General features: G+C 34.4%; 2 protein-coding genes and 1 non-coding gene across 4 annotated transcripts; 2 read left to right on the top strand and 1 right to left on the bottom strand.

Annotated features, from left to right (window-relative positions):
- Positions 1-20,383: 20,383 nt before the first annotated feature.
- On the top strand, positions 20,384-29,620 carry LOC126965932 (putative uncharacterized protein DDB_G0282133). Of its 2 annotated transcripts, XM_050809728.1 has the most exons (3): positions 20,394-20,473; positions 26,035-27,664; positions 28,073-29,620. In XM_050809728.1, exons 1-3 carry the CDS (start codon positions 20,447-20,449, stop codon positions 29,470-29,472), a joined length of 3,057 nt encoding a protein of 1,018 aa, XP_050665685.1. In that variant the 5' UTR covers positions 20,394-20,446; the 3' UTR covers positions 29,473-29,620. The 2 variants fall into 2 exon arrangements, with proteins under 2 accessions (XP_050665683.1, XP_050665685.1); XM_050809726.1 differs by having other exon boundaries at positions 20,384-20,473; positions 26,035-29,620.
- Trnas-gga (transfer RNA serine (anticodon GGA)) lies at positions 25,607-25,680 on the top strand. The gene has a single exon. It is a non-coding gene; the product is annotated as a tRNA-Ser (tRNA).
- A 1,981-nt stretch (positions 29,621-31,601) lies between the features above and the next one.
- LOC126966081 (protein gooseberry-neuro-like) lies at positions 31,602-62,723 on the bottom strand. The gene is made up of 5 exons (XM_050809957.1): positions 62,634-62,723; positions 53,650-53,790; positions 50,927-51,035; positions 33,780-33,976; positions 31,602-32,564 (listed from the first exon to the last, which is right to left on the bottom strand). The coding sequence occupies exons 1-5, from the start codon at positions 62,721-62,723 to the stop codon at positions 31,839-31,841; spliced, it is 1,263 nt and encodes a 420-aa protein (XP_050665914.1). The 3' UTR covers positions 31,602-31,838.
- Between the last annotated feature and the right edge of the window lie 9,366 nt (positions 62,724-72,089).

Below are 72,089 nucleotides of genomic sequence, written 5' to 3'. Positions count from 1 at the left end.
GATTTTATCACAATTTGAAAGCATTTAAAGATTTTTAGTGCTAATGCAATTGTTTTTAAATAGAAGTTATAGCCTGATTATTAATCCACAATACGTCATATAACATGAGTTCTCTGCCAAAATAGGACCAGCCTTTTCTGAGTGTAGTCGGAACAGAGAGACAGAAACCAGTGGGAGGCTCCTTAGCACAGGATGCCGGCTAGATTATGGGTACCACAACGGTGCCTATTTCAGCCGTGAGGCAGTAATGTGTAAGTATTACTGTTTTGATCTAAAGGGCGCCGTAGCTAGTGCAATTACTGGGCAAATGAGACTTAACTTAATGAGGTTTATAACCCTGAGCGGGACTGTATTGTAATGGGCAGGGTGTATCAATTACCATCAGCTGAACGTCCTGCTCGTCTCGTCCCTTATTTTCATAAAAAATGATACAAACTTAAAAAAATCTATTAGTACTGAATCATCATTAAATATATATTTTTTTTTTAATATAATGAACAGACACTTTATTAATTGTGTAAGCATTATGCATAAGCATAATTAATCTCCATGAGCAATTGTGTATACGTGTCCCTAAATTCAGTAATCCTCACCCACGAAAAAATAATCTTTTCGTGATCCCGCTACATCGAACCGTTGCCCAAGCCATCGCACCTATACCGCGTTCATTGGCATCTTTCAACGCGCTCTTGGAAAAGTATGCTCAATGGGATCCATTCAATGATGGGTGGACTTCCCTAGTTTCTGAAATACTAAGGTACGCGGAGAGCATTGGAATTGTGTAATTAATTTATCATTCTTTAATATTCCTTTTTTGTTTGTAATTTTTCCTTTTAGTGTTTCGTCTAATTAGTGTAAGTGGCACTGCCGTGCTAATTGGACTATAAAATAAATAAATAAATTAGTTTCTAATGTAGCGTACATTATAAAGCAATTATAAAGTCTATGCGAATTACAAACTCCATAACTTGTTTGTTAGATTTCTGCGTGGAAATAACGATGCTATTGTTTTTGATACAGTATTTATCAACATCAGCAAATATTATTAAGGTAATTGAAGAAGGTACTTATAAGGAAAGTTATTCTGCATTTAGATACCTATATTAGGTCCGGGAAAAAGTCTTTTCACAAATAGTATTATTTTTTTATGGAAAAAGGAGGCACACGGGTCACCTGGTGTTAAGTGATCACCGCCGCCCACATTCTCTTGTAACACCAGAGCAATCACAGGAGTGGTGCCGGCCTTTAAGGAAGGTGTATGCGCTTTTTTTGATGGTACCCATGTCGTATCGTCCCGGAATCACCGCACAAGGAAGTTCATTCAACAGCTTTGTAGTACGTGTTAGTAAACTCCTTGAAATGCGCACTGTGGAGGACCGCCACACATCCAGATGATGGGAATGATATCCTAATTTGTGGCGTGTCGTGTGAAGGTGGAATTCGGCAGTATGTATGTATAACCTGCAATAAAATCCCTTTGCCTGTACTGTTTCTATCTGGATAATTCTGATGACATTTAAGAAGCAACACATCTCAAAAATAAACAAAGAAGTGAAATATTACTTATTAAAACCTACCTACTAAAAATCTGAATGATATAATTTTCAAAATTAGTAATTTGAATCATGTATTAACGAAAATAAATTATTTTAGATTTATATAAAGGTAGATGAAGTGTTTAACTTATTGTTTAAATTACGGAAATAAAAGGCTTTTTATTTTATTCTTATTATATTTATTATGTAGCTCTTACATTGCAACTTCAGATTTGCAACTGTTTTTGGTCTCTTCAGAATACTTTCAACAGTATCAAGTTAACATTAAGAAAGGACTGTAAAAACTAATTATCCCGTTTTTTGATCAGAAGTCCCAAAACTTCTACAGCACCGGGATCATGTCAATTAAATGGACATGTATTTTAAAATGCCAAATAAAAAGGATGCCGGCTAGATTATGGGTACCACAACGGCGCCTATTTCTGCCGTGAAGCAGTAATGTGTAAGTATTACTGTGTTTCGGTCTGGAGGGCACCGTAGCTAGTGAAATTACTGGGCAAATGAGACTTAACATCTTATGTCTCAAGGTGACAAGCGCAGTTGTAGTACCGCTCAGAATTTTTGGGGTTTTTCAAGAATCCTGGGCGGCAATTACCATCAGCTGAACGTCCTGCTCGTCTCTTCCCTTATTTTGATTAAAAAAAAATCCTTTATAATATAAATATGATTTTTTGATGGAGCAATTGTTGAAATCCTTGCCGATTTCTCTCAACATAATCAGCCTTACAAATTGGTGGTAGTGTTTAAAATATACTTACTTGACTTGAGTACTATGTTGATTTAAAAGTTTTATTTATCAACCTTGCGTAAAATATTTAACTTCAACACAATAGTTAGCTATGAGACCGAAAAAAAAGTACGCGTATCTAATTAAAATAAAAATTTATTAATGTTAAATAAGTAGGTAATTAATAATTATAACTGTTAAAGAAGAGTGCTTAAAACGTTTTTGTTTCTTCTTCTTCTGAGGTTGTTTCGTCTTGTTGGATTCGTTTTCATCTCCAGCGAGACGGGACAGTTGTTCCATGGTGATGATCTCGGAGATCTACTCGTTAACCAGCAACCAGCAACCTTCAACGCATCTCTGACCCATCATGAGCTTCAGCTCATGTACACACTCACTACTTCAGTAGTTTATATTACGTCTCGTACCTGAGTTCAGGTTTTTTAATGTCGATAAGATATATAGTATATGTATTGCACGTTATGTGTATTTTATCTTCAAAGTCTAAAGGAACACAATCAGAGCAAATGTAATTTTTTATATTGTAAATAATTATTATAATACTAGCTGACCCGGCCGACTTCGTACTGCCTCAATCAATAAATAAAAGACCCAAACTTTTGTATAAAATAAATTTAAAACAAACAAAAGGAATCCTTTTTTTATTAAAAAAAAAAAATAAAAAAATACTCGGTGTGAATGAAATTATATTATTATTTTCGATTTTTCCTCTGAAATGAGTACTGGCTATTTATAAGGGTTCAATTTAATATTGTCAGACACACACAGTTATGATCGAATTAGTTGTTCATTATAAGCTATATTATTTTAATACGAAAGAATCAAAGAAATGTCAAAATCGTTGTTTTTATTTAATTCTGAGGTTTTACATATTCATTCACCTTTTAAACCTTCTCTGGACTTCCACCATACAAGACTTAAATTAGCCAAATCAGTCCAGCCTTTCCCGAGTTTTAGCGAGACTAACGAACAGCAATTCATTTTTATATATATAGATAATGATTAAAGAACAAAAATTTCCTATTATATATTTATCTCGCCTTAGTGAAATTTTCACTTTTAGCGTGTAATTACACACCGTTTGGTATTTTCTGTGTGTGAAGGCTTGGAGGAGAATTTTCCGCGCGAACCCTGCGACCAATACAAACATAGAATCTGCCACAGACCAACATCTGACTTACTGAATATAATATTGTTATATTCTCTCAGATGCTGGCTTTTATTAAAGTCATCTAGTAATTGTTTTGCTTAGAACTTTAATCTCATATATGGCTAAAGAGACTAAGATATTATTAATAATGAAAAAACCTATATAAAGTTTGAATTATCTTAGAGAATCAAATATCGCACCGCCTGGGTCGCTGGATTAGTTTATCTTCAAGCAGTGATTCTTAAGCTGAATGCTCCATGTCTCATAGGAGTTCATAAATTTACATTCATAGCATCTGGGAAGATTCAAATAACATTCGAGACACCTAGAGCCTTAAATAAACTATGCTCCCAGCGGGTATCGAATTCCCAACAAATTTCCGGCTTTGTGAAGATTTACTATTTTATTGTTGTAAAGTGAAAATTAATTAGTAGTATTTTACTTTAAAGTATCACACAATAAAGTCAAATACTTTTTAAAGGATTTGAACGCTTGTTATTGTTTTATTAACTGAATTTTAATTTTAATCATGAGTTCAAATTATCATTATTTGTTCGCTGATTTGCGAATTAGTACAAGATTGCCTGATGTAATGACGAACTCATTACATTATAATAAAAAACAAGTACTACAGATACCCATAAAAATAAAATGAAACTAAGTTACTTCTTAATTTGATTGTTTCGTTTATTTACTTGGGATATATCGCATAAATAAAATAAAATAATATAGATATGTTTGAAATTTATTAAATTAAAAAATTATGTAAGATTTTTTAAGAACAATCAATACACTGTCTATCATATAATATGTTTATCTCTTCATACTTGTTTGGGTGTCGGAAATTTTATACAAACATAAGCTGTTGTATCAATAAGTTTATTCAATAGGAATGTAATTGTACCTGGCCTCTCTAAATGGACATGAAGTAGTTTTAAAGAGGTATTCTTAGGCTGGCACTGCTGAAAGAGGGGCACACTCCACTGATGGTGTAGCAGAACACTCTCCAAGATTGCAGTAGGGCAATGTTGGGTCACTGCACGCCCGCTCGAGTCCACCGATCTTCGTGCAGATGAAGCGAGTGTTGCAGTCGAGGCAGACGGCACCAACCGCTGTGCACGGTGACCATTTCGGGAACCAGGGTGCTGCAGCTAACCACGGAGGAATCCAGGGGTTATTGGCACCTGCCCCAATCAAACCTCCGGCTGGCTGAGGGGGGATTGCCGACGCTACTGCAATCTGTAAGAAACATGAAATTAAGCCACTAGACGTCACTAGTGAAACAAGGAGTTTTTATCCGCATATAAGAACTCATTGTTATTAGGTTGGCTGTAAATGTAGTAGATTCTATTCAAATTCGAAAATTGATAGAAATAAGAAAACAATTAGTTAGACAGGACAGAATTGATTAGCGGCCGTTTTCAATAACCTATCTATCCTTAGTTAAACTTACTACGTGTAGACAAATCTATCCTTTTACGCTTACTTACATTTCAATAACGTATCGACAGATTGGACTATAACTATATTGGACATAACTATGGATAGATAAGATCTTGTCATTAAACGGTGATGGCAATATATCCGTAACTAGAGATAGGTTATTGAAAACGGCCGTTAATCAAGATTAGATTATATGATGTAATGTAAGATCGGTCAGTCGTCAGCTATTAATAATATATATTTTGATTAATTAATAATTTTAAAACGCACTTACCATCACACTAAGGCACAAAATGATATTTGAATTCATATTTAGTTTATTTCAATTGTTTTCTCAAGAAGTATTTGTAAAATGATACTCCTGAAACACTACTAAGGCTTTTATACGCCACAATGTTTGATAAAGGATTATTCTAAGACTAACAACTCTTATAGTTACAGCCTTTGGTTTTTCCAATGGATGTTAATATGAACAACAGATAAGTGAGTTGGTGTAGAAAGTCAGAAAATAATAACATGTTTATTTAAATTACTCGAGATTACCAGAAATAACCCAGTAGTGTTTACAGTAATTTTCCAATGCCTGATATTTATGTGTTACTTCTTGAAGCTTTTCTAGAATTTTCTCGGGTGTAAGATTGGTTTCCAAATAGATACCGCAGGCGTCGTCGCAAAGTGCACAAGTAATACTACGAACTGGGCGTATTCGAGCCAGTCTCGAACAATGTGTGACGTTGACGTGCCACAAGTTCTGTTAAACTTTGCTAATAATTGAAACCAAAATGCCAGGTTATTTTGCTATGGTTGCCAGCGCAATTGCTATGCCACTCAACTTCTCAAGATTTTGTTTTTTTTTTGTATCCTAAGCGGTACTTACTGTATTGTAATGTCCTTCCGCCGCAACCCGCTCTCGCCTCTCGCCTCCTCACGACTCAAGCACATCTCACCTATAACTATGTATGTAGTAACAAACCTATCTTGGATGACACCGACTCCAAAAATTACAATAATCGTAACTAGAATAAGATTAATTAATTAGATTGTATAAAAATACGCAATTATTTTTATACTTTTTAGTGCACATTATATATATTGTTTTGGAATAGTGTTCTTGAAGGCGGTTGTATTTTTGTTATTTTTTTTTGAATGATTTTTAGTGAATTTGAAGTACACTAACTAACAATTTGTCTAAATATGTGTAAATATGCTAAATTTTTCAATGCAGTAATAAATGTAAGTACTTTCCAATTTGATTACAGACAGTGTTCCGTTACTTTGTCATTGATTCTGTAATCAGAACCTAACCAAACTCTCACCAAACTGTCTTTGAACTATCGAACTATCTTTTATATGCATTCCAATAAAAAAAAAATCATCGAAATCGGTTGGCGCGGTATTGAGTTATTTGTTAAATTTATCATCCACTTTGCTATACGTACGTATAGCAAAATTTAAGACTTTTATGGTTTTCTCATGGATTCCACTGTCAGATCTATACCAAATTACAATGGGACAACTCGGGAAGCACCAGCTTTCAAATGAAAAAAGAATTATCAAAATCGGTTCACCCAGTCGAAAGTTTTGTGGTAACAAACATAAAAACAATACCGACGAATTGAGAACCTCCTCCTTTTTTGAAGTCGGTTAATGAGAATAATCATGTCATAAACAGAGGCGTCTGCTAATTCAATTATCATCGAGTTGCCATATTGAAACGTGCAGGGCAAGCCTGTCAGCCATTAAGTTGGCATAGCGACATCCCATTCTGCACTGACACACGCCAAGAAAGGGAAGATGGAATAGGAAATGTGTTCTAGCACGGAAAGCACTCAAATCTACTGTGGAAAGTGTTTGTCTTTATGGTTTTTATGGTTCTTGCTGTAAATGTGTACGGTATAAACTGTATACGTTAAATTAAATGGGAAGTACTTCGGAATATAAATATTAACTTCAGAAACAAAACAAATAAGTATTATGTGTGCTGGTTAAAAGTTCCGTTTCTATTGAGTTTTATTTTGATGCTCTTATATATTTGTGGCACAGTTGGGAAACGAAAGAGTGGTAGACCTTTAGAAAGTTGGGAGAATGAAATCAAAGAAACTGGAGGAAGTAGAAAAACGGCTCTAGACAGGAAGACTTCGAAAAATCTGGAGGAGGCCTTTACTCGTTTAGAGATCCTATAAAAATAAATAAAATAATGATAAACTGTCATGCTAATTAACATATCTATATTTTAAGACTATAAAATTATTATAACATTACATCACATCATAATATAACATTATTAAATTTTGAGATTAACTAATAAATATTACCTGTTACATACAACTCAATTTTTGTTTTATTATGTTTTATGATGTCAAAAAAAATGTTTTTATAAAAATGCTTGTTCAAATCATTTCTTAAGCATGAATAAAAGTAAATATTTATTTTATTTATATAATTGTGGGTTTTTATTTTACAACTTGAATCGGTGAAAACCATAATAACAATTGGAACACATACACAGTCTTGGAAACATAAAAACGAATGAAGCTACCAAAAAGGGTGTAAATACTACTTAATAAGAGGCGGCACTGCCTAAGTAAAAATTTAAATTTAGCTTAGTATGATTTAACATAAGTTTGAAATAGTTGTAATTACAGTATGGCAATTGGCGACGAAGTATAATCCGGCTAAGTTTGAAAGCAAACAGTTTCTTAACGGCCCTTTTCAATAACCTATCTATCCTTAATTTAACTTACGGATACATTGTTGTCACCGTTTAATGACAAGATCTTATCTATCCATAGTTATGTCTAATATAGTTAAAGTCCAAAGCTATCTGCCAATGGGTTATTGAAATGTAAGTACGCGTAAAAGGATAGATTTGTCTTCCTCCAGTAAGTTAAACTAAGGATAGATCGGTTATTAAAAAGGGCCGTAAAACGTGGTGGATTTCGGCTATATCCATTTTTTACAAGATTATAGCCGTCATCTGTCAATCTATCAATGACTGCATGAAGCTACCAATGTTATTCAAAAGAAAGAATTCAAAATGCGTTTCTTATAATTACCATACGGAGTACCAGCATATTAAAATATAGAATTAATTATTTACACATAGTTCATACTTCACTTTAATTTTAATTTTTCTAATATGATGCATTTTATTTTATTTATTACTAGCTGACCCAGCAAACTTTGTATTAAAAGGCATAAAAAGGCATTTATTTTCTCAAAATTGATTCCTTTAGAATTCTTTTTGATGTCATTTCTTATACTACTAGATACTACTACCGCTTCGGAAACAAATGGCGCTCTGAGAGAGAAGAAGCGGCGCAAGAAACTCTCCCAGCATTCTTTTTTTGCGCCGATTGCCGATATTAAAGCTATACAAAAGTAACTGTTGATCGTAGATGGGTGAAAATTTGAAGTTGTATGTAATTTTTAATGCTGACTCATAATCAAACAAATTTAAAAAAAATGACAAAAAAATTAAAAAACAAAAATTTAGCGTGGACCACCCTTAACATTTAGGGGGATAAAAAAATAGATGTTGTCCGATTCTCAGATCCGCGACATGAGAATTTTATATATTAGATGATCCCGGTTAGTAGCTAGGGCTCCGCTACTTCCCTGTTGTTGGGCTGGTCGTTTTAAATGTACACATGGCAACAGAGTACAACAGAACTCTACATATTTATTATTATAAGATGAGTTTATTTATTTATATTTATATTTAATTTGGACTACCAAAAGTTGTGACATCCAAAAAAATAATAAAAAAGAAGTAAAATAATTATATTCAAAACGAAACTAGTGGGAGGCTCCTTTGCACAGAATCCCGGCTAGGTTATGGGTACCACAACGGTGCCTATTTCTGCCGTGAAGCAGTAATGTGTAAGCATTACTGTGTTTCGGTCTGAATGGTGCGGCAGCTAGTGTAATTACTGGGCAAATGAGACTTAACAACTTATGTCTCAAGGTGACGAGCGCAGTTGTAGTGCCGCTCAGAATTTTTGGGTCTTTCAAGAATCCTGAGCGGCACTGCATTGTTATGGGCAGTGCGTATCAATTTCCATCAGCTGAACGTCTGGCTCGTCTCGTCCCTTATTGTTATAAAAAAACACAAAAACGAAAACTTAAATAACAAAAGTGGTAAACTATGAAAATATTGAAAAATCGAAAATATATATAAATATTATAATAAAAATATTAAAATAATAATATATTATTAGTGCATAGTTATTACAATTACAAATGAGTTACTTTGTTATGTGTTCACGCCTTAACAACAATAACTAATCATAAAATTAACACATAACCCATCTTGTACGAGACAGGAAAGGGAATACTTTTTATTTCGAAATATCGATTCGATTTATAATTAAGTTATCGAGGATGCTCGGTACGACCTTAATGTAGACGAAATCGCGGGCAGAATATAGTCATCATATTTCAAATCAAATCAAATACGTTACAATAGAACTACCTAAGAAAGAAGAACAAGATAAGACGAACTGTATAGCTGAGTGGTTAGCGATCCTACCTACAAAGCTAGAGGTCCCGGGTTCGAATCCCGGTAGGTGCAATCATTTATATGATGAATATGGATGTTTGTTTCCGAGTCATGGATGTTTATATGTTTAAGTAAGTGTATTGTATTAAATATATCGTTGTCTTGCAACCCATAACACAGGCTATATATGCCTGAGTTGGGGCAAGATAATTTGTGTAAAAAGTGTGTCAATAATATTATATTATATTATAATACAACAGCAATACTTATTCTTAAAATGTTAAAGTACAGTTGGGAGACATGAGCTCAAACTAGGTAGTACCTGTGCAATGAATCTTCTGGTCCCCCTTCTCTTAACTAATAATATAATTGCATTTTATTGTCAATATTATTGAGACTATATATAAAATGTTTGTGTGTGTTTACGTTTGTGTATGTGTTCAGTGTAAGTAAAGATGATAAATATTCTATAAAATAATCATATAAAGTACAGTGAAACCTGGTTAAGTGAGACATCAAGGGACCTGCAATGTCGTTTCACTTATAGAGGTATTCCACTTACCCAGTGTCTCAGATATACAGGTATAAATAAATATCTGTCTCATTTACAGAGGGTTCCATTAATAGAGGTGAGAATACAGGTTATTTCAGTTATACAGGTGCGATCATTAAATAAAATAACGTGTTAGCTTTCGTTTTGACATTTTTCAAATAAACATCTGTATGATAGTAAAGCGAAACTAAAACTGAAGGTAATTGAAGCTCAAAATTTGTACTTACGTACTTGGAATTACGTGTGGAATTTGTGGGTAGAATAAGAATGAGTAAACAAACAATGTTATCTATGATGATAAATCGAAAGAACAAATCCCAGATATAGAGGTTTACCTCGTCCCACTAACAGAGGTAATTCAGTGCCAAAGTGTTGGGACCTCAGCATGAGTTCCAGTTATGGAGGTTTCTCACTTATCCAGGTCCCACTTAACCAAGTTTCACTGTATATCTATTGGGAAATCAAATGATCTTACTCTAAACACAAAATTTCGTCAGGATCTTCATGCCGTTATTAAGTTATAAAGGCGCAGAGACAACCAGACAAACAAAAAGTATGTGTGTACTTATGCATGCACGCAAGAAGTTATACTTCTTTGGCCTAACAAAGTAAAAACCATTAAAATGGTTTATTCCTCGTGCTATTCTACGTTTTTAGAAAGAACAATTTTGTAAGAATCTTGCAAAGATGGCTTTGACAATTAATTATTAAATAATGAATACGGCTGTATGGGCTTGAGCCCTTTGCCTATCCTAATAATGGACAAAAATAACGAATGACGCAAACGTCAGAAAACTTTAGGAACCAACTTCAACCTAACTTTTGTGTTACAGTGATGCGCGCGCATGTTAAAATTTCACTCTCATCATTTTACATAACGCGCCTAAAGAAGTATAACTTCATAAACAAAAACCTTAGAATTGGTGTGAGTCATAAAACGTTTTATCACAAAATTTCACACTAAACTTATATTTATATGTATAACTAGCTGACCCGACAAACGCTTTTCTGTCAATAGAAAAAAAAAATAGGTAAGTACTATAGTATAACATACTATGGGTATAGTATGTTATGCTTAAGAGATAGAAAGGTTCCCTCGGCTTTTCTGTAGACCTATTTAAGATACACAATACCACGATACATTATCTCTTGTTTTCGTTGAAAGCTCCCGGACGACTTATTTTTTCCGACATCTCCAACAAATATCGTTAATGTATACACAAGTGTAGACAAAAACTTGACAATAATACTTAAACCTTCCTCGAGAACCATGCTATCGATTGGTGAAAACAACATGAAAATCAGTGCTGTAGTTTTTGAGTTAATCGCGAACAGAAGACAGACAGACTCACGCGACGGAGGACTTTGTTTGATAATAATGTAGTGATGTAGTGATATATTACAAAGAAGAAGAAGAACTTCATACGCATTTTTTTTCAAACACATTCCAAACGATATTATTACTATTGAACTTATATGATCGTGTTAGGCAGGATCCACACATAGCGAACGTCGGTGAAAGAAAGCTAGAACGATTAAGAGAACATACCCTGTGTTGTGAGGCGAGTGAAAGTAAAGGGGGATCATTCGTTGGCTTTCGTTCGCTGTGTGTGGACAAGGCTAACATATTATAATTGATATCATTGTTGTTTTGTTTTTTTTAATAGATATAAATGACAACTCATCCATTTATTTACTAAATTGTAGAGTTTGAAGATATTGGCTCTATTAGATATATCACGTTTTTTTACATCGAAATCACTGCTAACATGTAGGTGTTGGCAACATTGTTAGTGAGATTAAAGCACTGCCCTGTACAAATACCACTGGACAGGCTGTTCCACATATGAAGCGCCACTCGCGAGCGTCCAGAGAACTAATTTTGACGCATAATACAAATGGAACGTACAATACTCTGAAGTATTTTTGCATTTTGAGTTTATTTAGTTCGTTTTTCGTGTTATTTATACTTCAAGAATCAACGTAATAAAGTAAATTTTATTTATAAATAGTTTCGCACCATCTATGGATGTTTGCTGTGGTTGCCATCACTAGTTTTAGTACCGCAGAGTCTCGCTACATGGCCAACAGCGCGAAAATGGCGAATATCAAACAGGCACGAAAGCACTTTGACAGCTGCCAGTCCAGTGGTATATAGTAGTGGTTTATAGTAATTCACTTGAAATTCATATCGCAGTAGTCTATGCCCATACAATAAAACCTCACTCCTGTGTTGCCAACGTAATATTATACAAATATTAAAATGTAATCAAATATTGTTTATCATGTCGCGTCACCATTTTACTGCGAAGGTTGGGTAATATGTTTGTTTGTTCACACAAACAGATTGAGATAATGTCACGCTCTAAACATGATAATTCTTTTTTGACGTCCAATTTACTTTATTATATGTAATTACAGGCAGCCCAGCAAAACCCTCCTATAATCTTGTTAAAAACGGAGAAAGCCGAAATCCACTACGTTTTAAGCAACTGTTCGCTTTCAAACTTAGGCGGACTATACTGCGTCGCCATATTGTAATTATTATTTCAAACTTATGTCAAATCACTGCATGTTTCATACTAAACTGAATTTCAATTTTTACTCAGGCAATCCCGCCTTTTATTAGGTAAGTAGTATTAACATCCTCTTTGATTACAAGTATGATCCTTAGTTCGAATACGGCAATATATAACTTTAGGTATATCTTCTAACATACAAAAAATATTTGAGCATTAAATTTGAAAACAAAATATATGAACGATGCGGACTCGAACCCGCGACTTCTCGCGTTCCGTGCGAGCGCTCTTCCACTGAGCCAACCGTTAGAGTGACGTAACGTTCATAAATCTTGATAATATGTCTTGTTCAACTCTCAGGTTGTGGCTTCATCTACAAGATCAACTTGAAAGTTGATAACCTGCTCAAGAGCACTCGCACGGAACACGAGAGGTCGCACGTTTGATTCCCGCATCGTTCATAAATTTTGTTTATAAATTTAATTTGTATGATTATAACTTTAATCGCAAGAGAGCGTTGCATTCGTATAAAATAAATAATATTCACAGAAAAATTTACACGACGTTTGAAATTAAATTCTTAAAAAAAATCTCATATTTATTATTTTTTTAACAAACTCATTAGTTTATTCGTTATTTAAATTTTTTATTATGTTTTCTTTTTTTTATTGAATTTTGAATATTTGTCTGTATTTAAATTATCTTCTTTAAAATATAACGTATAATACAATTGTATATATGAGCATAGTCATTTTTGCATGCGGAATGCGTTATGTAAGTAATGTAGTCAAAGCATAGATGAGGGATTGATACTTAGAAAATTCGAGTGATTTTTGAATACGAGTTATGACGCGGAACTAACGCGGCAGAAATAGCTCGCAATATCAATGTTGTGTTTGGAGAGGGAACTGCTAATGAAAGTACCGCGCGATTTTTGGTTTAAACGCTTTGATAGAAACTTTAATTCGAAGAACTGCCTACGTTTTCTTTTCATATTAAAAACCTTCCAAAATTATTTCGTATTGTTTTTTGTTTTTTTTTTTTTTTTTTTATATGAGAGGGGGCAAACGGCAAGAGGCTCACGGGATGGGGAGAGGTGAGGCAACCGCCCATGGACATCCGCAACAAAACATCCGATTCCACAAAGTGGCTGTGCGAGGCAAGAAGTTTCGAAAAAAACGCGAGGTTGTGGAATGCCAGACGTCTACGTGATGCGGGTGGCACTTTGCACGTAATGTCCGGTGGTGGAATTCGGCCGCTGGAATCAACCCGAACAGCTCCTCTGAGCACTCCCCGTGATAGATGCGGTAGAAGACGCAGAGAGAACCCACATCTCTACGCAATGCTAGAGAATCAAGCCGATCGGAGATGACTTGATCGTCGATGATTCGAGCCGCTCTTCGTTATATGCGGTTAAATGGAGGAAGCTGGTACTGGGGAGCACCCGCCCAGAGGTGAGAACAGTACTCCATGCGAGGCCGAATTTGCGCCTTATAAAGTTGCAGGCGGTGGCTTTTAGTGAAGTTCTGTCTCGCCTTACTAAGTACACCAAGCTTTTTAGAGGCCAGTTTGGCCTTCTCTTCCAAGTGACCACGGAACTGAACGTCGCTCGATATATTGACATTATCTGAATAAGGGGTATTAAATAGGCATCTTTTACGATGTAAACATCGTGAAAATAATAATAATAAAATGTGACTCCTTAAAAAGAGTCATATTTTCTTATGTCGTTAGTTGATTGAACAAGGGCCTTAACATACCTTGATTTTGTGACAAAAATTCACTGCTCTAGAAGCATGGAACCAGAAGAAAATAGAGGAATATGTTTGTATGGGATAACGGTGCTAGAGCGTCCCTTCTTATTTTAGGCATGCATATTTCGATTTACCATAATTTTTCTTTAAATATTTCTCTTAATGATTCATTAGAACTTAGGTGTTAATATCGACAGCTCTATAACAATGTAGCATTTAACATAACACTATGAAAAGAACTAAAGCTAGTCGCGCTGTATCTATGTCAGTCCTTGTTCAATTACTTACAATACAAATTAATTCGATAATCAATATATAAACTGTACTTAGGTAAAGTACATTAATCCTTAATATATCTCATTACTGTAACATGTAATAAGGATGGACTCCTCTGGATGGATGATGGATTCTCCTTTATGAGGTACTAGGTTTTCCCCGCGACTTCGTCCGCGTGAACTTTCATCTCTTATATCATCTTCAAATAGATGATTATTTCTTTCTTATCAAGTACCTAAAGCAAAGCTTCATGGTTTACCTCCGAAAATGATGAATTTCTATGAAAACCAAACAAAATCTTAAATAGAATCCTGCCAACTTCCATTTCTGATCTGGCACGAATGGGTTGTTGTTTTCATATTCAATAAGTAACATAAATATCGTTCCGGAAGACCCAGTATTGGTAGTCCTTCCACAAGATGGACCGACGATCCGCTCAAGATCGCCATTGGATGAGGGCAGCGCAGGACCGATCGTTGTGGAAATCTTTGGGGTAAACCTTTGTCCAGCAGTGGAAGGCATCCGGCTGATGATGATGATGATGATATAAATTTCCAAAATGCAATTTCAATTTGCAAAAATATTGACAGATGAATATAACTTCGAAAATCTGCAAACTGCTCCTTTCTTATAATTTATATACGCATGTGACTTTGTTATTTTCACGCCGAATGATCATCTAGTTCATCATGAAGTTCTACTATGAATTTACTATAAACGATGGTGAAATAATGCTATGGAATGAATCTGAAGTGAAAGAGAAATTTTATCTGATTTGCGTTCAGCGTTTTAATGTGGACTATTACAGACATTCGTACTTCACAATAATAATAATGCCTCTCTATTTTCGTTGGCATCATCACACCAAACATTAGCTTAAAGTTAAACTTAACTATCTTTACTAAAATACGTATAATCATTCTTCCAATTTAAGGCGCGTGGGTATAGGCTATCTCCAATGGATCTTCTTTCGTCGACGCATCCTTTCATAGCCCCTAGCTCTGTTCCCATTGTCTTGCTGTTTTCCTTCTGATTTTCTGAACACTTTGTAAAAATATATATTATAAACCTACCTAAGGTAATAAAAAATACGGGTTGCACTCCGAAAGTGCCCGTAGAAGTGAAAAATTGAACATAAACGTTAATGCATTTTTTTATTTTTGAATGGTTAGCGAATATTTTCGCATAAATTACTTTATTTATCAGTACAAATGTACTAGCATTTATGTGGTTAAATACAATAGTTTGTTATGTTTTCAATGCGATAACCCTCACTTCTAGGATTAATACACAAATAAAAATTGAAAACAAAATTTTATGAACAATGCGGAACTCGAACCCACGACCACTGGCGTTCCGTGCCAGTGCTCTGCCAACTGAGCTAACCCTTCGAGTGACGTATGCTTTGTTCAACTCTCAGGTTGTGGCTTCATCGAACGCCAGAGGTCGTGGGTTTGAGTCCCGCATCGTTCATAAATGTTTGTTTTCAAATACAATACTTATTTATTGCGCTATCGTACAGAAAAATGACAATTTATATTACTTGAAAAATAACACTTCACAAAAATTATTATACAATAAAAAGTTTATCTCTCAGAAAAATCAACTTTCACCCATAATTTCATAACGACTGTCTTACGAGTTTTCGATCAGGTCACGTGTCCTGACGTGAGTTTAACATTTTATACCCATCCCAAGAAAAGTGCTCAACACCGCTAGAGAAGTTTTCACTTGTGGATGTCCTCTTAGTTACTTTAATTTACGTTAAAAACGATTTTGGAAATATTATTTATAAACAAACTTGTTTATAAACTATTATCGTAGTTGAAATGTATTCTTAAATTACCTAATTGATAATTAAAGCACGTGATAACTCAGTGATAATTAATGAGTAAATATTTGTACAAGCAGTTTTTATTTGTACACTAATGCCAATATTCGTTGCCAAGTAATCTAGTAACAATAGGGTAAAAATGTTCAAAGTCATAATCTCTGCGATAAGTTTATCCTATTCATTCCTCTTTAACATTGTTTAAACCTTAGTTTAAAAATAATCTTCGTTGTAAATCTGGTGATGTTCGAGTTGGAGTGTTCGCACTTGGTTCCGTACCGTTTGTTTTCATAAAGCACAGTAGTTTTTGACTAGTACTAATGAGTTAGAGATGCCGGATGCGAATAACCAGTAGGTTTAAGAATTTATTAATAATTTTGGATTTTTGTTTTCGCATAACGGATCATACGCCGGAAGACATACACTGGCCGAAGGCCTTTCCCAAAAATTTCCACTACGAACGGTCCTGCGCTGCCCTTATCCAACGTATTCCGGCGATCTTGCCCAGATCGTCGGTAAATCTTGTGATGAGCCTACCAACACTGCGTCTTCCGGTACATCCATGCGAGGAATTTACTATAGGCTATGCTTAGTTTGGGGCTAAATAACTTGTAAAATTTATTGAATTAGGCGTTACTTTGCGGAAATCCATAATTATACAAATGATTTAAGTTTTCTTTAGTGTTATTCCGCCAATATTTTTGTCTTTAAAACAATTCGACACGTGTTTCGCACGAGTCTCGTGCCAGATTTTGGCGAGACAACACGTCCTGAGGATGCCTCGTGTAGAGGCGAAACACGTGTCGAATTGTTTTAAAGACAAATATTGGCGGAATTAACACTAAAGACAACCTAAATCATTTGTATTGATAACTTGTGCCAATAACAATTATTACACACAAGCCCCTAAGTCCCCAATACTACTCTCTGAGCATTCCACATAGAACTATTCTGCGGTGCCAGCGTTTGTAGGGAACATTCCACAACATTCGATATTGTACTAGAATGTTCTACGATGATCTGGGGTGTTTTCCAAAATTCTAGACTATTCCCGAGTATTATAAAATATCCTGGAAGAATAGAATGCTAACAAGTAGGTAGGTTTGTTAAAAAAATTCTAAATGGCAAAACTGCTAGCCCATATAATTCTAGACTACCACATCATATAATCTCCGTGATAGTACCGGGATCTGCTTCTTAGTTTTAGCAGAACGCACCTTGTATGTACCAAGTATACATACAATATGCATTCAAGGTTAAAGATCCGGCTGAGTGGTAGGATACCTGAGTTAATTTTTTACTATTTTTACATGAACGCTTGAATAATATTTATAATGAACATATACAACCATAGACAGACGGATGGACATGGCGAAACTATTACAGTTTTTTAAGTTTCTACGGAACCTTAAAAACTATTCAAGCTCGCTTCAAGAACACATTTTTTTGATACCGTAAAACAATGTCTGGAGAAGTATAGTTTCATCGACGACTTACGACGTACTTATTAATTCCACTTTACAATTATTAGGTACTACGATAACAGAGTTCAAATGGTAGATGATAGGTGACCATCATTACTACAGTATAGTCCATTGTACACAATGGATACGCTTTTAATAAATCTCGAATTAATCTGCCAAAATTTGAGATGTTCAACTGATACGATATGAGCTAACTGACAGATGGACAAATGTATGGACTTTCCGTATTCACTAGTTGCTATTTAATCATATAAAAAATATCACAGTGGGAGGCTCCTTTGCATAGGTTGCCGGCTAGATTATGGGTACCACAGCGGCGCCTATTTCTGCCGTGAATCAGATGTGTAAATAATACTGTGTTTTGGTCTGAAGGGCGCCGTAGCTAGTGAAATTACTGGGCAAATGAAACTTAACATCTTATGTGTCAAGGTGACAAGCGCAGTTGTAGTGCCGCTCAAAATTTTTGAGGTTTTTCAAGAATGCTGAGCGGCACTGCATTGCCATGGGCAGGGCGTATTATCAGCTGAACGTCCTGCTACTCTCAGCCCTCATTTTCATTAAAAAAAAATATTTATAATAATAATATATTAAGATATTGTGCGAGTATTTTATTAGTTCGTAGTCCAGTAGTACGTCCTGCTCGTCTCATCCCTTATTCTCATTTAAAAAAAACTACCTCCTTGCGTTGAGGAAGCCGTGAGAAGCCGTCCACAAATATTGTCAGCAGTAACTGATGTATACTCCTGATAATGAAGCGGATGGGTCACCTGATGCTTACCGCTGATCATACTCTCTTATTCATTAAGGAACAGATACAGATACAGTCATATATACGAAATAAGAGAAATATCCCTCTTTGAAAAGTTTTACTGAGTACACATAATTATTCTTTTTTCTTTCATTTTTTTACTAAGAAGGCATACAAGGCATTTGTTTTCTCAAAACTAATTCCTTTAGAATTCTTTTTGATGTAATTTCTAACACTTTATTTATAAATTCACTTAGGCAACTAATTCTATTAATCTATTAAATCAACTACAAAATTCCTTATCTACTTCTATCTACTCTAACCTAAGTCTGAAATCGACAACATCTATGTCTTTTTCGGAAATACTACTCTACCGCTTCGCAAACAAAGGGCTCTGAGAGAGAAGATGCGGTGCAAGAAACTATCCCAGCATTCATTTTTTGTGGTCTTTTTAATCAAAATATATACAATATTGTACTGTCATGTTATTGCTATAAAATATCCAATCATTTCGTTATTGAGCTGTGGATTACTAAGATCTACGACAGAGATATTTTTTAATAATCATTTACATTTATTTATAGATAACGCTTGAATAGTGGCTGGGACTGGACTTTTTATTTACGATATTTACAAACATATTCTTATTGCATAGTATTACAGAGTAATTTATCCCCACGCTAGGCATATCCTCTCCTGTAGACAACCAATGATTATCAATAAGAGGCAAAGGGTCGAAGAATGCAATGTGTGTGTTAGTGGATTTAAAACTAAAAATTGGTATAAAAATAGTTTAAAATTTGCCAGCCTTTTAAATAGGTGTACAGTACGCCCTTATTTACAAAAATTCATTAACAGTACTAACACAAAGTATTCATAGAATTTTAATTTTTTAAATTGACAGCTTTTGTACTCTACAACAAAGACTTAACATGGATTGTGACCTTATTGTTTTAACCGAATATTGGCTTACCAATCGACAAACACACCTCAAATTCCGGGGTACAATATGTACAAGAAATAGTATTCTTGTACATATTGTACTTGTGTATAGCACTATCAAAACGATGGGTTTCTATCCCCTAAATTATATTCATTGTAAGAAGGCTCTTCATGGAGGACTTCAAAATATGTCCTATGAAGATACAGAAAAATTACTAATAGTGTTAAAATAAACATTATATTTTATTTCTATTAGTTAATAGTCTTTAGTTTGAAGACATTGTTTACTTATATACTTAACCTGTAGATTAATTTATGTCGTTTTACTTACTTTATTAAGTTTCTATTTTTTGTGATTATTTCGTTTTAATATAGGCTCTTACGCCTGAAACACAGGTTTACCTAGTTCAGGCAAAGTCTTAACAAGCTTTTAAGTAAAACTTGTATTATTATTTCTATTTTGTATTTTAATAATCTCTTAATAAATATGCCACACATCCAAAGATGCGATGATAGAACTCGGCGCCAGGAATCAGACCAAACAGAGCTGCTCTTCGGAACACACCCCGTTCCTAGAATCATGGAAATTTCTAGAATACTGGACCATTTAATATTATAACTTAATTGTATTTGCATATCATGATTCCAGTTTCCGGTGTCGGTGTTTACAAAAGCATACAGACATCCGTTTGTTATTATCGTATGTTACTTTCATTTATAGCATTATATTGTGATGTTTCATTAACGCGTACATACCGTGAGTCAGACTGCAAAACATCTTGTTTGTCTTTCTGTATGTTAGCTATCTCCTGCAGTAATTATCTACGTTATCAGTAATTAGTGCGCAGTATAAAAGGATGGTTAGAAAGATTTCGGCAACAGAAACGAACGAACCTAATGAAAAGTTTTAGTTTAAGTGCTACGAACGAATTTTATATGCAAATATGAAGATTACCTTATTGCTGTTTATTGTAAGTACAATTTTAGATATTTTAAGTCAAGTTAAAGTCAAAGTCAAATAAACTACATTCTTATAAATTGTCTCTACAAATATTTCTTTTAAATTACTGTATTTAACATATGTTCGTTATAAGTTCAGCTCTTTTCAATCAAATAGAGTATGTTACAATGGCTGTAATATATATCTATATCAAATTAGTTTGTAAGGTGCTGCTTCCAATATGTGAGTCGTGTTTAAATAAAAAATAAAAATTGAAAGTTACCTATATGAGAGCCTTTGAAGCGTAATATATTTCTTTACTTGATTTAGTTTTGAAACATTTTAATAATTTCTTAATGCGAATATATTGTTAGAGGTTTTGTAGTAAGCTCCTTATAACAGATACAGACGGTGTAATATTTAAAAGCTAATCCATTGATATTTGTTAAAAAATTCTATTCATGATTTGGAATTGCATTACACGAGTGACAAATTTAAGAAAATTATTTTGTTTTTGAACAATACTGCTTATTTTTATTTATTTACTAGCTGACCCGGCAAACGTTGTTTTGCCATATAAAGTATAATTCACGCGATAGTTTTATAAGTAATAAAATATTGCCTATATTATAGCCTGTACATCATTTTGTTCTATTGTCAATAGTTTTTGCAGCGCACGCAAAAATAGGTTTTCGATTTTACACCTTGTGATACAAAATAGCAATTTTATTACGGATCCTTAATTTTGAAAAAAAAAAACATAGCCTATAGCCTTCCTCGATAAATGGACTACCCAACACTGAAAGAATCATTCAAATCGGACCAGTAGTACCAGAGATTAGCGCGTTCAAACAAACAAACAAACAAACAAACACTGCAGCTTTATAATATTAGTATAGTTATTTATTTATTTATTAGAATCGCCAGTACAATAATCACTAACTAATTACATTAAATATAATTCTAAGTAATTCTAAGTCTAAGTGTTATTGCACTTACAGGCAACGACCGAATGCAAGTATAACATACCTATATATAATTTTTGAATTTTAATTGTGCAACATAAGAACTAATACTAAGATACATTATAATACAATATAATTATATAATTAGTTTCTTTAAAGTGGAAATTAGTTAAAAAAAAAAACTTATTTTACTTAAATACGGTAGAACTAAGATATTACATAAAATGAATAATTTTTGTTGAACAGCACATTATATTCCTGTCTAGCCACATATCAATTTCTGGAGTTTATACCGAAAAGCATAGAACTTATCATTAAAAATTTCTATACTTCGATCAACTTTCTGAAAGCTATTGTAAGTGCGAATTTTTAAAACTAAGTACCTCGTAATTTGCGTATTGCACGATGTGAATTATTAAAGAATTTTTATGAATAGACTCCTCTTAAGCGAGCTTTGAGGCAGTGCTCAACTCTTGAAATGTCAAAATAAGTAGTTTTTTCGAAACTGATGTTTTTATATTTGTATCACAATTAAAGGTTAATTAATATGAGTGCCTATCAATGCAAATAATCTGTTTCAATAGCAATTATTCTGTTTAACACACTGAATACTTAATAACATTAAAACTAATCTTTTTTGGACGTTCGTTTGTAGCAGGGAAATTGGTCGAAAAAATTCAATGCACATTAACACGTTGGTTATTATGAGCGTTCAAATTACTGTAGTTTAATTATTATTTGTAAGTAAAATACGACTGGACTAGTAACTTCAGGGAATACAAGAGCTTTGGCATATGAGATCGAGTGTATCTACATACTCGTACATTGACACAAAATCAATTTTACTGTGGAAAATGAGATTATGAGGCGTGCACTCTTGGATTTTCAAAACTATTATGATATTTTATACTAAAGTAAAGATATTTTCTCTCTTATTTAATATATCTAATTGAACGAAAATTATTTCACGTTAAAAATCTTTATGTTCTTAAAATTCGTTCTTAAATTTCCATGATGATAAAATTCATACATCCGATTCGATCAAGTAGCAAAGTAACTTAGATAATTTATACGTCTAGATATGGTGTGTTTCTGTTAGACAACTGATAAAAACAGGCCAGGAATATTTATGCGTGACAAGCTACGTCGTACACTCGCGATTTGTATCACACTTTGTGATAGTGTGCGAGAATTGGTCTGAATAGAGGTTAATTCTAAAGCCTATTTTTTAGACGTCACAGCTGTCACAGTCTATCTAGACGTATTCATGATCTAAGCAAAATTACATAAACAAATAGAAAATGATGCACATGCAGATCGTAGAGCAAATGTTCAAAACGAAAATTTTGCTAATACAACAACACGAGGCGTTACAATATTCAATTCTTATATATTTTTTTCACTGGAAAAATACAAATCGCGCGAAGGTTTAGTCAGTTCTTTATATTTACTTGACATTAGGTTATGACTCCTGCCTAATAGATTGCTAATAAAGTGTTCAAAATTGGGTAATATAGTGAGGATTTAAAAGCTGTCGTTACAATTGAGGTCGTTCTGTCGGAAAAGTATACAATGTTTCAGCGGGAACCGAACCTATACTCTGTTGTTTGATAGGCGCCCACGTATAGCTTCCACATAAGTAATGGGATTTATTTTAAATATTTCTTATAGCTTACCAAAAAGGCCTAGCTATGTAGAATAGTTAAGAGTACGTAAAAATGCAGTCAGTCTTTTACTGAACAATAACATTATAATACATATTAAACTTTTTTTAAATCCTGTTCAAAATAATGATTTTATTTTTAAATGCAAGCGTACCAATGTACCTCCTACTCGTACTGGTGACGGGAAGATTTATGAACGAAGTTGTGAATTGTAAGACATTTGAAATGTTTTATATTTTACTGGGAAATAAATTTAACTTAATTATGATAATTGGTAAATCAGTTTAGAATTGTATTTTTTACCAAATAAACATTATTTATGTTGTTTTAAAGCTCTTTTGACTCGTCATCACTTTTAATACAATATAGACCAAGCACAAGTTAACAAATACAATTTTGTAAACAAAATACGATCCAGGAAAAACACTTTACCTCCGAGGGGGTGCACGCGACATTTTCCACATATATTTTCGGTGTACTTTTGTTTAATGCAAGGGGAGGATAAACGTGCGTACGGTTCTCCTGATGTTAAGTGATCACCGCCCCCGGAAGAACAGAATATACTCTTGCAACACCAGAGGAGCGTTGCCAGCCTTTTAGAAAGGTGTACGCACTTTTTTACTTTAATTTCTATTTGTATTTCTCTGTGTTACTCTTTATTATATATAAGCAGTGATATATAACCAGTGGGAGGTGCCGTAGCTAGTGAAATCACGGGGCAAATGAGACTTAACATCTTATGTCTCAAATGATGAGCGCAGTTGTAGTGCCGCTCAGAATTTTTGTGTTTTTCAAGAATCCTGAACGGCACTGCATTGTAATGGCTAGAAAGTATCAATTATAATCAGCTGAACATCCTCCTCGTCTCGTTCCTTACTGTCATAAAAAAAATCGAAGCAGCCGTTTCAGAAATATTAAGAACGGTAATTTGAAAAAAAAAACAAACGAATACTTTATGTTAAGTGGAGTTAAGCCAACGTAACTACATCATTGAAAACCGCATTCAAATTACTTTAGTCATATCAGGGATAAGAGTGTTCAAACATACAGACTTACGGGTATACAGATATGTCAACCTGTATTTTTTTTGTAATTATATTAAACAATTTGATATTTAAGTAAGTATCACTTCTGGGATTAATTATTAATAAGTGAACGATGCATCTCGCGTTCCGTGCGAGCTCTCTTCCGCTGAGGTACCTATTAAGAGGCAACTTTAAAACAATAACAAATTGTTTCGATTTGAAACAGCAACGTCTCAAGTCAAGGTCCTAATATGCAAATATTGGGGCTGAGCAGGTTATCAACTGTAAAGTAGATCCTGTAGATGAAGCCACAACCTAAGAGTTGAACAAAGACATATCAGGATTTATGAACTTCACTTAAACGGTTGTCTCAGTGGAAGAGCGCTAGAACGTAGCCTGAGAGGTCGCGGGTTCACTTCAAAAATATCAAATGGTAACTATATATAATGAAAGTAAACTATTCAGATTTTACCGGACTTAAAACATCGTCACTTCTTTATTCTAAAACTACTGAACCATGTTCAGGAACCTGTAACTTACAAGGAAATTAATGTACCATTTATGAACTTTGCGTTACTCGAACGGTTGCCTCAGTGGAAGAGCGCTCGCACGGAACGCGAGAGGTCACAGGTTCGACCGCATCGGTCCCGCATCATTCATAAATTTTGATTTCAGATTAATTTGTGTGATATATTGAACGTACAGACAATGACCAGGCTAACAATTTTGCAATAAAGATAGTCCCAGTGTATTCCCATACAGTTGATTCCTTTTTATGCATATCACTTCTTTGTTCTCTCTTACAGAATAAAACTACACAAGAGTGATAAGAATGAAATATATCATTGTTGAAACCGTTACTATTGTTACTTACAGTTAGCTGTTTTTATACGAGACAATTAAAATAATAATTATTACTATCTGTTCCCGCCCGCTTCGCTGGGTACTTCCCCAGCTTTTAAAAGGAAATAAATTAAATTTTATTAATCTTATTACAAATATAATAAAAAAATAAGAAGCCATAAACCCTCTAGGATAATGGTGGTAGGCGTCGAATGGTGGTAGTTTCATGTACCACCATATTTAAAATATTTGATTTATTTTAAAAATCCAGCTTAAATTTGTAAACACTATAATGTATCAATTTTTTAATGTAAGTGTATCAGTGTAGGTGTAACCCACTGGCGGCGGGGAGCGAGCTACGAATAAAATTGTACATTGAACAAATATGTCAATGATTTTCTAAACAATATGTTATGTTTTTAAAGTGATAACCCTCACTTCTAGGATTAATACACAAATAAAATTTGAAAAACAAAATTTTATGAACGATGCGGGATTCGAACCCACGACCTCCAGCGTTCCGTGCCGGTGCTCTAACCAACTGAGCTAACCGTTCGAGTACCGCCTCGTTATAAAATTTTGTTTGCTTTGTTCAACTCTCAGGTTGTGGCTTTATCTACAGAATCTACTTTACAGTTGATAACCTGCTCAACCCTAATATTTGCTCGAATGGTTAGCTCAGTTGGTTAGAGCGCCGGCACGGAACGCCGGAGGTCGCGGGTTCGAATCCCGCATCGTTCATAAAATTTTGATTTTCAAATTTTATTTGTGTAGTGATTTTCTATTTATATAATAACTTGTTGACGTTGTTTTTTATTTTATCTCATTAATATATTCAGGAATGATAACTGATAGAGCAGTTTTTCTTGATAATTATAAAATGACGGTATATAAATTTAGATATTTAACTGTGCCATAGATTATCATACGTAAAATTACTAATTACACATTAAACAGGGCGTATTTTGAATAGTTACTACATTTCCAGCCTCGCATAAAAGTTCCAAGATTATAGTAACTGTCTTGTTCCTTTATTTAGCATGATCATAGGTACTTTTAATTCTTGATAGTAATATTTTGTATTTTTCATTTCAGATTGGTGTTTGTGTTGTTACGGCAAAATATCTCCCTGATGATTCTGAACCCAATGGCCTGTTATTGAGAATTAAAAGATCAGATTCTGAAGAGTCCAACTCATCTTCAGAACGTAAGGATGACAATGACAGCGATGATAACGAAGATTCTAGAGAGAGAAAATTAAAAGAGAGAGAAGAGAAACGTCGAGAAAAAGAAGAGAAATTACGGCATAAAATACAGGAACGTGAACATAAAGAAAGGGAAAAAGCAGAAGAGCGTCTTCGAAAACAAGAAGAACACCAGAAGAAACTTCAGGAAAAACGTTTGAAAGAAGAACACAAAGAAGAAGAAAGGAAGGAAAAAGAAGAGAAAAAATTAAATGAAAAATTGGAAAAGGAAAGGCAAAAACAAGAAGAACGCCAGAGAAAACTGGAAGAGAAGTCTCTTAAAGAAGAACAGAAACGACAGGAAAAACTGAAAAAGAGACTAGAAGAAATAAGAAAAGAAGCAATAGAAAGAGAATCTGACACTGACGACAGTTTGCTTGAAACCGAAGAAGAGAATTCGGTTGAGTTTGAGGACGTCTGGAGAAACCATATATACATGAAATATGGCTTAACATTAGCTAGCACTAGATTGGAAAAGCAGGCAGCACTTGATAGGTACTTGCAAGAAGAATTAGGACTTCCACCAAACAGTACTAAGAGTGAACGTCGTCGCGCAATTTTGCAATTGATACAAACTAAATTACAAAATGATGTTGCTGAAAGGGAGGCACTACGCAAACAATTTTTGAGTCACGTAAATGCTATTACTTTACAGAAATTGCGCAAATCTTTGGATGAAGATATAGAGGAATTAAACAATAAAACAGAATTGTTAAAAAATATAACCTTGCCATGGGCAGCACCTGTTCAACAAACTCTAGAAGAAAAAAGAACACTGCTTCAAACTATATCACAATTCTTATCTAGTCTAATACCTAATTGGTTTGGTGAAAACCAACAAAATAATAAACCTATAGTAGACAACACAGCAAGTAATGGTGCTGCATCTAGTCTTAACTCAGGCAGTACGAATTCTGAGCCAAACTCAAATGGAAATATTGTAACGGCAGAAAACTCAGATGCTACAAGTGTTACAGTATCTAACAATCTAGGAAGTGAAAGCCCGATATTAGGATTAGATCACAGCAGTAATAAATCACCTGAATTGATAGTAAAACCAATACTCAACGAAGGAGCTGAAACAGAAATTAATGGACCACCAGCAGAAAATGTAGTGCCTGTAGCTGAAAATAATGGCAATACTATTACCGATGTCGGTGTAGTTGAAGTTTCCAGTGCTGGTAGAGATCCATCGAATTCCGAGATTACTAGACCAAACACTGAAGGCAGTGGTGGATCTGTGGATTCCGAGAGTAATGTTAATTCTAACTCTGTACCAAGTGATTCGAGTCCTATAACGAACGGTGACAATACTGTAGGTAAGCCAGTAAACAATGAAGTTGGTCATGAGGGCTCTTCCGGGGATTCAGGTAAAGGAACGTCACTTGATGCTGAAATTAATACTGAAACTAGTGTTCCAGAAAACGTGAATATTGGTGGAAGTAATAGTGGAAATGGAAATGTTGTTGATGTAGAGGGAGGTTCAGCTACTGATGCAAATAATAATAGTGTGAATGCTGCAGAGAACAAACCAAAACTACCAGAAAGCGAAAATAGTGATAGTATAACAGTGAGTATAGGCATCACTGAAGTTGCTCCTGGTTACTCCGAGATTACTAGACCAAATACTGAAGGCAGTGGTGGATCTGTGGATTCCGAGAGTAATGTTACTTCTAATTCTGTACCAAGTGATTCGAGTCCTATAACGAATGGAGACAATACTGTAGGTAAGCCAGTAAACACTGAAGTTGGTCATGAGGGCTCTTCCGGGGATTCAGGTAAAGATACGTCACTTGATGCCGAAATCAATACTGAAACTAGTGTTCCAGAAAACGTGAATATTGATGGTAGTAATAGTGGAAATGGAAATGTTGTTGATGTAGAGGGAGGTTCAGCTATAGATGCAAATAATAATATTGTGAATGCTGCAGAAAACAAACCAAAACTACCAGAAAGCGAAAATAGTGATAGTATAACAGTGAGTATAGGCATCACTGAAGTTGCTCCTGGTTTTAATTCAGACCTTGGAATCACTCCTGTTAATAATGGAAGACCTACAACTGGTGTTCAAGAAAATGCAGTCATTAATACAGTGAATGATAATACTTCCATAAATACAGTTAAGCCAGAAGTAACCGCAAACGCAAACCAAAATCCAGTCGGGCCAACACAAAGTAATGTAGGAGCTGTACATTCCAGTGATTCTGAAAGTAATGGTTACAGTGATACCATAAATTCTGTTTCAAATACTGCTTCACCAGATGCTTTATCTATCACTGAGAATGTGAATGACATTCAACAAGAGGAGGGAATAAATAACAGTAACATAGTACCAGTGCAGAATAATGGCTTAGGTATCAATAATAACCTCGGCTCTGAAAATGCAGTGCTGCAACCTACAAATGGTGACAGTACAGTAACTGACGATTCATTAACAGTACAAACTGGACAGGCAGAAACAAATACTGTTGACATTGTACCTGAACAAAATGTAGATTCAGTTTCAGTTACAGCTATCGTTCCCCCAAATATGATCAGCAATGATGTTGAAGTGCAAACAAACATTGATTATACCGTGAACGATGTTTCAGAAGTCCCACAAACTGATATAACCAACGTTAGCATTATACCAGATCAAAATAAGGAATCAGTATCACCAAACACTATTAACAACAATGCTGGAGAAGAACCAAGTGTTGATATTACTAACATTAATAATACACCGGTACAAAATATTGAGGAAATTACTGAAATAGGCAATGAACATGAAACACCAACTACGAGTGGAATTTTATTAGAAGAAGCTGCTACCACTATACAACCAGTCAGTGTTGACGATAGCATAACCGAATTACCAAAACCTCTGCAGCCAGAACAACCTGAAAGTAATAAAGTAGTTACAGAAATTAACATCCCTCCAAACACAAATGCCAGTACTGTTGAATCTCAGGTGACAAATGGAAATAATAACGGTTCCGATCTTCCAGGATCCATACAAACAGAACAAACTGAACTTGCTAATGTTAATGCTGTAGCAGAAACAGGCATCTCTGAGTCTGTAACTGATAATGTTCCAGTAAATACCCATAATGTAGAGTTTCAAACTATAAGTACTGATGATGCCATTACGGAGGCGGCTATAATTTCACAAACTGATCAAAATGGTGAGACTAATACTCCATCTGGTTTAGAATTTACGGTTTCAGAATATAATACACCTGCCAATGAAGAAATTGTTACATTACCTGCAGAGGCTGGCGCAACTATTCTTGAGATCTTTACGCAGTAATTGATTTGAATATCTTAAGCTATTCTTACATTGTAACAAACATGATTGTCAGCTAACTTTGTATATTTATTGGAGTTTACAGTTCGATAGTTTTGTAATAAAATATAGTATTCTATAGTATTTTTAATACACTTCTATTTATGAAAAACATGTTTTTTATTTTATACCAAAAAGAGGTTTTTTGGACCTAGCACTAACTCTCGTTTCCTTAGCTCGCAGTGCTCGGTGGATTGGGTCTCATCGCAGCGTCAGTTCATAGGAGTAAGTTTGTGGTAGATTGTACTGCGGCAGGGTAATGTCACGGGCACCAAAAAAAACGGGCACCCAAATTTTTCTGTACAACTATGGAAATCTTAAACAAATGAGGTTCTATATGCATTCATTATCTAAAGGTTGTGATTTGTATTGAGTGTAAATTCCGTTAAGTTTTTAATGTAAGTCTGAATTAAAAGTAAGTCTTTAATCAATTCGACAAGTGTTTCGCCTCTACACGAGGCATCCTCAGGGGATCTTGGCTCGTGAAATTCTGGCACGAGTCTCGTGTTGAATCTATACTCAATAAAATTCACATCATTTGGATAATTATGGATTTCCGCAACACAACGCCTAATGCATAAATTTTTGTCATTAAATTAATTACAAACAATTGTTTACGTATTTAAAAGCACTGACATGTGAAATAAAATGTTCCTAAGTTGTAAATTTCAAAGTACTACTCGATTCAAGCATACTCCATACGCTAACATTCACATTCTATCAGTGTCAGTAGATATACAGTCGAAGACGAGCTAGGGGTTCCAAATTACTCCGAGGGCATCTTATTGTAACTTTTAGGTTTTCCCAAAATAGTGCGACGTGGCAAGACGTAGAATGGAGCAAGGTTTAATTTTCTGATGAAGCCGAAATTAGTTTTTTATTTGGCCAGGACTGACATCGTAAAGTGCCAGAAGTCAAGATATGCAGTGGTATGTTTTGAAGGAATTCGCCATACTGTGACCGCTCTGTCATGTTTTGGCCTGGGAAAACTTCTGAAGATCGTACAGAGTTAGTTTTCGTAGAAATTGGCTCTCTAAAAGCACAACACTACATCAAGGAATCCTAATTCCTCATGTACAACCATCGTTAAATATTACAGGATGTGCTGCTAGACGACAATGCTCAAGCTAACCGAATGGGTCTTGAAGACGCTTGGTTTAGTGAAGGGGTGATGAACGCCATGAAGTCCCGACCTCAATCCCATTAAACATGTATGGGACTTTCTGAAACGACGTGTTAGAGCTGTAAACCCAGCCACAGAAAATCAGAGAGTGTTTTCACAAGAACTCGTAAAAACCTTGTTCAAGGCATGCCACGAAGAATTGCAGCCGTTATTTCAGCCAGTGGAGGCCACACTTCATGTTAATTTTAATTTATTTTTCCGTGTTTGTCGCGACAAAATTTACAAAGAATTTTGACATTGGATCTTAAACTGCATCCTTATAAGCTGCTATTAATGCAGGAATTGAATGAGGCTGACTTCGGAGCAAGATTGTCATTTGCTGAAGCAAAGCATGCTTAGTCAATTTCTAATTTCAGCAATCTCTTTTATTTTGACGAGGCTCATTTTCACCTAAATGGATTCGTAAACCGTCAATCTTGTCGTTATTGGAGCAGCGACAACCCAATTATGAAGCACAATAACCCACTGAAGATTCGCGAGGACGAAACATCACTTCGTTCGCGATTACAGGAGTACCATCTTAGAGAGGGCCGTCACTTAGACGATGTTATTGAAAAATAAAATCAACTCCATTTAATCACATAATAATTTATGTAGTTTATTTGAACCATGCTTATTGAACTATTTTTTTATCAATATTTAATAAATGCACGTTCTATTGTACCACCCTGTATTTTTAGATCTAAGGGAAGAGAAATGTGTTTAATCTCATTTTGATTAAATTTTTCTATGTACTCTCTTTCAATTTTGGATGGATCAGTTTTAGAAGATAACTGTGATGAAGTGTAAGAGACCTAAGAAAACTAAATTAATACAGCAGGGAACATGATTAAAATATCCATTCATAATCTTACAAGTTTAATATTTACTAGTGACTTCTACTAATATTATATAAACTTTTGGTATAAAAATAGGTAATAATCTTTATTGGAATGCGTAACAGAGGTATTAAAAACTAAAAACTAATTTATTATTTATATCATAAAGAATAAAAAAGTACAATTTAATACAATAAAATAAATTATATTCTAAACAAATTAATTTAGCTGAACTAAATGTCTTAAATAATTGCTATGTTAGGTACTCGTGAAGTAAAGTAATACTAATTTGTATGTTCTAATCTTATTTAAATGTTCTAACAGTATTTTCAAATCCAGTATTTATTTGCAGGATTTGGGGGGTTGGGATAGTTATGTTGATTTAGTGGGTCTGGAATGTTTGAAAAGGAATAAGGGTCGTTCATATATTTGTAGTCACTAGGAAGACTAGTAAGTCCCATGTTCAATGAGTTGTGAGTCGGACTCCAATGAGGAGGTGGAGCATCGACTGTAACTTTGGAATAGTCTGTTGGAACCTTTGGGTATTCACTACTAGTTAAATCTTTGTAATCAGTTACTGAACTTTTACCATAATTATCATCTTGTCTTGGTTCTATCACTTCTTCATTTGTCGCTTTATCATCATCAAGTTCTTTATGCATGTAGTTTATGGTTTTATTATAAAGTTCACCTGTACTTGCATATCTTCCATAATCATTCCGTGGTGCACTTGCTTCTAATAATTGACTATGAGATGGTCCATTTACACCAGCAACAAGATGACCAAAGGTACTACTTGAAGTGCTTGGAAAACTAGCTTGAAAGGCTTGGTTTAAGTGTTGAGATTGAGCCATCAGTTGATTGTAATTGGCATATTTCTGGTGATGCCACGCGTCTGGGTGTTGGGGATGATGTTGTGATAGCGGCGGTATTTCGCCTGCAGGGTACGGACATGGTATTTGTGGCATCGGTAGTGATGGGTAATTAGATAGTGAAGGAGCTGCATTTGAACCAGTGTGCTTGCGAAGTCGTGCTCTGCGATTTGAAAACCACACCTGAAAGAAAATTTAATATAATTTAAGCCAATAATAACAATAAACTATAATTATATTAAGCTATATATGAGTTATGTATTATTTGATAGATTTAACACTTCAATTATTAGGCATTACATAACTTTTGTATCAAATTTATAAAAATTATTTTTATTCAAAATAGGATTTAAAATCCCTTATTGAACGTCAAAAACTACCACCCAATCAAAATAGAGTGCCTCAGACCTGAGAAGAATGGGCGCAAGAAACTCAGCGGGTTTTTTTATCGGAGGCAATTAATTTATTTACTATTTGTTTGAACTTTCATGTCAATATTATATGTATTTTAATAATTGCGGGTAATTCCGCAATTAGAAACATTTTTTATACATCAAATTTGTCAAGTCGAAATTATCTGGTATATCATTGTTTTCATAACTGTTATCATTTAATAAAATATATGATCATGACTTTGGTTCTGGGGCTGCTGCTTCGACTGCAAGCGTCGCAAATATGTCAGACTCAGTCAGTCTTACAATTTTGTGCCGTTTGGTGTCGAGACACTTGGCCCGTGAGGCCCAGTGGCACGGAGAATGCACAATGTACTATCTTCGCACCTCAATAAGGCTACTGGAAACCCAAGCGCTGGCAGTTATTTCGGTCAACGGATCAGCCTAGCTATCCAACGCGGAAATGCTGCCAGTATTCTTGGTACGCTTCCCCGTAATGATAGTTTTAATTTTATGTAATCATAGTATTATAAATATAGTTATAAGATTTGTTTTGTTTGAATAAATGATACTTTACATTATTATATTTTTATATTATAACGGCACGCATGTAAGTCCAAGTCGACACTCACCAAGTTTGACGTATTTGTGCCATTTGCGTAGAAAGGCTAGGAGAAATAACATCGAGGCAACAGAGTGACCCGATCAAACCATACTTAATAATAATATATTATCATAATAATTGACATTCATTTCAAACATATTTACATTTTACTAAAACTTGTGAGCTTTACTCTTGTAAGTTATACTATACTATAGCTGACCCGACAGACGTTGTTCTGTTCATAATAAAAAAAACTTGGAATTTCGTAAAACCTCTACTCGGTGTAAAGAATATTCCTACCAAATTTCAAGTCTTTAGCTCTAATGGTTCCAGAGATATCGTGATGAGTGACTATATACGTGGAAATCTCTTTTATATATATAGATTTGAAAAGAAACACACCTGTATCCTAGCTTCAGTGAGTCCAGTTTGCAGTGCTAGTTCTTCGCGAGTGTACACATCAGGATACTGCGTTCTATGGAATGCCCTTTCAAGTGCATCGAGCTGTTCGCCCGTGAATGTGGTCCTGGATCTCCGTTGTTTCCGCTTCAATGTTAAGCCTGGCTCTGACTCAATATCCGAAGAATCTGAGCCCCGGCCTAGAAAAGTAATAAATTAATTGGGGTACATGAATACATTTTACAAACTGTCGAACATTTAACATATTGTACATCTTAATACATATATTTAAATTACGTGTCACGTTGTTTGTCCGCGATGGACTCCTAAACTAATGAACGGATTTTAATGGGGAATACTTCGTGGAGTGCAGTTTAGTCCAACTTGTAAGATAGGATAGTTTTTATTTTGATTTGGGACCTATATTTATTTTTATTTTCAATATTTGTTTTGTATGGACATATTTTCTATGAGAGAACTAGTGGACCCGACAGAAGTTGTCCTGTACACACGTCTTAAATTTGAAAAATTGGTCCAGCCGTTAGGAGGAGTTCACTAACATACACATGAGCAGGAGAATTATATTATATGGATGGAATTGAGAATCTAAACCAATCTCAAATTCACTGAAACAAACAAAAAAATCATCAAAATTGGTCCAGCCGTTTAGGATGTAGTTTAATAATTGTGAATCTAAACCATTCTCGAATCCACCTGAAGACACACACCAATCTCAAATTCACTGGAACACACAAAAATATCATCAAAATCGGTCCAGCCGTTTAGGAGGTAGTTCAATTGTGAATCTAAACCATCCTCGAATCCCCTTGAACTCACACAAATAATTTCATCAAAATCAGTCCAGTCGTCTAGGAGGAGTTCAATGACATACACACGCACACAAGAAATATATATATAAAGATTTAGTGACGCACGGTTTGGCAGTTCCGTTGTGAAAAAATTTCATAATTACAACAGGGAGCATTTTATACGAAATATTTCTTGATGTTTTGAAATATTATTGGCAAATTCCTATAAAACACTACCTTTTTTATTATCTACCGAACAACGTCTGTCGGGGCAGCTAGTATATTATATAGCAATAAAGGAAAGGAGAATGGAGTTGAAACGATGTTAAAAAAAATAAAAAAGCTTTATTGATTCCTTGTAAAAGAAAAATAATTACTAGGTATGTTATTACAAAAAGTTAACCATGTGTTGAACACTTGTTTTAAAAATTTTCTATTACAAATCAATCTTTCTGTTGTTTTGCGTTCAACAATCTTTAGACATTGCTTATATTTAAACAAGAGTTAGAGAGAGAAGCTTATACCACCAAGCTTAGAGTATTTGTTTTCAAATTTTATTGGTAGTGATCGGTGCTAAAGAAGAAAGAAGTTTTATTTTCTTATTTTATACCTTAAACAAAGATTATATTCATATGGAAGATTTAGATTATATGATGACAGCTATCAAAAATTACGTTCCATTCCTTTAAGTTAGTCCTGTACACTTCAGTTTATGTTGTGCTTTACCACGTTTTAGTTAAACACAAGATCAACACTGTTTTGTAATAAAAAAAAAATAAACTCTATTTTAGACGTCGTTATTGTTAGGTCACTGTCTAACAAAACACGTGTCTTAACCATGTTTTTTTTTTTATAATAACACCGTTAATGTTTAATTTGAACAACAAGGTAAAATTTACTGACAATATCCTCTTCTTTTTTAGTATGTGTAGGTTTGTTTTTTTTTTAATTATCTCTAAATTAAAATCCAAAACTACACCTACCCCCGTGTTAACGAAAATAATAATAAAATTGTAACTCTTAAGCAAAAATATAATGTTAACAACACAGTTACAATAACACGCGTTTTAATCCCTTAAAAATGTTTTATTTGAATATTTATTTATATATATTATTACTTCAAGTAATATGTATTCTATTTTAAAATATAGCAAAATAAATGTAAACCAAACCATAAAGGGATGATGATAATAAAAAAAAGAATATCAGACTGAAAATGAACAAGTCTTAAATTATATACCGTGAGCAACAGAGATCAATAAAATGTCATCTTAATGTTGAGTTATAATTTATTTGATGTGCCTCATAGCGATTTGTCTTCATCTGTTTTTTGAGACACGCGTTATTTATTAGCATCGTGTTTTTATACACAGACCCACATCACATTTTAATTCGCCTAAATCAAAAATGTCGGTATCTTGCGGTTCATCTCATTTATAATCGGTAGCGCTATCCTACGGAAACAGATTAAAAAACTGATCTACAATGCACGGCTTTAGATTCGAGCCGATTTTTAAAAACGCGGCTTATATTAATAGCCTTTTGAAAGGAGTCAAAATTGAAAGAAATGAAAAAATAGGGGCTCACTGTTGTGCCTTGAGGAACACCCAAAGCGGCGGTTCCTTTGTCGGCGTCTTTGCCGTTCTGGTGACATTTTGGCACCATTCAATATTTTGGTGTCGCGATCTGGATTTATGACATGTAAAACGACAACGCAAATCTTAATGCGCCTGCGCTGTTAGTTCGTTTACTCTTTAATTCATTCGTTATTTGCGGCAACTTTTCACACGGCGAAGTTTTATTAAATTTTATAAATTAAATTTTAACTAATTTTAATTTTTTAAAAATTAAAATTAGTTAAAATTCCTATATACATTATGTGGTTACATTTTCATGAATGAATCTATTCAGAATATTTGAAGAATATTTTTTTTTCTATTATTACTATCTCAGCATCAGAGAGATAAAGTTAATTTGTTTCATCTGTAGTTGGTACAGATACGAATGAAAGAGAATCGGAAATATTATAGATTTTGCTAATGGATTTTAATTATGGAATTCGCACTATATCGCTTAATATCACATATCTTATTATTGGAACATATAAAAGCCAATGCGAAGTACTAATGTTATATGCGTCGCTGGAATTCCCTTGTGCCAGCGTGATAAATAATTATTTGGTCTTTTTTGTTCCAAAACGAAACGTATGAGGCTACATAAATCAGAATTTTAATCACATTTGCCTCAACTTTATTCCTTACATCTTAAAGCACACTATGGCTGTTTGAAGTTTCCATATGAGTAAAAGAAATTTAATGTCTGAAAGACGTGAGGGGCTTATTTGTGATGAAGGAGGTGCGAGGCTTTGCCGAAATGTGAGCCCGTAAAGCCGGCCGCGGCTTCGTAAAGTCATAATTTGGAAGTTGAAAGGGCCGCGGCGGCGGTTTAACACCTTCATAATCTGTGCTCATTAAAACGGTCGGCCGGCTTTGTTTCGGCAACTTGTTGTGTTGCTAACAGATGACGGGATTATCGCGTCGCGGTTCTGGTGGGCGTTCTCTGAGAACGTTAAGATTTAATAACAGCATTTGATGTATTTGCTCACGATATTTGTTTTTAATTTCGAGTTTTCCTTTACTCTTTCCGCCAAGACCATAATATTGTATCTAATATATAAAATTCTCGGGTCCCGGTGTTTGTTACCATACTCGTCCGAGACGGCTGAACCTATTTGTATCAAATTTTCTGTGTAGGTCTGAGAATCAGCCATCATCTATTTTTCATACCCCTAAACGATAAGGGTCACCCACCGCTATAATTTTTTTTTGACAATTTTTTTTATTTTATAATGATTATTTTATTATGATATTATGATATAGCATTGAAAAATACATACAACTTCAAATTTTCGCCCTTCTTACGATCTACAACTATTTTTGTATCGCGATTTTTATATTATTCCGTTCGATCCACAAATCTGCTATAGGGTTGCAAGATGGCAATCGAATACAATAATTGTACCTAGTACGATATATTTGGTAGGTCTGAGAATCGGTTGCATCTATTTTTTATTTCACAAAAATTGTATTTTTTTTAATTACTTTAAATGACAATACAACGTTTGTTGAGTCAGCTAGTTATCGTAAGTTTAATAAAGTTTGATCTCCGAACTCGTAGATTCCAGAAAGGGTAGGGTTACGGAAAAACGTTCTCTAATACCTAAATAATATAAGTCCTAAGTTGTTAATTGTTTCTATACTTAGATGGTAAGCTCTTATGTAAATATTCAATAGTAAATAAAGAAATTTCTAATTTGAATTATTTTTGATATTTGTTTTTAATTTCGGGTAAAAATGACTCGAAAGCATTATTTTTTATAAGGCCAAATATATTGCTTAGATTGGAATGTAAATTAGGCTTAAGTTCTGCATTCTAGATTGGCCAACTACGACTGGAAAAGTTTTTAATAATAGATTGTAAAGTTAATATTTATTTAAAATCACTATTCTCGCAAATATTAGGAAGCCCATGTGCTCGTTATATGTTCCAACGGTAGAATGCTTAATAATTACTATATATTATTACTTTGAACTCAAATAGTAAAATAATATAGGAAAATTCTATATTAATATTTAAAACTGTTAGTAAAAACAATATTTTTCTTAGTAATAATATTGACACATTTAACACAAATTATCTGGCCTCACACTAGGCAATGCCTGTATACTATAGGCACAAGACTACGATATATTTAATTAAACTTATTTAAATAAACATAAATTAATTAAACATAGATGTTTATACTTATAATTAATAATTATAAACATCTATGACTCGGAAACAAACATTCATATTCATCATATAAATGTTTCCACCTACCGGGATTCGATCCTGGGACCTCTAGCTCAGTAGGCAGGATCACTAACCACTGTGCTATACGGGTCGTCATGAAAGCAGAGCAATCCTACGCGAGGATTTTGATTACGTCCGATCTCATCATTATTTAAGAGAGGATTTAATGCGCAATTCAGACGTTAAAAACAGGCATTATAATACCTACTTATAATATAATCTAAGTTTGTTTGTTACGCTTTTACATGATAGATAGGATGTGACATCACATATTGAAAGTGAAAAAGACTACCCATTCCAAAATTAATGCCTCAGGCCTGAGAAGAATGGGCGCAACAAACTCAGCGGACTTTTTTTTTTCATCAAACACTGTTCCTGTCATATTAAAATCTTTTTAATTGAAAACCAAGGTTTTAAAAATCGAATACCATTTATTTATTTAAAAAAAATCTCGGTCTTGTCACAACGTCTTGTGAAACGAAAACGTAACAGAACCTAATTTTGATAAAATATTGTACGGAGATAGACTAGAGCTAGAAAAATTACTAAGAAGCTCCCTTTTATTGCAAAAAATAAATAAATAGAGGGGTTGAAATAGGGGATGGCAGTTTGTATGAAAATTCGTCGTTTTCGAAGATAAAACCATGAAACTTTGTATCTTGGCACTTGATAAGAAATAATTTATAAAAATTTGTTCGAGCATTTTTGAAACTTTGGAACATGGGGATGAAATAAAAGATTAAAGCACACAGGGAAATACTATTAAAGAGACTGTCCAGAATGACAAGGAATATGCGCTGTATCATAGAAGAGCGCTGCCAGCAGTGGAAAGAGCAGTTGTTTGTGTATTATTTGAAAAGTATCCAAAAAGATAAAATAAATTGTCCAAAGTAACTATTCAATGCGGACGAAGTCGCGGGTAAAGCCAGTCATTTATATGTATGTATTTAAAGCATGAAGGGCGTGACGTGCAACACCCTTAAAGACATCAATAAAATCTAAACTAATAAATGGAACTCAGTTTTTTCTTTCGGTTATACTGCGAAAATTGCTGAACCGATCGGAATAATACTCATACCATAAGATGCAGCGGGTTTAGGAGAAAGTTATTATGTGTTTGCTGATGATTACTATTTTACTTAGAAATACCTCTATATTGGCAATACAAATAACTCAGTCAATGACAATTTATTATTTTAATTCAATTTATTATAAATGATCGGCCCGGGGTACTTAATTTATATGGTATATAAAACAAGGTTTGCACAATATACCTAATAATCATTTATTACGACAACTATTATTGATTTACTTAAAAACTCAAAAATAAACTTTATTAATGAAATCTTAATGATCTTTTTGATTTGGTTAACCTTATTCCTACAATTTTTTACATTGTTTTCAATAAAATAAAAAATAATTGTAATTTAACTTACAGGTATATGGCACGTGTATGTCATTACCGACGCGTAGTCACATTTGACATCAATCTACTATATTATCATAGTTAAGGCGCAGACTGACTAGGATTGTAAACGCTACAACCAATAGTACAATATTAGTGTTAATCATGTGGCTAAGCTGCAAATGGTCATTTATTATGCTTCTTTTCTTTTGTTTATTCAAAATATACATATTAAATTAAATAATTGTTCGGTTTAAGTTTTAGTAAAATACTAATTCTATTAAATGCTTTAAAAAAAGAATGTTGCTATCGCTGAAAATACAGAGATTTTAACTCCAAAGTTTATTTTTGGGAAGCAACTTCCAAATTTTTTATTGGTTATTACAAATAATGTAAGTATAAATATTCTACTCGGTTCAAATTTTTCTTTAAGTCTGTCTTTTTGTAATGTATTTTATGCGTCACAATATTTTTATTGCGTTATTTTGTAATCGACTCTCTAAGAAAGCAATTTTTGTGGATATTGAGGTATGACCGCGCCTTAAATATGGATTCGCTCAAATCAAATTTGACACCCACAAATTATTGGTGAGCTAAGAACAGACTCATGCGATGTGACTTCTTTGAATTGCATTTTTTAATCAATTGAAATTTAATTTTGTTAATCTTTATATATATAATTCTTGTGTGCGTGTGTATGTCACTGAACTCCTCCTAGACGGCTGGACCGATTCTAATGAAACTTTCTGTGTGTATTCAGGTGGATTCGAGAATGGTTTAGATTCACAATTGAACTACCTCCTAAACGGCTGGACCGATTTTGATGATTTTTTTGTTTGTTTCAGTGAATTTGAGATTGGTTTAGATTCTCGATTCCATATAATATAATTCTCCTGCTCATGAGTATGTTAGTGAACTCTTCCTAACGGCTAGACCGATTTTTCAAGTTTAAGACGTGTGTACAGGACAACGTCTGTTGGGTCCACTAGTCTATATATATAAAAATGAATTGCTGTTCGTTAGTCTTGCTAAAACTCGAGAACGGCTGGACCGATTTGGCTAATTGGTCTTGAATTATTTGTGGAAGGTTTAAAATGTGAATATATAGGAAAATGCTGCTAAATTAAATAAAAACAACAAATTTGTTTTTCCTTTGATGTGTCCATACATAATTTCTATGAGAGAAAATATTGACGCACGGTTTGACAGTTCTGCTGTGAAAAAATTTCATTACGACAGCAGGGTGCATATTTTACGAAGTAATTTTTGATGTTATGATATATTATTGACAAATTCATATAAAAACATTATTTTATTTATTATATACAGAACAACGTCTGTCGGGTCAGCTAGTGAATAATAAAAAAGTGGAATTTATACACTTTTTTTTTTTTTTTTTTTATTGAATAGGAGGACATACGAGCGTACGGGTCACCTGTTGTTAAGTGATCACCGCCGCCCATACTCTCTTGCAACACCAGAGGAATCACAGGAGCGTTGCCGGTAATTTTAATTTTTTAATTAATAATATTTTTTTTTATAATTTTAACTTTTTTTAATCACACTTTAAGCAAACGAGTATACTGTGTAATTTATATTAAGTAAATCGAGGTGTTTGTGTGGCCTGACCACTAAGTCAGTGTGGCCATGATGAAGCCACACGGTGTGAGTGATGTTATTAAACAAATGTTACATTTTATCACCATCATCTTATTGTATTCTTTAATGTGTTGTGAAAGTATCGTTAGTGTAAATGACGCCATTTGCTTAGAAACAATTTGGAAAAACATTCATAGCGTGGGGTCTTGTTTTAACGACTGTGTCAAATTATGACTGTATTGTAGATTTGAGAAGTGACATTTATAAAAAAAATACACTATGTATATCAATTAATGAATCATGATTTTTATCTAATAGTAGCTGACCCGGCAAACGTTGTTTTGCCATATAAATTATTTTTAGAGTTAGGTCGTTTCTTGGATATTGCAACATTACCTTATTTTTCTAAAATAAAAGAATTTTTCTTAAATAAACGTAAGCCTAAGTTACTCCTTATTACATCAGCTACCTGCTAATAAATGTCCCGTCACAATCGGCCCAGCCATTTCAGAGATTAGCCGGAACAAACAGACAGACAATTGTAAAAAATGTTATTTTGGTGCATACACCAAAATTTTATTTATATGCCCCTATATTAATTAATATATAGAGATGCGGAAACATGGACTTTAGACATATAGACATAGACATAGACATAGACATAGACATATTTTATTTCACATCATCATCACACAATTTAATTTACAAAGTTTTATTATACACCTTAAAGTAAAACATAACAATATCGCTTAAAGTTAAATAATATTTGTGAACATAATTATATATTTTACAATAGAATCGATAATGATGCGAAAATGGACACCGCTCAGCGTATGCTGTAGCAAATGCTACAGCGCTGGTTTTCAGCGTAGCCCATTACGAGACAAACACGCGCTGTGGTTTAGAAACGTTTTAAAATTTTTAATTACTTACAGCATAACACATACTTACTTAAAACTGAAAACCTACCCAAATACCTTATACGTAGAAAAACCAACATTAAAGAATAAAGAAAGACAAAAATTACCAATATAAAAGATACAAAATATGCAAAACTTGATAAAAAAATATAGTACACAACAAAAAATACAAACGCTGCGATTACAATATAAAATTAAAATAAAATAAAATAAAATAAAGCCAGTTCAGAAAATATATATATTCAGTTTACCTAAGATAAGTGGGGACTATTTTGCCACCTATTTGTAAATCTTTTTGATAGTTTACTAAATAGTTTTTGTATTTTAATTTAAAACTATATATGGAGCAACTATTCCTAACTGGTGGTGGTATATTGTTCCAACACTTAGTGGCAGCGTAACGGAAACTACCACGAAAGGCAGAAGTGCGGTGAGGAGGAATAGTAATTGGAATACTTCCTGTTCTGATAGGATACCTTGTTTCTGAGGCATGGCGCCATTTCAGTTTTTCGTACAGATATTCCGGGCGACCTTTGCGTATTATACCGAATAAAAGAGTGGCCAAATGAAGCTCCCTACGTAACGTCATCTTAAGTATACCGGCGTTGTTTAGGTGTGGAGTGATATGAGTTCGAGGCGGTAAGATAAAGCAGAATCGAGCACAGGCGTTTTGGACCCTTTGAACGATTCGTTCAGTACGCGCAAGCAACCGCGAACCATATACTGTATCACCGTAATTAAACAAAGATAGGATTATCGAGTCACATAGTGTAATGCGATGATCTATACTTAAGAAGTCTCGAATACGATATAATATTTTGAGCCGGTAAAAAGCTCTCCGACTCAATTCGAGCACATGTTTCTCAAAATTTAAGCCATCGTCCATTAACACTCCTAGATTACGTGCTTCGGTTACCCGTTCTAATTGTATACCTATAACATTTACATTAGGCTGCGATAAAACAATTTTATCTATTTGAAGTTTAGACCCCAAAATCATGTATTTTGTTTTACATGGGTTTAATACTAAAGTATTAGCCTTAGACCACATATGAATGCGCTTCAAATCGCTATTCAATTTATTTACTGCGTCGGTAGTATTTTCTGGTCGAAATGAGATGTATAGTTGTATGTCATCTGCATACATGTGAAAATTACAATGCTTTATGATGTTCGATACGTCGGCAGTATATAGAATGAAAAGCAAAGGTCCCAAAATTGAGCCCTGTGGGATTCCTCTACTTAATTGTATTGGCTCTGACAGCAATGGGTATCCACTATCATCTCGAAGCTGAACACGCTGGTTACGGCCACTGAGGTAGCTTGAGAACCATTTCACTGTGTCAGGTTTCACACCGTAAGCGCTCATTTTTGAAAGAAGCAAGGAAATATTAATAGCTTCGAAGGCGCGTGAAAAGTCAAGGAGCACCATGATAGACCCTTGACCATGATCACGAGCACACAAGATATTATCGACAATGTCTATGAGAGCAGTAGAGGTGCTGCGACCTTTCCTAAAGCCTGACTGATGAACCGGTAGGAGTTTATTACTTTCCAAGTAAGTCGCGAACTGCATATATACAACACGTTCCAAGACTTTCGAAATGCAAGGAAGAATACTTATCGGACGCAAATCTTTCAACTCCGTGACATCTGCTGTTTTTGGTAACGGTGTAACAATGGCTGACTTCCAGGCGTTTGGGAAAGTGTTTGTCAGAATAGATGTGTTAACAATATGAGTGATTGTACCTAAAGAGTGAGGAAGAGTTAGAAGTAGCATATCAAGAGATATGTCATCTATTCCGACAGCGTTAGACTTAATTTGATTTATCACCTTAAAAATGGTAGCTTCGTCTACTGTTTTAAGCTGGAACTCAGACTCTGTGAAGCGGTGGAACTCATAATATGTCAGCTGTGATAATTTAATTTCATTCTCGCCTGGGACTTTCGAAAAATGTAAGTTTATTGCGTCTGGGTCTCGTAAATAGTTTGGGATTACGGCGTGGCGGGTCTTTGGTGAAATATCAACGCATTTCTTCAGGTTATTCCATAAATTCTTAGAGCTGCTTGAGTGCCTATTAATGTGCTGGCTGAAGAAAGCACGTTTTTCTGAATATATTGCTGTATTTACTATACTCTTTAGATTTTTATAGTAGACTTTGTGTATTTCTAATCCAGACAAACGAAACCTGTCATATGCGTCGTTTCGTAATTTCATCATATGCCTAATGGTGAGTGTAATCCAGGGATGGCTAGGCTTATTAACTAAGATTCGTTTTTTGGGTATGAGACTGTCAAGAATTGATAATAAGCACCCATTAAACTTATCTACTAAATTATTAACATTTAAATTCATTTGCAACATTGACCAGTCTATTCCCTCAAAATATGAGCTGAGTATATTATGATCTAAACTTTTTAAAGGTCGAATTACAGTCCATACAGGTGCTACTTTATTATATTTTAATTTTAGTTCCCCACAAATGAAAGCGTGACCACTTAGCGAAGGAATATAATTTACTTGTAAATTTTTTATATTTAAATTTGTACAAAAGACATCTATCAAACTGCTGCTGTGATCTGTAAAGTGCGTTGGTACATTAATATACTGCTTTAGGTTCATACAGGTTAAAAAGTGCTTTAGTTTTTCTGAACCGGAATAATTAACTAAAACATTAATATTAAAATCGCCTACTAAAACCATTGAGTCGTATTTAGCAGAAAAATAAATAATACTCTCCGTAAGCGCGTCGATAAACTGATCAACGTTAAGCCACGGCGGCCGATACGCAGTGCCTATAACAAACCTAAAGGCGTTCACGCTGAGACTTAGCCACATCTGCTCGATAGGCGGAGACGCGGGGTGCGCACATATTCGTGCGTTGATACCGCGCCGCAGGTAGAACCCGACGCCACCACCGCGTGATCGCACGCAGCTCGGTCTGGGCGCGTGACGAAGCCGGTACCCCGGCACTGTAGGCGCGCGCCCCTCCTCCCCGCTACGCAGCCACGTCTCGTTTATAGCCATGATATCAACACCATGCTCTAGAACTGCTGCAACAAATTCGTCTTGCTTTGTGCCTAGTGACCCAGCGTTAAGGAAGCCAATTTTCATATTTCTTTTTCTACTGTGAGTCATTGATATTTTGTATGTCATAAGGATACGTGGCGATTGGTTTGTTGTAAATTAATAAATAATATGATATCGTTAAATAAGAATGTTGACCATAATATGTAATAATGACAAATGTAGGTGACGTCGGAGACACAGTCTGAGTTAAATATATCAGACATTGCTCAGTTATATATATTAAACATAAAAACGGATTGTGCAGAGATACATATATTATGAGATCAGTACCGAAACTGTATATATCGTGGCAAGCTAAGGTAATTTTTTTAAACATTAGGCATAAGGCAAAGCATAAATAAGAAAAAATAAACATAAAAATATGAACAATAATATTAAGACGTACGTATAAAGCGTTAATATACAGCAAATTTAAGTTAATTACTAATAAAAGCACAAGCAGACAATAGCAAATTAATACTATTATTTTACTTTTAGAGCACCAAAAAAATATTTTTTTATATCCGCCTCGCATCTGATACGACGAGCTTCGGTGTCATTTTTTTTCCGCGCGTAAATTCGTCCGTCCCGAGTCCACACGTATTTCCATCCATACTTGGTACCTGCCTGACGAGTGTCGTAGAAGAGTTGCCTGTTGGTTTTAGTCAAGCGTTCATTGACATAAAACCTATCTGTCGGGCCCGGTAACTCAAAGCCTTCGGTATTGACCCCGCGGCGGACACGTGCGGCGCGCAGCATATTGTCTCGCTGCACGCGGCGCGAAAGCCGCACAGCCAGCGGTCGTGGCTTCACCGGTGCTGCTCCCTCCGTCATGCCACGTTTGGGTCCTACACGTACAGCACTCACGATGTCCCTCTCCTCTAGCTCGACACCTAGTTTTTTAGAGACGAGGCACACAAGATGCATTGGGTTTTCGCCATTAGCCTCCGAGAGGCCCGTGATTTCCACATCTGTGAGTAAAAGTTCCTGCTCGCGGTCATTCAAATCAAATTTGAGCCTCTCGACCGTATCCACAAGACCAGTTACGTCGTTTGATGCATATTTGTTCTCCAGCACAGATACCTTATTTTCTATGCACTCCACACGTTTTGTAAGGCCGTCCACAGATGTTAACAACCGTTCCATTTGAGCATTAAAGTTGACAAACTGCTGACGTATATCAGACATTTCTGTCCTAAAAAGGCGTAGTTCCCGAACTATTTCGTTTTCAGGTATGGGCACATGCAGTTTTTGATCTGTGTCTGTTTGGTCTATCACTGAGCAGTCCACCTGGAGTGCGCTCTTAACGGGAGTATCGGTGTTATCGCTGCGGGGTCTTTTAGCAACACATAATGGACATCGCCAGCTAGGTGGTATGGTTGCAGATTTTGGTATCTTTAAACAGGGTCTGTCATATATACCATTGCATCCCACACATGCAATTCGTTCCCCAGTTGCCACAAATCTACCGCAACTGCTGCACTTCATAATTATTTTGTAAGCGAACTACGAACTAATTAATTAATTTAACTAACTCGAAACGAATTAACACAAATCCGTAAGCCTCTTTAATAGAAACCGGTTACTGCCTGGTTTTGCTGTGGCTGTTCAACGTGTTCAACAAATAGTTTTTAGTATTTAAACGAATAGTATTTTCACTGTTTTAAAAAGAAGTCACACTTCACTCACTTCAAAATACTTTAGGATGTAACTAAATTATTTATTATCTTTCGAAAATAACATTAAATGAAATCAGTTTACTGATTAATAAAGAAAACAAAACACACGTCCGTCCACAAAGCGAGTCTGTCGCAGATGACAGAAAGCCTTTAAAGAAAGCCGACCGAAAACGAATCGATGCCTTCGAAATGTGGTGCTGGAGAAGGATGTTGGGCATACCTTGGACTGCACACCGAACTAATGTGTCGATCCTGAAACAGCTGGGCATTGTGACTAGGCTCTCTACCATCTGCTTGCGTAGGGTCCTAGAATACTTCGGTCACATCGCCAGAAGGGATGAAGACAACCTGGAGAGACTGATGGTAACAGGGAAGGTGGAGGGAAGAAGACCAAGAGGAAGGAGCCCCATGCGATGGACCGATCAGATTCGCACTGCCCTTGAAACCACTGTCCACGAAGCTTTACACTCTGCTTCCGACAGGGGCAGATGGCGGCAAATAATACGCAAAAAAGTACTCTGTCGAGATGATCACAACCCTCAGCACTGAGGAAACCGACGCGAGGAGGAGGAGAGATGCGGAAAGGATTTCGAAAAATATCATAATACAATATGTGTACTTCCTTAAAAACTATAATGAACGTATAAAATATTTGGGATGCATTTGCAGTAAGAAATTGCGATAAAATTAAGATTATATTACATTGATTACAGAATAAATGATTATCTATTACAAAAACTATAGCAGCTAAGAGAATTTGAACCTGCTAAGTCATATTTATAAGTTATATTTATTCGTTTTTATATCTTTTAAAATATTTTCACTGTTGTTCATTTAATTTATAGCATAAGTTGTGAGTTGTGACGTATTATTAAGTATTATTAGCATTAGTTGTTAACCTTTGTGGTTTTTTTAGATGCTTAGTTGACCTAGTTTAATATGGGTATATGTAATATGATAAATAAATAAAAAAAATTATATAGGAAACTTTTGAAATCTTAATAACGTAAATTAAGCTAAAATGCTTAAAATATTAAGTTATTGTACGCTAACGCTTTAAGCAGTGCTGTTTACCATATTTATTAAAAACTATGTTATTTTTATATTTATTTCAATTATATCGCTCTATGATTTTAGCGCAAATTAATTATATGTTAGCGAAAACTTCATAAGTAATTAATGATTGGAGAACTTATCAAGACCAACTTGGACAACTGCAAGTACGTGCGCAAAATGCTTTGTATGTCTGCTCAGACATCCTGTCCTCAAAGTAAACCTCAAACACCAAACCATTAAGAATAGAATTTAATGCATCGTAGATTGAATTGTTTAAATATCATTGTGAATCTTAAAATTATTAAACATTTGAGAGAAAATAGGATGTCATTTACTATAAATATTTAACGTAGAGTGTTTATATTTTTTGTTTTTTTTATGTATTGTTTTAACGACAATAAAGGAGTAGGATGGTAATTGACACGCCCTGCCCATTACAATGCAGTGCCGCTCAGGAGTCTTGAAAAATCCAAAAATTCTGAGTGTCTACAGTGTACATAAGACGTTAAGTCTCATTTGCCCAGTAATTTTACTAGCTATATATAATTTTGATTTTTACGAAGTTTCTAAACACGAAATGCGGAATTTGAAGTGTATCAAAGGATGCCGAAATTGCAAGAGTTCCGTCCGACAGGTATCGGCAGGTATCAAAGCATAATTAAATGTACAAGTGCACAATAGCACAATAATAGTACAATACGCCAAAACATGAATTGTTGGCGTTTTAACACTATCGAGATTCGCCGCGGGTGACTCCAGCGGCCTCTGCCTATGTACATGCCGACAACAAACTAATATTTCAAGACGACAATAATAAGATTTGTGTGCGGAAATCGGGTTTTTATATGAGAAAGTATTGGCGGTCAACTTGTTACTGAGCATGCCGACAAACAATGCTAAGGGAAGTTGTGCAATAGAGGAGTTGATTCAAATTAACTTTAAAATTTTTAGTTTCTGATTTATTTATTTATTGGAAAACAAACAGCTTAAGTTGTATACACATTGTAACACATAATTTATATTACACAAGCCAATAAAGTTTCCACTTAAATATAAAAAAAGTAGGAGTGAATATAATACAAAATATAACGACTTGATATACAATTAAACATAAGGCGGAAAAAGTACACAAAACTACAAATGAAACAAAATTTATCGTTTGGACATATTTTAAGGATGTTTGAGATATTCTTTAAATTTTTTTAGTAAATGTTCGATAGCTGCTATGAAAAATTGTTGAAGTGACTATAATTATTATTATGATGTGATACTGATGTGGATACGCTGTTTTGTTTAGTGATTTAAATTGTTTGCTAAACCCTGATATTTTTTAGTAAAAAAATACTCCGGGAGTGCCGACAGAAGTGAAAACTTGAACATTAACGTTGTACATTTTTGAATATTTGGGAATGGTTAACTTCGCACGAATTGCTTTATTTATCAGTGCAAAAGTACTAGAATTTATGTGGTTAAATCCAATATTCATTCTAGCTTCAGAACGAAACACAGTATTGTTTACACATTACTGCTTCACGGCAGAAAAAGGCGCCGTTGTGGTACCCATAATCTAGCCGGCATCCTGTGCAAAGGAGCCTCCCACTGGTAAAACATACGTACGTATGTGGTACGTGTTTGCAAAATCTTGCATCTGAATTTTAAAGCAACGGATGGAATTGATATTTTGCCAATCAGTTCTGAAAGCACTGCATGTTTTGATAAGGATGGTTGGAGAAGTAAGTAACAGTAGATGTATGTATTGAAACATTCAATTATGAATGCCAGTACATGTCACCATAATATGGTATTTGCGCTTAGATTTTTGTAGTTTGATTCCCTACTTTTATTTTATAAATTTATTTATATAAGGCACAAACAGTTTCATACAACTATCTTAATAACTATGAGTTAATATAAACCTGTAGTTCCCTGTGTTATATACAGGTTATGGCGCATTTATACAGGTGTCCCAAACTTATGGGACATGAAAGGAAAGCACCCCAAATATCGTAGATAGGGTATTTTACTGAAAGAAGACCCTATGCTACTCCTAAATGTTAGTAATTCTGCATTCAAAGATTTTCCAAAAATCACTTGCCTCGTCTGGGAATCGAAACGAACCAAATGTAAAAAAGAAAAATCCTTACGAAGAACATCCTTAACTGTCAACAACACAGACATTGTTTTTAATAAACCCACATGATATGAGTAAGGATTTAAGAGCTTGTACCGCAAACGAAAACGGGAGTCTTGCAACTTCAACGAAATACATAACAAGGGCTAAAAAGCTTTGAATTTTTTTTTAATATTGAATGAACGCATATTCCTACTATCTACCTACTACCCTATTTCTTACGTCCTATTCCAGTTCCGGTTCCCGTTTTATAATATACTATGTGAATCTTATTTCGAGGAAGATTGCGATTGCAAACTAAACCTACTACGGGTATAGTTATACCACATCGAGGTGAATTTCAGTGTGTTATAAATGCCGCAGGCATAATGGATTTTTCCGGGATAAAATGTAGCCTCTTGTATGCCAAATGTAAATCTTTTCACAAGCTCTAGTCAAACTTCATCAAAATCGGTTCAGTAGCTCCGGCGTAAAAGAGTAACAAACAAACTTACATTCACGTTTATAATACTAGTAGAGATTTTGACTGAAAACCGCTGTCATGTAGGTACTTGTACAACACCAGAGGTCTTGTAGGTGGTCACAAAGCTAAAATCTTAAATCCAGTGGTATTTGAAATTTTTACTCACCTCCAAGAATTCCATCTATACTGTAATCTTTCTTTCCATCTGGATCCCTGGAGCCTCCGCGAAGGAGACGAGATATGGAAGAGATGCTGGGAGGATCAGATACACCTTCCTGAAACCCAAACACGATATTTAATGTAAATTTTTCACACAAAAAGGCACAAAAAGCATTTATTTTCTCAGAATTGATTCATTTAGAATTCTTATTAATGTCATACTAGATACTACTACCGCTTGGGAAACAAATGCCGCTCTGAGAGAGAAGAAGCGGCGCAAGACGCTTTATCAGTATTGTTTTTTGCGCGCTCTTTTTGATCAAGTAAAAACTGGTGTACTGTCATTTCTATTGCTATAAAATAATCATCACTTAGATATTCAGCTGTGGAGTAGTAGGATTAACGACAGAGCCATTTTTTTTATCCAACATTAAAATTTAATGTAATATAAATAAAATAAAGTTAATGTAGAGAAAGAGAAATACGTGTTTGTCCAATTTGATTAATTTACAATTTTCATTATTTGTGGTTATGTCTTAGATAATTTTCTCATTTAGATAGAGCCTCTTGGTGCTAGACAACCGACGAAAATAGGCCAGGTTTAATACTTTAGTGTGCGTGATGAGCTGCATATTATATATGATGAATATAAATGTTTGTTTCCGAGATATGGATGTTTATTTGTATTTACGTATGTTTAAGTAAGTGTATTGTATTAAATATATCGTTGTCCTGCGCCCATAGTTAGGGGAAAGATAGACACATGATTAATGAAAATGGATATTAAGGTAGGTTTTGTGGCACGCATTTTTTAAATTATTGTAATGTTACTTTGTAGGGTTCCACACAAAGGAAAACCGTACCGTATTGCTAAAAATCTGCTGTCTTTCCGTTAGTCTGTCTGTATCTCATAACTTTAGTTTATCCAAATAGTACGAAATATAATTAATCGTTTATATCGAGATAATTTGATTAACTCTGCCATTTTTTTGCCTTATCTAATTGTTACAATTATATAATAGTATTTTCAATATAGATGAAAACATTGAAACCTTCTTTTCAAATTTTTATAATTTAAAAAAAAATATAGCTCTCCAAAATTTGTAGATTTCAGATTTTAAAATATCACATGTATTCAGTATAGTAATGATGTGCCTACCTATAATTAAAGTACATTTAAACAATTGTATTATATTTGTTTAATTCTCTATGTTTGTTACCTCAAAACTTTCGACTGGGTGAACCGATTTTGATAACCAGTGTCATCCAAGATAGGTTTGTAACTACATACATAGTTATAGGTGAGATGTGCTTGAGTTGTGAGGAGGCGAGAGGCGAGAGCGGGTCGCGGCGGAAGGACACCGATTCCAAAAATAACAATAATCGTAACTAGAATTAGATGAATTAATTAGATTCTATAAAAATGCGCAGTTATTCTTTTACCTTTTAGTCCATATTATATCTATTGTTTTGGAATACTGTTTTTGAAGTCGGCAGTTTTTTTTTTTCCACCTTTTTTCTTGTAAGACACACATCAATTCATCTGTTTGACTCATTCTAGGTGTTTGAAGTATTATTCTTATGGTTCGAATGGGAAATAATAATATGTCCGGCACACCATTGATAAATTTTGTTTTCAAATATAATTTGTCTTATTAATCGCAGAAGTGAGGGTTATCATTAAAAAAAATAACAAATTGTTTAGATTATGTACTTTGCTGAAACCTTTGATTCTTTTCTGACCCATAAATGGAAAATGTTCCGAATATTATGCCACATTATAATACCTATTCACGTAGAACATACGGCCATGTCGACGACACAGTCTCACCCCGATCTTTAACGGCCGTTTTCATTCTAACCTATCTATCCTTCGTTTAACTTACGGATATATCGCTGTCACCGTTTAATGACAAGATCTTATCTATCCATAGTTATGTCCAATATAGTTATAGTACAATGCTATCTGTCAATTATTATTGAAATGTAAGTAAGCGTAAAAGGATAGATTTGTCTACGACTAGTTAATTTATTGAATTACTTACTTTGCAGAAATCCATAATTATACAAATGATTTAAGTTTTCTTTAGTGTTAATTCCGCCAATATTTGTTACAGTCTCGTGCCAGATTTTGGCGAGACAACACGTCCTGAGGATGCCTCGTGTAGAGGCGAAACACGTGTCGAATTGTTTTAAAAACAAATATTGGCGGAATTAACACTAAAGAAAACTTAAATCATTTGTATACGACTAGTTAGTTTAATTAAGGATAGATAGATTATTGAAAAGGGCCGTTAATGGACTAATTAATCGGTAAAATCGATTATTGTTATGTATAAATAATATAATTGGCAATTGACGACCCATAAAGTCGAGTGGTTATTGACCCTGACTTCTAAGCTAGAGTTCCCGGGATCGAATCCCGGTAGGTGCAATCATTTATATGATGAATATGGATGTTTGTTTCCGAGTCATGGATTTTTATTTGTATTAATGTATGTTTAAGTAAACTGTATTAAATATATCGTTGTCTTGCAGCCGTAGTATAGGCTATGCCTAGTTTTGGAGCAAGATAATTTGTGTAAAAGTGTGTCAATAATAAACAAATATTAAACTAATAAAAAAAGAAAAATATAATGCTGCAGACACCGCAAATAAGACTTTACTATAATTGCAGTCTCGATTATGTATAAATTTTATTTTACAAAAAAATATTTAAAAAAATCTAGCCTTCAAAAGTTTCTCGCGGATCTCCCAGGAGAATATTCCAGGATTTTGTCGCTTTAGCTCTTCTATTCTTGCTTCTACTTCAGGAGTCGCTACTCTTGGCTTGGATCCGCCAATCACCCCGGGCCGTATCGAACCGGTTTCCTGAAATTATGCAACATCTATCAGTCTTTTGATTTTGTTTTTGTTTATAAATTTGATTTATTGAGTAACTCTCTGTTTTACATTTCCAATATGGCTGCCAGTAATCAATGTTTGCATTATTATTGTAATCGGCGTATTTATTGTTCGTTAACATTTATATTTCTCCCTCCTATTAAACGCAAAATTAATCCCGTCAACTATTACAGTAATTTCTTACAAAATATGAAAATAAAATGACAAAATATATTGTTTTCAGCACAAGTGGTATTTTATGTTTAATTTTAAACAATAAAATCGATCGAAGCAATACATCAAAAAACACCGACGGTAATATTTATCTTAATCAGATTTAATTCTCTACTTTACTTCAATCTAAGTTTGAAAATAAATGTGAGATTAAATAAATTAATATAAAAAAATTCACAAACCAACGGTTTGTTACCTAAAACATCGATAAATCCTGAACAAAAAAATTTTGGAATCGTTTGCTGCAATAATAATGACTTTCCTCAAATTAAATTTGAGACATTTTAGGCATGTAGCATTAGTTATTCAAACTTTATAATTTTATGAAACTTATTGGAAATAACATGAAATATTATCTAAATATATATGAATCTAGTGTCCTGATGTTTGTTTCCAGTGAACTCTTAAACTAATGAACGGATTTTAATGGGGATCACTTCATGGAGTGCAGTTTCATCCAACTTGATAGGATAGTTTTTATCTCGATTTGGGACCCACAATTATTTTAAATTCGAATATTTGTTTTTTATGGACAAATTTTCTATGAGAGAATTTATTGATGCACGATTTAACAGTTCTGATTTGAAACATTTTCATTATAACAACAGGAACCATATTTTACGAAATAATTCTTGCTGTTATGAAATATTATTGACAAATTCATAAAACACAGTATTTTATTTATTATGTACAGAGCAACGTCTGTCGTGTCAGCTAGTCATTTAAAATGTTTCAAACACTATTTAAGAGTTAGGTGACTTTAGAAATGATGATTTTCAGTAGGGACAGTGGCAAAAAGCAAGTAGTATTAGGAAAAGGCACCCTCTCATTTTCGATACTGGAAAACAAATGTTGCGGAAAGCCGCGAAAGTAGTCATGAAGCGTGGCTAAACATTTCCTGAATAAAACAATACTCTTATTGTATCGTAGTCGGGGTGTTATAGAGCCTTCAGGCTTCATTGCGCGCTATTCTATGGCAATTGTTCACTACAAGGGTGGACGTGTGGAGAGTTATTCAGGGTTCTCTTACAAGAAGAATTTATTGAAAATATTCGCTGTTAATTTCAACAGAAGATTTCAATATCAATTGAAGTAAGTATTAGTAACAAAGAGGGTGTTTACGTCAATGATTAATCATAATTTTAATTATTTAATAATACCATTTTTATATAGATTTTATTTTTAGATACTGAATATACAGTAGTTGTGTAGGGACTCTGCGTAGTTGTGTGTTGTCTATCGCATCTTTTGTCGTCCCTTAGGGCTATTATCATGAATTTTATAGCACATAGCATTTTGTACAATCGATGCAACTTCGGGCCCCACACACCAAATGTCTCTACCTCAAAGGGTACGAACTTGTAAAGCGAACGTACGTAGGGTACGAAAGTTTCATGATACGCAACAGGTTTGTTCGTATACACAGCACACATGAAAAAATTAAAACAAAAATCAAAATCACTAATCAAAAACATTAACTTGTAAATTGCAAACTACCGCCCGCTGAAAAATTGTTATAAATAATTATTGCAATCTAATAAATAATAATTGTTGCGTTCTAAAGACATTCGATGACTTTATTGACACCAATGACCATCGAGCTAAGGTCTCTGCCCCCTGCCACTTATTTACCCCTACGGATCTCCTCATTTCTGGTCACAGGCTTTCTGATAGTTAGCAACTACGTCTGCGTTCCATATGTCCTCACTGACAATACACACTGGTTAAAATGTTCGTCTCGAGACTTGCTTGTATTTGGCACGAAAAGATTTTACGGAATCTCCCGAATGCTACCCATCCGAGTTGGCACATTATTATTTATATCAATCAAATCAAAAATGGCTCTGTCGTAAATCCTACTACTCCACGGCTGAATGTCTAAGTGATCGCGTACAGCCTGGGACTGGACTATGATTATTTTATAGCACTAGCAATGACAGTAAAATATAAGTATATTTTATTAAAAAAAGCGTAAAAAAGAGAATGCTGGGCGAGTTTCTGGCGCAGCTCTCAGAGCGCCATTTGTTTCCGGAGCGGTAGTAGCATCTAGTATCTTAGAAATGACATCAAAAAGAATTCAAAAGGAATCAATTTTGAGAAAATAAATGCCTTTTATGCCTTTATACAATCATTTGAGACCGACTGTGTTTATTTGACATAAAAAGCCAGCCAAGTGCACTTGAACTTCAAACACTATGTACTTTTTAAATCTCCCTTTCTCGTTCACTGCGCTTTTGACACAGCGGTGGAGGTTGTCATAAACTTTGATATTTGGCGTTTATATATGTGATTCACAATTTTTAGCCATATTACTTTTTTTTGGAGGTTTAGGGCCGCCCACAGCAGATATTATTTCGTCGATCCATCGCATTGATGACCTTCCGTGAGGTCTAGTGCCTTCCACATTACCCTGGACGAAGTCTAATTATTGCAGCTTATAAGGTACAGCCGTAAGAGCTGACAGAGAGACAGACGGACAAACGGACGGACAGTGGAGTAATATAAATACTAAAATAATAAACACAGAATACCGGCATAGTTTATGGGTACGACAACCGTGCCTATTTCTGCCGTGAAGCAGTAATGTGTAAACATTATTGTGTTTCGGTCTGGAGGGCGCCGTAGCTAGTGAAATTACTGGGCAAATGAGACTTAACATCGTGTCTCAAGGTGACGTGCGCAATTGTAGTGCAGCTTAGAATTTTTAGGTTTCTCAAGAACTGATTGCTCGTCTCGTCTCATAAATAATTACCTTAAAGAAGGAGATTCAATTTTTTACGCTTTTGTTAGTAATGACATGACAAAAGTTGAGTTGTATAAATAAATATATATTTAATTCAGAATACTTTTAGAAGTCTAAGGAAATTGCATGTGTTAACCTTCACCGTCGTAGAAATATCAGGGGAAATAACTTGAAGTGATAATCTGAGGACCAAGAAATATATTCGTTCCCGTTTTCTCGGCTATTCTTATGATATTCACTACTGAACCCATTTAGAGGAACGAAAATTGATGTAATACATATGAAAACACATTTATGTATGTATACATTAGGCACTAGAAGGTTTGATTTAATTGAATTGAATTGAATTGAATTGAATTGAATTGAATTGAATTGAATTGAATTGAATTGAATTGAATTGAATTGAATAGATTCAATCCATATATATGTCGCAGGGAAATGATAATAACAGAGATTTGGTTAGTTCCCTAAGTGATTTGATCAAATCACGGAGGATGTTTAAAGAAAAACACGATTTTCTCGTTTCTCTTAACAAATCTAGAGATTTGATCAAATGCCAGGGTTGGTTCTGTGAACTTACAATGAGTGACGCGACTAGAAGAACTTAGGTTGTAAAAGCGAGCGAAGCGAGCATGAGACTTCAGCCATACTACGACACGGACTGATTAGGTGGAATGGGTTGGCGGGCATGGCCCGCTTTAGAGAAACTTTTATCTGTTTTGAGGTAAGTTACATTAATTTGATTTTCAAGAGACTGGTGCGTTGTGTTGTCATGGGAGTGGGGGAGTAAGCCAGGGGACAGAGGACATTTGCCTCCCCCCTCCACCCACGACACGGTACTAAATTCTTAGCAAATTATGTTTAAGTCTTACCGAATAAACCTTATAAATATAAAAGAAAATACTTTTTGTCATTTCACGGAACCAACTCTGGCATTTGGTCAAATCACTAGATTTGTTTAGAGAAATGATAAAATCGTATTGTTATTTTAACATCTTCCGAGATTTGACCAAATCACCGTTTTTATTATATCTCTGCGACATATATATAATGAAAATAGTCCTTGTTTGAGGCTTAATCAAGCCTACACCACTGATCGTATCGACATGAAACTACCACCATTCGATGCCAAATTTATCCTACATGATTTATGGAGTTATTAATTTATTTTTTGAATTCCAACATTCCTTCATTAATTTATTTCCTTTTAAAATTCGCCGGGCGGGAACGGCTAGTTAATTATATAAACATTTAATTATAGTATAATATAGTAATTAGAATTGTTTTATTCGGCTAATGTAATATATTAATATATTAATGTAATATATTTATTTATCTATGTATTATTCTAAAAAACAATAAGGAACATTAAAAAAATATGTGTGAGTGTCGTCGAACACTTGATTGAAACGAAGTTCTTTTGTAGTTACTCGTATATATAAATTACGTGTCACGTTGTTTGTCCGCGATGGACTCCTAATATAAACTAATGAACGGATTTTAATGGGGATTACTTCATGGAGTGCAATTTGGCCCAGCTTGAGAGATAGGATAGTTTTTATTTCGAGTTGGGACACATAATTAATTTTATTTTTAATATTTGTTTAGTATGGACAAAATATCTATGGGATAATTTAGTGACGCACGGTTTGACAGTTCCGCTATGGAACAATTTCATTATAGCAACAGGGAGCATTTTTTACGAAATAATTCTTGATGTTTTGAAATATTCTTGGCAAATTCCTATAAATCAGTTTTTTTTTTTATTATCTACAGAACAACGTCTGTCGGGTCAGCTAGTGATTTATAAATAAAAAAATATTAACAAATGAATTCCTAGCTAGAAAGAGCAATTAAATGAATCGGAGAAATAACTTATAAGAGCTGTTCGCACGACACGCCATAAATTAGGATATCATCCCCACCATCTGTGATGATGGATGTGTGGCGGTCGTCCACTGTGCGCTTTTCAAGGAACTTTCTTCCACGTACTACAAAACTGTGGAATGAGCTTCCTTGTGCGATGTTTCTGGGACGATACGACATGGCTACCTTCAAAAAAAGCGAATATACCTTTACACCAGGTGACCCATATGCTCATTTGTCCTCCTTTTTCCATAAAAAAATTGAAGCAATGGTAGGTAATGAAATTTCGTAATTAATATATTTTTCATGTTGTGAAAATAATTTCTGTATTGTTCATTATTCAATACATCTACCTCATTATAAACTTCATTGATATATTCTCCACCTGTACATTTAATCTTATTTAAGCGCGCTTTTTAACTGGGCTCTGCCAATAGCTTATGTACTATGGATAACCATATCTTCTTCTTCTTCTTTATCCTCGCACTATCCCATTTTAGTTGGGCTCTCCAAATCAGTCTTAGCCAGGACCTTCTGTCCTGGGTCGTCTGCGGGCCTATTTGGGCCTTTTGTAGATCTTTGTCTAAAAGTGATTGCCATGTTAATCGGGGTCTTCCGCGTCCTCTTGGTCCGGTGTTAATATCAAGCACTTTCTTGGTCGTATGATCTTTTGGCCGCCTCATGACACGCCTGTACCACCTCAATCTAGTCTCCAACAGCTTTTTTGGGATTGGCGTGACTCTAAAAGTGGTGCGGATATTATGCTCATTCCTCACTTCGTCCAAGCAAGTGACCAGACCCTCTCAGCATTTTCATCTCGGCGACATGCATCCTGTGTTCCTGCTGCTTTTTGAGCGGCCAGCATTCCGAGCCGGACATTACTGGTCTTACGGCAGTTTTGTAGACTTTGCCTTTTTCTGGTATGGGCATTTTAGAGTCACACAGCACACTTATTAGCTCCCTCCACTTCATCCAGCCAGTGTTAATGCGGTTGGAGACGTCGAGCTCTATGGTGCCATCGCTCGTTAGGATAGAGCCAAGGTATTTATAGAACTCTACCCTTTTGAGTGGGGTGCTTCTAGAGTCGTATGGTCCCATGTGTTGAGTTGAAGAAGTACTATGGATAACCGTATAAACACTATAAAAAAGGGTTGTGACGGATAGATCTTTACATTTTTTTTGTCACCTAGCCCCCATCTGCCAAGCCTGCACCGTAGGATAAGGAATTTCATTCCAAACAACTTAACGAAAAAACAACTAGAGGCAGTTATGTGCAGTGCCTTAATTGGAAAGAGTTTTGACCTAACATAGTGAAAATTAAATGTTGTTCTCAAAACCATTTTTTTTCAGATTGGGTGATAAAATAAGTAATAAGTGTTGACTTCTCTTTCCATCAAAACTCCTGGCATCCAACTGAGCTCACATTTAATTTAATTTTGTGGTATTCAATTCCATTCTGCAACCAATGAAGTTTTGAGGTCCCTTAGGTTAGCTGTTGCTGGATTTTTTTTACTAAATTTGCTTCTCCATTTATTCTAGACACAAACTATCAGGAATAGGGCTGATGAGAGTGCTGGTCATCATAAAATATTGATTACGACCTCGGTAAGATTATCTAAATCTACCGTCGATAGGACGTGATCTTCAATAATAGAAACAGAGGGCATCATAGTCTACTCTACACTGTTTGTGACCTATTTTGCCGCAGTCTGAGATCCGTTTTCTCCGATGTGTTGCATGCTCCAAGACAAATAACGCCCAATACCATCTCTTACTGCCTCTTCTAGCAATGATAATCTGAACGTATCTTTGAGTCGTCTCCAAATATTAGCCGTTCCATCAAATTATTTAAGGCACAATCTGAACTCGTCATCGGTGGTTTGGTGTGTAGGTGGGTAAAAACTATATTAGCAATATATTATTTTTGCTTATAATATTGTCGCTTTAAAAGTTGAGATTTTCTAAAAAGATGAGACCATTGTTAATTACAAAAGTCGTTCTTAGGATAGGCCATCTATAAGGTACCTATCGTTCCCTTAGACGCTCTCAGAATGGCCGTTTATTCCGTGTGAAGTATCAGATCGTTCGTTAAAAAAATAGTTACCTATTTATTATTTACATTTGATGCAGATAAGCTTCAAACAAGTTGGTGGAATAACTCCACATGTTTAACTAACGAATAACGATTAATTAAATTAATTAATTAATTTCATCATGTCTCGCTTCCTACTACCCGTTTTTCTCAAGTATGAGGCATATCTTTTCCAAGTATATTTCCGAATAAGTATTTTATATTTATTCAAACAAAACAAATCTTATAACTATATTTACATTGAAATAAAACTACCATTACAGGGAAGTGTAAGATCTAGTAGTAGTACAAGGTAGTAGTGTCTAGTATATTAGAAATGACATCAAAAAGAATTCCAAAGAAATCAATTTTGAGAAATTAATGCCTTTTATCTCTCTTTAAGAGAACTGGCAGCATTTAAGGTTGTACGTTAAGGCTAACAATATTGTGAAGCTTACGTGAAATAATAACAGAAAAAACTTCAAATTCCTATCGAAGTATGTAACTATAACTATGGCTTTTGACTAATTTAAAAATGTAAAATTCCAACGAGGGATGTATTTGAATATAATTATTATATTAGAGTATGCGAGTATTTATGAGCAAAAAATTATAGTATGGTTTTAATCTGATTAAAAAATAATCCAAATCAGTTGAAACGTATTTCCTTCAAACCGACTAACTTTTTTATAATTATTGTAGGTATTAGTAGACAGCTGTAGCTTTAAATAATAATAATAAATAAATAAAATGTTTATTTTCAGATAACTACCATCCATTATTCGTAAACTTATAATCCAATTGTCTCAGTAATTATAACTACGAAAAAAATAGCTCGGCTTTCCCAGTTTCCTGGATATCACCCCCCCCCACAAGGGACATAACATTTATTTTTATGGTTCCTTATAAATTAATCTGAAACCATCTGTGCAAGAACATACGCGAGAACAATAGTCTGTGATGCCACGTAGACCATTTTGGTATTACCCTTCAGATAACTACGGAAATTATCCAAATTTTCAGGTGCCAAGTGCAAGCTAGCTCACGGATATCCAAATTATAAAAATATTTTTAAAAGACCAATTCAAAAGAAGTCAAGAAAAGAGCATACTCCCACCTTAAAGGCCGGCAACGCATCTCTTGACACCTGTTGTTGCGGATGCCCATGGGCGGTTGCCTCACCTCTCCCCATCCCGTGATCCTTTTGCCCGTTTGCCCCCTCTTATACAAAAAAAACCTCGAGAGATTCACTGCCATCAAGTAACAAACCAGTTCTTTTGCGTACAACTGGTTGCCTAAAACTAGTTATGTATGTGGTATTAATAAGCAAAATTAATGATTGTTGGTGAAAACATACCTGGTATCTTTAGTATCCAGACAGAGCCAAAGGATACTCGCAGTTGTCGCATGATGACTGATGGGATCAATTTGATGTTGTTTGATAGAGGACGACTGTTCACCTTTACCTGGTCTTTATTGAGTATCTTGGAGTCACAGTATATGACACTTGCAGTTGTCGCGAGATGTCACACAGTCTTACTCTAGCCGCAGCCATCTCTACTTTCTTCAGTCTGATGGGGTTGGGTAGAGAGTGATCGTTGAGGAACAAACCTTACCTGATATCTATTCAATATCTTGGAGACACAGCCATGAGACACTCGCAGTTGTCGCGAGATGACACACGGCCTCACTCCAGCCGCTGCCATCTCCACTATCTCCAGCCTGATGTGTTTGGTAGAGAGTGATCGTTGAGGAACAAACCTTACCTGATATCTTTTCAATATCTTTGAGACACAGCCATGAGACACTCGCAGTTGTCGCGAGATGACACACGGCCTCACTCCAGCCGCTGACATCTCCACTATCTTCAGTCTGATGTGGTTTGGTAGAGAGTGATCGTTGAGGAACAAACCTTACCTGATATCTATTCAATATCTTTGAGACACAGACATGAGACACTCGCAGTTGTCGCGAGATGACACACGGCCTCACTCCAGCCGCTGCCATCTCCACTATCTCCAGCCTGATGTGTTTGGTAGAGAGTCATCGTTGAGGAACAAACCTTACCTGATATCTATTCAATATCTTTGAGACACAGCCATGAGACACTCGCAGTTGTCGCGAGATCACACACGGCCTCACTCCAGCCGCAGCCATCTCCACTATCTTCAGTCTGATGTGGTTTGGTAGAGGACGACCGTTGATGAATAAACCTCCTAGTTGATTAACACGCCCTTGACCTGATAAAGAAATATAAACTATATTTAATCTTGACCATTTTCATTGTTTAAAAGAGTAGTGATTTAAAAATCCTAATATAAGTCTAATCGATATAGGCTCTATAAGCATAAAAATTTAAATCCAAATGAATTTGTTTTGATTTAAAAAGTTTAATTGTTTTTAAATACAAGATTTTTTTACTTCATAGCTTAAAGCCGTGTTTCAAACATACTTTATGTTTATTTATGAATTATTTTATATTTTAAACAGAACTTATTATTTGTTTGATAAAGCCATTCCTTAAAATATTTAGATTTGTTAAGCATTACTTTAGTGTTTTCTTTTAGTGTTTAATTGTAATATATTTTTTTTTGATTTTCTTATTGGAAGAGCTTAAAATGAGTAAATTTAATATGTATAAAGTACCTTAAAGAAATTAATCTCACGGGAATAATCTAGCATTGATTGCATAACTTAAATATTTCTTCTACGTAAATAACAAAAGTTACATTTTATTTTCACTTATATAAGTTATTTTTTTTTAAGGAAATATAAAAATTAGTTATATACCCTTACCTACCCACACATCCATACCATTTTGGTGGCGTTCCATAATGGTATGAAACTTCAAAATTCCCGAAGACACATAAACATCACAAAATTCACAAACATTTAAAACATAACAAAAGTTCTGGACGGAAATAAAAAGCTTTTTACCGTCAAACTATCAACACCATAAAAACGTCATATTCAATGATATACGCTTATTTACATTGAAACACATCGTTTAATAAATTGATTATTAACCATTCGAATTAACATAATTAAAGTGACATGTCCAATTAATTATGCCGTAAATATTGTGATCACTTCGCTAACTTCAACGATCGTTTCTAAAGATTAACTTTGTTTAACTACATCTATGGAAACTGTGAGACTTTTTTTATTCGAACAAATGCTAATAGATCGCGTGATTTTTTTTCTGCGCGTGAGTGCAGTAGAGGAGGTTGTGTAGGACTGAGAGTGCCACTGTGTTTGTGAGAATAGGGTAGACTGTTGCTGTGTGCGTGGAAGGCTTCGCAGCTCATTGTATCTGTGTCTGTGTTGGTGAGTGCATGAAATACTCCCATTTGTTCAAGTGTGAGGTAAGTAGAGTGTCCATAATTTGTTGATTTGGATGGAATTAATTATGAAAAGATTTATTTGATAATTAATTTTTTTTTTGGATTGAAGAGAAGGACAAACAGGCGTACAGAGACGTTTGCAATACCAGATGATTCACAAAAGCGTTTTATGTGGTTGTACGCACTTATTTGAAGGTAAGCGGTAGGTACTGTAAAAATGAGATTAAGTGTTAAGGTAAATCTTTTATATCTGCGTTTTACAATGTTTAAATTATACAAAATTAATTTGTACCAAAATTAGATTAAGATTCGAACCCGCGCTTCTTGGGTCCCCGAGCTCTTACCAACTAAGCTTACGTAAGGGGTTGTATTTTTTTAAAAGGTCAAGCTAAAATGAAAGAATTTATATTGATGAAAATGTTAATGATAGTAAATAGCTTATGTAAACGGTAGATAAAAGCTACCATGTCCATATGGTTTTGCATGAAAGTGCATGTAGGCGTTAGTGACACAATTATTTCGTTTTTTCCATTAAAAATATAGTTAATAGGCATTTATTTTCTCTTTTTGATGTCATTCCTAATATACCAGATATTACTACCGCTACGGAAACAAATGGTGCTCTGAGAGAGAAAGAGCGGCGCAAGAAACTCTCCCAGCATTCTTTTTTTGCGCTTTTTTCATTAAAAATATACAATATTGTACAGCCATTTCTATCGCTATAAAACAATCATAATCTAGTCCCAGGCTGTCCGATAACTTAGATATTCAGCTGTGGAGTAACAGGATTTACGACAGAGCCTTTTTTTTTATAAATCATTTAAATTTATTTATAGATAATGCCTGAACAGTGGCTGGGACTTTATTATAAAGTGTGTATATTTACCCTTAAAGCTATTATTTATGATGAAGAAGTTGATGAAGAAAATCAGAAGCTTAGTGAATATGGACTATAATGATAAATACAAATCAACTGATGTATTATTAATATTATTAATCAATCAATAGATGATAAAGTGAATCGATCACGTATTTATTGAAGTGAAAACTTCTTTAGTGGCGTTGAGCACTTTGCTTGGGATCGGTATAAAATATTAAACTCGCGTCGACAGTCGTTGAAATTATGGCTGAAAGTTGATTTTTTTTAAAGAGATAAGCTTTTAATGTAAAATTATTGTAAGGGTGCTGAAGAGTTAAATTTTTTATGTCATTTTTGTGTACGATAGCACAATAAATGAATATTGTATTTAACCGCATAAATGCTAGTACTTTCTATACTGATAAAAAATAAATTAAATATTAAAAAATGCACAACGTTTATGTTCAAGTTATACTTCTGCCGGCACTCCCGGAGTGCAACCCGTTATTTGTTTATGCAATTCCGTCTTAATTTAATTAAGTATTTTGTATTAAATAGATGATTTTAATGTTGTATTTTCTCTACCTCTCATATATGCGTGATATAGGATTGAATTATATCAAACCAAGTGGTTAACTAAATACAAATTCGAAAAGACTTGACATAATAATATATGATAGTCTAAGTGCGAATACTTCGCATGGAATAAAGGGTCACATTGAAATAATCTTACAGTGATAATAAATGGTGTATACTAAAATTTTCTAGATGTAAGTAATCTTATATTATTAAACAACAAATTATTACTGTCAACGGACAGTGCAAAATTTAAATTTTCAATATCAATAGCGTCATACATAATGTGTAAAATAGTATTTAAATTTGATTAGGAAATATGGAAGTTATGGCATTCCCCCAAAACCACCTTTGAAAAATAATCTTTAAGAGATCGTTTAAATTTGAATAACACAAGGCCGTGGGAAATCATGTTTATCATAATAATTTTTTATTGAATCTCATTTGTCAAAACACATTTCTACAAAAAACAATAAAAATAATTGATGGTCACCCCATTGTCACACCAAAACAGTCGCAAGCGCAATGGAGGGGTTAGATCTGCCCATACCGAGGAAGTCGACAGTTATATATCTGTCTCTGTTTATCGCATTGTTTTGAACGATATAATATAAAACTTTTTTTCTGAATAAATAACAATTATTTTGGACTTTGGGGTTTGATTGCGTTAGGTATATATTTCCTACAATTAATAGCTCGATATTGATCGATATTTTTGTAATAATATTTCTGGCATGATCTGGGTGGTCGAAATGTATGAATACTTACTTGCTCTTTTATTATTGGCTGATTTACAATAGACCTTTTAATTTGACTCTTGTTATAACATAGTTTTATGATACATACAAGTTAAATACCGTTTAGGTTACTGTGTAAACATTTTAATGTGGGAGGCTCCTTTGCACAGGATGCCGGCTAGATTATGGGTACCACAACGACGCATATTTCTGCCGTGAAGCAGTAATGTGTAAACATTACTGTGTTTCGGTCTGAAGGGCGCCGTAGCTAGTGAAATTACTGGGCAAATGAGACTTATAATTAACATCTTATGTCTCAAGGAGACAGCGCAATTGTAGTGCCGATCAGAATTTTTCGGCTTTTCAAGAATCCTGAGCGGGGCGCAGCAATTACCATCATCTGAACGTCCTGTTTGTCTCGTCCCGTATTTTCATAAAAAAAAAACAAAATATGCATAAAACCTAATTTTAATTCCAATGAATCGCTTCTAACATCTTCTATAGTAAGGTACCGCAGTCGATTCATTATGATTCTAAATGTAGGAGTTTGAGTTACGCTAAGTTCTATACTAAAATAAAAAAAAATGTTTTTTAAGGTTAAATATGAAGTTTTTTCTTTCTTAAATAGGACTCCGCTGCGCTCCAACTAGATACCGCACTAGTAAATGTAAATAAATAAATCCTCTCATAGAAAATATGTCCCTACTAAACAAAAATTGGAAATAAAAATAATTATGGGATCCCAAATCGAAATAAAATTAATTTTCTTAATAGTTTTGACATTGTTAAAATTTGATTGTTATATTAATTTTATTTTATTTGTAAACAATATTATATTCTGTGTTAATAAGTGTAATTGGTTATAAAAGGCATATATTTTCGCAAGGTCTCCTTTAGAATTCTTTTTGATGTCATTTCTAATATACTAGATACTACTACATACTACGACGGGCCTACTATAGGACGATCTTATTAACAATAAATAAATAAATAAAGACAGTGATAAAACACACTTGATTACGTTTTTGATATCAGGACAGGTACAGGGCAGCTTCTGGAATACGGACCTGAGTCTCAGGAGGCGGGTAGTTTGAAAATATAGGACTCCCTTCAAACTGAAACACAAGCAGTGACTGAACACAAGTACTTAACCAAATGACATAACGTTATCTGAATTAAAAATACATAATTTGACGACCTGTATAGCCGAGTGGTTAGCGATCCTACCTACTAAGCTAGAGGTCCCGGGTTCGAATCCCGGTAGGTGCAAGCATTTGATGAATATGGATGTTTGTTTCTGATTCATGGATGTTTACATGTATATTTAAGTAATTATATTGTATTAAATATATCGTTGTCTTGTAACCCATAACACAGGCTATATATGCCTAATTTGGGGCAAGATAATCTGTGTAAAAAGTGTGTCAATATTATTATTATAATTAGGTAAAACAAGCGCTACATAATAAAATTGATTCATCTCTGAATATATATAAATCCAGTGTCCTAATGTTTGTTTCTAGTGAACTCCTAAACGAATGAACTGATTTTAGTGGGAATTACTTCATTGGAGTGCACGCAACTTGAGAGATAGGACCTTTTTTTTTGACAAAACTTAAGACTTATCAATCTACATAAAAATAATCTGAGAGATAGTTAACAACTGTAGTTAATCTACCCACTATAGTTACCAAAAATTAAGTTTATTTTTTACCTCCTGAGAAAGTTAGAAATATATAAAAATTCTAATTAGTTATTCATTTTAAACTATTCTTTCAATTTGATTTCTGAACGACGAGGCTATGGGGGGGACTTCAAAGGAAAAACAAAATTATTATTTTCATGTAATTCCGAGCATTTTCATATTTATTCACCTTTAAAACCCTCTGGAATTCCACAAAGAAATCAAGATCAAAATTAACCAAATCGGTAGAGCAATTCTCGAGTTTTAGCGAGACTAACGAACAGCAATTCATTTTTATATATATAGATAGATAGGTATTTGTTTTGCAGGGACATATTTTCTATGAGAGAATTTATTGACAGTTCTGCTGTGAAACAAATTCTTTCAAAATATATTTTGTCATTGAATATCGTTTGATATATGTCGTTAAAAATCAACGCAGATGCTTGGCTTTATAAGACGCAACACCTATAAATTCCGTCGTGTGAAAACCTACTGTTTAATGCTCTGGTACGAACCCATATCGAATACGCAAGTGTTGTTTGGAATCCTTTCTACAGTTTGCAGTCGCAACGCATTGAATCAATACAGCGGTCTTTTTTGAGACACACTTTTTCAACACCTGGAATATCTTATAGTTGCCCTTATACCCAACGCCTCGACTTCTTTAAGCTCCAGTCACTAAAATCTCGTCGCAGCAACCTAGATTTATTCCTACCCATTTCTGCACAAAATAGATACTAATAAAATAAATAATTCTGACCTTCAAGACGGTATGTCCCTCTCAGTACCCTTTAAATAACCAAGACAGACGAGATCCAAGACTTCAGAACAAACATTGGACTCAACGCCCCCATCGTCAGGTTTTGTAGATTATACAACGACGTTAACTCAAAATTTTTGAAAATCGATATTTTCAACGATAATTCAAAAATGTTTGTAAAAATTCTCGCACATCAAGCTCAACTCTGACGTTATTTTTTCCAAGTAGAATGTACCTATATCCTCTTCATCATAAAACCATATAAATTATACGCTTACTTTATATAAATTTTAGTACTTAGACATTTTCTATTGTGTAAATCACACATCTTTAATTGTTACATATATCAGAATTGTTCATAGCATAAGTTTATATAAATGTGTAATATATGTAATGTTGATGATCCAAATAAATAAATAAAAAAGAATGTAGTAAGGATACCCCACGCTTGGATGTGGATAAGACAAAATGATGATAAAAGTTTAGTTTACGTGGGAAGATAGCTCTCAACATACTTAAAGAGCACTGAAGCGAGTCGAGTGAAAACACAGAGATACCCGGCACACTGAGTCACGATTTTACGAGTGATAGGAGGACTGACTTATCCCTACTAATATTATAAATATGAATGAAAAATTTGTTTGTTACGCTGTTACGCCGGAGCTACTGAACCGATTTTGTCGAAATTTGGTATAGTGATAGACTAGAGCTTGGAAAAGGAGATAGGCTTTTTATCCCGACAAAATCCTTGATTACCTCGGAATTTGTGAAATATTGTAATTCACGTCGATGAGCTATTACCAGTCGGAGGCTCCTTTGCACAGGAAGCCGGCTAGATTATCGGTACCACAACGGCGCCTATTTCTACCGTGAAGCAGTAATGTGTAAACATTACTGTGTTTCGGTCTAAAGGGCGCCGTAGCTAGTGAAATTACTGGGCAAATGAGACTTAACATCTTGTGTCTCAAGGTGACGAGCGCAATTGCAGTGCCGCTCAAAATTTTGGGGTTTTTCAAGAATCCTGAGCGGTACTGCATTGTAATGGGTAGTGCGTATCAATTCCCATCAGCAGAATGTACTGCTCGTCTTGTCCCTTAGTTTCATAAAAAAAAATGATAACTATACCAATAGTAGGTTTAGTTTGCCATAGCAGTCTTCTTTGAAATAAGATTATTATAAAATGTTGGGAACGAAGCGAAAACGGGAACCGGAACTGGAATTGGACATGAGATAATCTTCAATTCCTAACTTGATTTTTTATTTTGATTGATTAAAAAAACCCTTTATCTACGCGGACGAATCGCTGGCAACAGCTAGTTGAATAAAAAACAAAGTAAAATATAAATAACGAAACAATAATCTAACGATAAACATAATATTATATATATTTAAGCTTTTGAACATGACTTCGTCCGCGACAATTGCATGTCGTGCTCGCTTGAGAACTGTTAAAGAAGATGTGAAATATCTTAATGAATATTCCAGATTCTATTTTATATAGACCTGAGTGTCCTAAATAATTCGAATAATATAATAATGTAACCGTATAATGTCTATAGTAATTGTTGTATGTACCTATTAAATAATTATTGTCAATGTAATAAAAAAAATATATATATTTCTATATATATTTGTATAATTACACAAATCGCGATTGTAAGACGTAGCTTGTCACGCACACTAAACATTTAAAATTACATTCACATTTACAACAAAGTAAGCATTAATACATACAAAAAAAACATAGATAATAATATAAGTGCTACCTCAATCGTAGGCACAAAAAACATTCTTATGTCAAAAGCAAATAAGTACTAATATTAAAAAGTAAAATTTCTATGTCTTAAAAATTAAATCACAATTAAATTGTATTAAATTACAATACATATATAATTAAATTATTAATTTAATAATAATTAAATGACTCAACAGATTTTACTTAAATCTTTGTTACATTTTTTCTATGCGTTTTAACGAAAAAATGAAAGAAACCATTTTTGTAGAAAATTAAATTTTCTACAATAATAAAGGAAAATTCGAAAAAAAAATTTTTTCGATGATTTACAATGAAAATAAAGAAAAAAGTTTTTTCTTTCAATGTATTTTAAATGGGAAAGGAGACCCTCCCATGCGCCAGCTTAATTTTCAAAATATCAAGCTCATCTTTTAGGAGGTTTATTTTTTGTCTAACAATGAAACTTTTTAATGCACTTACTCAAAAAACAAATAAAAATAAAATTATTCTGACGCAGTTTAATATCTACACAATATCAGAGAGAAAAAAACATCAAACTACCCCTTACTTTCACAGTTACTTCCCCGTACGCTCGTTTGTAGGTACTACTTTTCCATAAGAATAAAAAAAAAACTTTCTCAGTTGGAGCCATGCTAATAATTCAAAATAGACAAAAATTATATGAAAATTTATTAATTGTACACCAATACTTTTTAACATGACGTAGTTGTGTAAAGAATATTGTATCACGTTTGTATGAAATTAAAAATGTCTAATATCTTGTACGGGAGAGGTAACCTAACTCCGCTCGATTCCTTAAGGCCGTTGGCTCGGTCCCCAGCCTTAAGAGCTAGAACTTATTCGTGTATTTTTCATGGTAATACGGCACTGACTCAAGAAAATCAAGTCGAATGGGAAAAAATGCAAATAAACTCTTTCAAAACAACTAACCTTTCCGAAAAGAAAATATTATTTTTCTAAGTAATTCTAACTTTAAAAGTTATGAAAATTCCAGTCGGTTTCATCGAATAACTCACAATGCAGGCGAACACGGGGCGCGTCGCTAGCAAGATATATAACTTGTCTCACTACAATAAACCATTACTTAAATTTTGTTTCTCATCATTATCATTTCAGCCGGAAGACTTCCACTGCTGGACAAAGGCCTCCCCCAAAGATTCCGGAGATCTTGACCAGATCGTCGGTCCATCTTGTGGCCTACCAGTACTACGTCTTCCGGTACGTGGTCGCCATTCGAGGACTTCACTGCCCCAACGGCCATCTGTTCGTCGAGCTATGTTCCCTGCCCACTGCCACTTCAGTTTCGCAACCTTTGACAGACTTTGGTTCTGCTACGGATATCCTCATTTCTGATGCGATACTCCGAGCATAGCCCTCTCCATTGCCCTCTGAGCGACCATGAGCTTCCTTATAAATATTGTGTCCACTCGAAGTTAAATAAGAATTTCATTTAATAATATATTAAAAAGCACTTACAGTTTCTCGTTGAGAAAATTAAAATATCGCCTAAAATTGACTTTTCTCGGAACTCATTTAAGTAATATGAGATTAGCTCAATTACTTATAATTTAAATTTCTTCTACATCGAATTACAGCAGAAAAACGTCTCGAATCATCTTAATTAATTTATTCCAAAGAGAATTGACCCGGTGGA

The sequence above is a fragment of the Leptidea sinapis genome, chromosome 9 (assembly GCF_905404315.1).
Source record: "Leptidea sinapis chromosome 9, ilLepSina1.1, whole genome shotgun sequence".
Taxonomy (NCBI): domain Eukaryota; kingdom Metazoa; phylum Arthropoda; class Insecta; order Lepidoptera; family Pieridae; genus Leptidea; species Leptidea sinapis.
Note: the sequence above shows the minus strand (reverse complement) of the source record. Positions and strands in the feature narration are given on the sequence as shown.

Coding starts and splice junctions, on each gene's coding strand:
- LOC126965932 (XM_050809726.1), top strand. CDS start 20,447: ATGAAGATTACCTTATTGCTGTTTATT. Junction 20,474..26,034: donor TTACCTTATTGCTGTTTATT/GTAAGTACAATT, acceptor TTTTCATTTCAG/ATTGGTGTTTGTGTTGTTAC.
- LOC126966081 (XM_050809957.1), bottom strand. CDS start 62,723: ATGGCAGCGGCTGGAGTGAGGCCGTGTGTCATCTCGCGACAACTGCGA. Junction 51,036..53,649: donor TCCGCGAGAAACTTTTGAAG/GCTAGATTTTTT, acceptor TTTGGGTTTCAG/GAAGGTGTATCTGATCCTCC. Junction 33,977..50,926: donor TATAGATGGAATTCTTGGAG/GTGAGTAAAAAT, acceptor TTACTTTTCTAG/GCCGGGGCTCAGATTCTTCG.